Source organism: Phoenix dactylifera, chromosome 2, assembly GCF_051530095.1.
Source record: "Phoenix dactylifera cultivar Ajwa chromosome 2, Ajwa_hap1_PhDact_Kaust_v1.1, whole genome shotgun sequence".
NCBI lineage: Eukaryota > Viridiplantae > Streptophyta > Magnoliopsida > Arecales > Arecaceae > Phoenix > Phoenix dactylifera.
Window position 1 is genome coordinate 23,649,906 of NC_143191.1, and position 72,089 is coordinate 23,721,994.

Sequence of the window (72,089 nt, forward strand, 5' to 3'; positions counted from 1 at the left end):
ACCCTACCAAGCAAATCTCGGAATCGGAGAAGCTAGGCCGACCTCAGTACCTGCCAAGCCGACCTTGCCAAATCCATGACATGACCTCTCATTGAGCTCAGCCTCGCCCATGACCGCATCCACGTGCGTGCCTACGCTCGTCTACGTGGACGTATATTATTACGTCACTGCGCCATGCTTCGCTTACTGGCCAACGATAGTTAAGGACAACGTCATACTGCTCCAGCTATATTTTGTCACACCTATTGACGCCTTGGCGTTCACAGGAGCGGCCTACATCGTGCGCCTCAAGTAAGCTCTGGCTACGCGTCATCTAGCTAAAAGTCATCTCCTCCCATAATGAGGACGGGCCATACCTTTGCCATCTGGGCACCTTTACGGGGACTATAAATAGCCCCAACAGGTAACATCTCGAGGGACTTTTGGGCTAACTAAACTCTACTCTAACTTGAACGTCGGAGGGTCCTCACCAGAACCACCGGTGAAGCTTTGTGCAGATATACCGTCACGCGGGAGATAGCTCACCTTCTTTTTCATCATTCCGGTAGCTCCCTCGACTCCCTTCGCGTGGTCACCCTTGGGCCAAATTTGAACCACAACAATCACAAAAAAAAAAGAAGTATTGATTGGTTGATCAATAGACTTGTTCCCGGGATGGGCCTACGTCTGAATGTTAAGCCCGGCGGGCCGAGCTGGACTTGAAATGTCAGCCAATCTGTTAAAATAGGCCAGGCTCGAATTTAATTCAACCCGGCCCAAATCTTGTATAATATACAATGTATGCTTATACCTTAAGAATTCAGTTTTAGTAACTAATAAAAAAATATTAACTTCTCTCTTTTATGCATCAACACTCCAAATAAACAACCATAAAAACAAGTTCATGATCCTTGATAATCCATTTCAAATATTTGATCTTTACAAATATTTTTTATATTTTTAAACCAAAAAAAATATATTCAGGAAGCCCCAGGTCCGGCCTAAAGTAGCGATCTTGGGTTTGAGAGTAGACTTGAAGGTTAGGGTGGGCCAGGCTTAGGCCTGAGTAATATCAGTAATATCTTTGGCTAAACCTAGCCCTAACCCGGCTCAGCCTGCTTGCCAAACATGATTAAGATGATAAAAGTTTTAGAAAGAAATAGATATGATAAAATTCTTTGATAGATAAATAGATATGATCGCTCATTTTCATCCCTTTATTTAACAATTATAAAATTTGTGTTTCATTCTTACATAAAAAAAAAAGAAAAAAAAAAGAAAAGGAGGTTTCCGACCAAGTCCACACGAATCATTCAAGTTCCGAGTTGCAATTTTCACCCCAAAACATGTAAGACTCACCCCGTTCTGACTCACTCCTTTCGCACCTTTCTCGATCCTCCATCGGACTCTTCTTACAGGTGTTCTCCAATATCCAATCCGTATTCCTTCTGGCCAAGCTTTCTTCTCCTTCTATTCCTCTTCTTTTCTGGCGACGATGTTGTAAACTCGAAAATTTCTAAGGTTTTTGGGGCGAGTCTAATAACGATGTACTTGATTAATTCATTAATGGGTTCGGTTATGACTTTTGTGGCTGATGGGCCATGGCGCAATTCGAGGATAATCTTGTCCATTCTCTCGGTTTCCTCCTCTACTTTTCAACAGAAATGGTGCAATATTGCCTTCACTACATCGGTGAGTTACAATGTTGCTGCTTATGAAAAAATCAGTAAGCTTTTAGAACTTTTTTTTGGCTTCTTACTCTCCGTTGTCAATTTATAATGAAACTTGCATTTTTGAGTTTACATATTGCTCTTTTTTTTTCTTAATAAATCAAATGATTTAAATTAATTGACAAAAATACATTCATTGAAATAAGAAAATAAAATATTAAAAAGCTGAGTAGACAGATCTGCCGAAGAAATCTATAGTGTAAATCTGCTGCGCTGTTAGCTTTTCTGTATAAATATGTGAAACCTCGATCGATAGTAATGAGCGCTAAGAATCGCCGAACCAGTACCAATAGGTATACTGATCGACCACCGAGCCGGTACGACTGGTTCGATCCAAAAGCCTAAAAAAATTTGGAAACGGGCTGCATCAACCGATACGAGCAGTTCAACATTTCTTGATGAGCGCACCACTCGCTAATAATACTGTAGAAGTTGACCAAATTTTCTATCTCGGTAGATAAATATATATTGCATCTTTGCCAACTATAAAAGTTCAATATTTTATCTGATCAAATTAGCACGTATGGGCAACATTCTAGGAACTAGCAAGCATGATTTAATAGAAACATTTTGCTAGAAGGCAAGATCCCTTTGTAATTTTCTGCTATTCCAACTAAAGTTCTCTATCAAGTATACCATGGTGACAAATCATGACTCTGTTCGGATTGCAGCAACTCTGGTAACTTGCACTTGAACTACATCAAATTGTCGATCAGCTGCACTAGCAGTGCATGAACTGGCTGATATGTGCGCTTTGCTTCTCTGAACCAGAGCAAAAATTCTGGCCAGCGTTTTTGAGATAGAAGACCCGTTTCTTCTGCTTAAGCAATAGAAGGAAGCTGCAAATGGATTTGTGTACAAACTGGCAATCCACAACCAGCTTGTGAGCCATTAACTTCTGGGCCATGGCACCTTAGAATCAAACAAGACATTATTCATCCTATGAAATTAGGCTGTGGAAGTCTGCTCAAATATCTGCATCCAAGAACAAAGACATCGGTAAATTCTGGGTATCGTTTTTATATATGGGTTCCACACTGGTTGCTCAATGCTCAATGCTCAATGCATCTGTTGCTGTTGCTCTCTCTATTTCATCAATACAGTACACAAGAAAAGAAGTCTTATCATCTGCCAGATTCTCGATCTTAAAACAACAAAAAAAAGTATGAACAAACTGATATGTCCTCGTTTCCAGATTTTGCAAATCTGAGTAGTTGATATACTACATTGATGAACAATAAAATGCTTTAGCAAAACTCTCATGAAATGATTACCAGAAACTCCAACATCATCCTCCTAAACAGAATTCTCACCATGTAACGCCGCCACTGTCATGGGCCTATTCGATGCACTTGCACTTTCTGTTCTTCTGTTTTGCTTCTCTCTGCTATCAATCAACCTGTTGATCTTGCCTCTAGACTTTGAATCCGCTTCAGAGCTCCTCAAAGTACCATTTTCTATTGCTTCCAGATACAAAGTCTTGATCAAATTACTGAATCGCCTCCGGAAACTTGGGATGCGGGACATGTTAGCAACAATTCCCTGCAGCCTGTGCATAAAACGGTATATGTGTCAGAAAATAGGTGTGTAGGACTAGTATAGATAGCAAAAAGATGCCAGCTGAAAATTTTTTGCCCGAAAAACTATTGAAGCCATGCACCGCCAATAAAAAACCCTTCCTCCAGAGCAACAAATCTGGTTTTGAGCTTGCTGAATGCCACCCATCAATGTTTCCATCTTTGCTATGGACTTCTTGGAGACTACATGCAGTCCCCCTTGTTTGCGTGTTGTTTAAGCTTTCTTTGCCTTTATGCTTTTTTGGAGTATTTGGCTTCAGAGAAACTCAAGGATCTTCTCTGATAAGATGTCAGACGGAAGTTATCTTCTCTGCTTCCTTCTTTTTCTCCTTTTGGATTAATATTCTTAACCCCAGACCAGAAAGGTAAGATCTGATTATTCTTCCATTAAGCCTAACCTTCTCCGCATCATTCCTTTTGAAGTAAACCTTCTCTCCTTGCCCTCTTCCTGATTCTCGGCTCCTTTGCACCTTTTTTTGATGTGCTCTACTCATTAACGAGTTTGTCTATTGGTTACACCTTTTCATGGTTATAAAAAAAAAAAAAAAATCAAGTGCACACCTATAATCTGGAAATCTCAGGTTTAGCATTGTCTAGCTGACAACATGCATTTTCCTTTATATTTCAAAGGAAAATGCTTCATGAATGCTTTTAAACCATAGGTTACCCGAAATCTGGATTGATGTTTAAACACACAACCATTCAAACGAATGTTTATGGAAACAAAAAAAATTATGAAACCATCATTAGGCACAGTTCTTGAGCTATTATTACCCTAAATTTCCTTATACATACATCCAATTAAGCTTGAACTAGGAAACGGGGACAGAGAAGCAGAGAAAACATTAAGCAATTGATCATGAAAGAAAAAAAGGAAGACTATATGAGTGATGTAAACCAATGAGTTAGGTAAATTACAATGCTTGCCTAGAAGTTTCTCCAAAGTTAAAACTAATGAATGCATAAGCTTATCTTTTACCGACAGCTGATTTCTTTCCTTTCAGTGTTGTTTCTGTTCCTCTGTCAAAAAACCATAGAATTTCCTGAAGATGTCTACTGAAAAAACCATAAACCGGAAGTTTCTCTGCTCTGGAATATAGCCCTAGCAGAATGATGCATGTTGATGATCCCAGACTCATAAGGGCATCCTCCAGAGAGTGGTAATTAAGGCGACAAAAGTATTTTGAACAGCCTAGTGGCAAGTCTAGGTGCAATTCTTGGAACTAAATCTACACATTTCCAGCTTTGCTGACATTGAGAATACGTGCTTATTATTATTGAACATGTGTTTAAGAACATTCGATCATAATATGATGCTCAAAAATGTATTGGTGCCACCCCTCTTGGGATTGCGTAGCGGGAAAAACTAAGAAAGTTTCTTCTTTTTACACTTTACAAGCTTTTTACTGCTGCTTAATTTTGCTGCCTGTCCTCTCTAATCAGAAACAGGCAATCTTGCTAATGAGAAATCAATTTAACTACTTGTTTTTTGCAGCTGGAAACAACACCACAGACCTCCCACAAGATGCAGCATGGATTCAGAGATTTGTTAGATTGATGCTCTAAAGTCTGTTGCATCAATTCAAGCCAAAGACTGTTGTACTAACTCAAGCTGAAGCCCATTTCACCAAAGTATCGGGAACATGTTTGGTATGTACCAAGAAAATGTCCATGCCATATCAAATACTTCCCCCCTCCCTTTCTTTCTTCTCCCTCCCTTCTTTAGCAAAAGGATCCTTCTAGGAAATATTAAATGCATTGCAGTATTCCAGTTGTATCCATGTTAGATATGTATCAGACACAAACACTGCCAATTCATATCTGCCCTTCATAGGTTAAAAGCTACAAGGGAAACATTCTTTGTGTAAGCATATCTGCTACCGCATTTTACTAATAATAAATGTTTCCAGTTAGACATAAAACTAGATTGAAAGTACTATAGTGTTAAAATCGTCTAGGTACAATGTTAAATGCTCAGGAGAAAGATTCTAGGCAGATTGCTCGTCATATCATGATATATGAAGTATTAACTATATTCTTATGAACTGCACAACTTTTCTCATCTAAATTCTTTTTTTACTCTTGCTTTTATCTTCTTTATCATAATCTTCAGAAAGTTTACTTGAGCTTGTTTTATTCATCTACTTGCTCTCACATTTACTAATGATATCAAGTGGTATTTTTGCTAAACATCCTAGAAGACAATGTATTCTGAGTTCTGAGTTAATATTCAACCTAGGCGATGAATTATTAAGGTGCTTGCAGAAGATTTAAAAAGAGCGACTAAAATTTTACTGTTTCAGAGAAATTTCTCTTGAGAGTTTCAACGTCTTCATCTTGTCTTTCTCCATCCACAAATAAATACTGAGAAAATGTAAGATAAGTTGAATGTCTTGAATGTAGAGGCAAAATTTAAATTGATATGAAACGGGGTGCTAAGATTTACATAAATTGAACTTGAAGAATATCTCACCAAATTTTATACTATTAACATAAACACGGTTTTCTAGAGTCGAGAGTTCTTAGTCTCCTGGAAGAGTACTTGATTTTCCTTCAGAGTTTCTCTATCTATTCTTAAATATTGGGACACATGTTTGCTTTCTACAGATAAAAGAACTTCCTTTTTTTCCCACAAAAGCTTTTATGAGTACTTCTTTCAAAAATAAAGGGACGCATCAGAAGGAAAGCCTAATACAGACTTGCAGCATGGTAACAGTCAACCAGTGTCACTTGTGGGAAATTTATACAACATTGTCATTTGACTGCAGTAAGCACTGAAAACAAAGTTTCTCAATGTGATCGACAAATTCAAATTAGAACTGGTGCATAAATCATCTGACCTGGTTGAACAACCATGAAAATGTTTACTGAGAATGCATGATGTCCCTTTTTCATTGGCAATTACAATAATCAAGTAATTTCTGTAAGTCCGATCATTGCTGACATATCATTTTTGGAATACCATGATTGTTTGACAAGATTCATAAGAATGCAAATCATGATGGTCAGCTTAATATCTTGTTTTTCATACTTGAAGGGCAAAATTTATACATGTAGCAGAGACTCGGAGAAATGTGATCAGAATCAAATGAACTTCAGTTTGACTTGATAGACTTGTGCAGGGATTGTCTGCAGCTATAGTTATTCCAATGTCATATCAAGAACGCAAAGAAAAAAAAAATGAAGCCCATCTCTGTACTCGAGGATAAGCTATTCTAAAGAAGGGAACCTGAAGTAGCATGGTTCCTGGGATCATTATATTGGTGATCAGAATTAATTGCAACCACAATGAATCAACAAGCTTCTATAAGGCATAACTCTTGGTTATCAGATTTCAGCATTGGAAAGATCTCTTCAATATGTATGCCTTTTTTTTCACAGCCTTTGTCCCAATTCTAATGTTTTACACTTAGTTATAGTCAGAAGTTTAGTTAATGATGAGTGTACATTGATTTAAACATTCTTTAGTTAAAAAAAAATAAGGGTCAGATTAGAAGTTCTATAGGATTAAAATTGTTGGGGATCTGTTAAATGGTTGAGCAAAGAGCTATAAGTAGATTTTCTGGTGCGTTTAAGAAGCATTCAGTTTTATTATGGTAGATTCCAGAATTCATTTCCTCTCCTTAGCTCTCTTTTCCTCTTTCTTCCATACTTTGAACTTCTCATTTTTGTTGTTTGTTTGGTTTTTCCCTTATTCTGTCCACATGCTCAAAATCTTATGACAACTAAGACACATCTGCTGGAGAAAGTTCCATATAAACTCAAAAAAAGCCCCAGAAGAATAAGCTCACATTAAAATGATGCACCTGAAGATACATTTGAATGATCTAAAACATAAAGAATTGCAAGCAAGGATGCATCTCTAACACAGCTTAGTTAAAGCAGCAACGAGTGTACCTTCTAAAGATTGCTTGCAGTTGAGCTCTTCTTATGTTGTCATCTGATGGGAATCCGCTATCATCCCAGTCCTCTGGTTTCTCATTGTTCCTGATCATAATCAACTTCATCAAACAGGATTCTTCATTCTCATCTAATTGCAGCCTTTTTATCTGTTCCTTCATGATCAAAAGCGGTCCGAGAATCCAATCCACCACTCTGTCCTTTGGCCAGTTAAAGTTTGTTACCTCCACCTCATCAGCTGATGAATTCATCAGGAGCATCAATAAAAACTCACGACCAACCTAGAAGTATCCAAAAACAGATTTATGTGGTAGATGGTCATACATATAAGCAATCCATACGAATCAGATTTTGCAGATCTTAGCAGACACTGTAGGATGCACCAGGCAGGCAATTTGATGCTTAGTTTCTTGCAATTTCCCTGGATTATGGATTCCTCTATGTCTGAAAGACCAATCACACCCTCAGCAAGTAATACCCTTCCATTTAATTCACAGGATCTGAAAAGCCAATCCCATATCTGCAAAATATAGATCTTGTATTAGGTGAAGGGGGGCACAGAGGGAGAGAGGTTGTAAGAGAGAGAGAGAGAGAGTTCTTACTTGAATAGGTCTTAAATCTTGGATAGCCTTTTTCAATGTCTTGGTTCCTTCTGAAGCAAACCTAGTTCTCTTAACACCTGATAAAACTTTTTCATTTTCATTCTTGTTCTGTTCAGTTTGATTTTTTCTCTCAATATTTTCAGTAGGAACTTGAGCTCTCTGGTACTTGGGCCTGGCTGCCGTAAGCATTAAGTCTCAGAATCTAGAAGTTTTCAGTGTAGTGATTTGAGAAAATGAATACATTATGAAAACAGCACTCGTAGTCAGCTAGATAATTTCTATTGGTGAAGAAACTGAGAGTAAATTGATGGGTAAAAGCTCAAATGGTACCTTGGAAGACAGGAACCTTCTCTGAGATAAAGCAAGTCATTCGCGTACTCATCAAAGATTGATACAATAGATACGATATATGCGAGTCCCATTCGTAGAGAGTTCTCCTAAGAATGAAAAATAAACCTCAAGCATTTAGAATATTATTTAGAAGTTAATGCCCAAGTGCCTACTGGCATCACAGTTGTAAATTCCATTTCGTTAGAGTTCATATATTCCAAAGACCTGATAAACGATCACTCCAGCGAAGAGTCCTAGAAAGAAGCTGCAGATGAATGCAGCAAGCACTGCCCCGATCACCGCTAGAGGCCACAACAAGATGGCTAGCCCAGCAAAAGGTACACAAACTGTCTCTAGGAAAGGTCCTTCCCTCCCAACCAAGTCCTCAAACAGCCGCTGCCATCCTTTCAACAACATGTAGGGACTTTTCCATAATGCCAAACCAGTTATCATAAGCACATCTATGGGGACCGCAAGAAGGCAAACAAGCAAACAACCTGGTAGTTTTGTTAACCTTCCAACAAAAGCAAAATATGACTTCATCAAAAATAGTAGATGTTTCATTGATATGCAATTCAAAGAATATGAAAGTCTTTTTGCTCAAAAGAATCTGAAGTATTGAAGTTCATGTATTCAATAAGTATGCAGACATGTCACTCTGAAATGATCCAGATATGTGATTCATGATCAAGTTTGAAATGATAATTTTAACATGAACAATAGAGATCTACATTTCCTCAAATTAATGCTTAAATTTGTAAATCAATATGTGAATGGTATTTGTTACTTCTTGATGCCATAATAGAATGTTCTTGGAAATTTTGGTCATATGAGAAACTCTACATTGTAGAGTCAAAAGAAATTAGTTATGGCATGAGTGAATCAGTACAGGAATGTATTAGAATGTTACTCATGACTCGAAATTAGTATGTATGTAATAAGCATTTTGAAAAAATTCACAAACTGCAATAAGAAGCACAAGGCATTCTGACAACAGGCAGTGGAACACTTATGTAAAAATGAATAATGCCATACTCGATATCCACTGGTTTCTCATCCTCTGCTATTTTTTCACTCAGGTCATCCATAAATGAGAAGTAGGAGTGGAAGCAAAAGTCTGTGAAGTCCCGCACCAACGTACAAGCTCCCTTGATTGTGCCCATGCATCCATTCTGTCAAAGTATCACTTCAGTTAGACACGAGTGTAATGAGAATCTATTTTCAGAATAATTAGATACACTAGTGGCTACTGATCCCACTGCTTCTCTTCATGAGTGTAGAGTTGTAATTACTAAGGCATTGCCTCTCTTACTAGTTTGTTTTTTAAAAAAATGTCAGGTAGACTGGTTTTTTCTTTTCTGTACTGCAGGTGCTTAGAGTTTTCCGGTAAATCAGGTTCATTGACCCCTGTTTTGTTTTTGATACTCTTGCAGAACATTTTGCTTAGTTTTACAGTCATTGCATTTCACACTAATTATTTCATACATTTCAATGAAGTAACTGGTGAGATGACCCCTCCGCTAACTTACTAATGGTTGGATACAATTTTCTCCTGCAAGCTTGATTGTTTCCACCAGCTACACCATTGGAATTGAGCATGTAATTTTAAATAGTACTGGAGGTTATCTTACTTTTATGGGTCCAGACTTTTTGTTGATCTTTGTTGTAATCTTATGTAAAACTTACAGCAAAACAGTGATAAAGCTTGTTGATGACACCCTCCCCAACAGCCTCAAAAGTTGCAATCAGAGGAGTGAAATATCCATATCCTGTTCCTACAAGAAGGCTCCCAAGAATGCCGAACACTGGCCACAAAAGCAACGGCACTGGCAGGCACAGCAACAGTAACACCTTGAGAACAAGCCCAAGTCTCTTGGTTCTGCCATGAGAAATACACAGCACAGTTGAGACCCTAGATGCAACTGTAAGCATAAAAAAGCATAGTAGTGAATGCCACTGTGTCATGTTTCCTTGTTCTTGGCATTGACAATTATTAGATGACCATCAGGTTGAGGTTCGATTAGGATCTTGAGACTCTAGCATAATCTAGGGAAAGAAAAGAGGTGACTGGTGAAGATAAAAGTTACAATTTGAGAATGGGAAAGTGCTCCTGTATGTCTCAAATCAGAGAATTTTCTTCATGTACACTGTTTTCTTATGGCAGGATGTAAAGAGACAAGGTGATGTACTTTATCACACAGTAGTGAGTCCAGATGAAATGTGCAGGCCAAAGACCGATGATTACGGCAGAATTACCGACAAGAATTATCACAGCTACTACTGGACCAATGACAGCAGCTGCAAAAAGAAAACAACTATAAGAGTATATTACACAAGAACATTGCAAGAAATATCACTGCTGCTATATCTGAATGTTTAATTGACAATTGGTAGCAGAGCCTTTAGAAACATATCTAAATGGCATAGAAGATTAACTCCAGTGTAAATTTAAACCCCGTTCCAATAGTAGATCAAAATGGACAAGTTTGATGAAATTGCAGCGCATTCAGGACAACATTAAGCGAAACACAACATGGGTGTATGCGTTAGGATCCCTCTATTTTCCTTGAGATCAAACTAATTCAGGCAGTACTAACTCATTTTTGGTTAATGCTCATTAAGAGGTAGCCGGCAGTGCTACCTCAATAATGAAACCAATCAACAAGGTACCTTCTGGGAAGACATGATAAGAAATTCTTTTGTGATATTTCATGATATTTTCTGTTTTTGAAGTTCGATGCTATAGTTTATACAACTAGCTCTTTTGCTGTATAATGAAATTTTGCCATTTTTTTTAAAACTTTGCAAACGAATTTTTTACTCTTTTCTTTTTATTACTGAAATTTCTACTCTAAGCAGAGCTTTGCATATTCATGATCCCACCTTTCAGAACTTCTGCTTATTAACAATGCTTGAGAGGTGGGGTTGGTAAAGGATGAAAAAGTGGGGATTAGCTTCCCCTAATCTAAAAAAGAAAACTTCTTTAATGTTTTTTTTTTTAAAAAAAAAGCCTTTCAAGTTAAGACATCCAAATGCGTTCCTAAATTTATTCAAATCTAATTTTCCTTCGGAGGTAATGTACAATATCTTTACATCAAATTGCTCAACTAATGACACCTAATGGTAAACAGCAAGACAAAATCAGTTTGGTCATTCTGATTTATTTCTCAAGTTGTCTCTGTTTATAACGGACAAACTCATAATCCCACAAATTAATATGATCAATATGTATATATATACTTACATATACACATGCATACATATATATAAACACACACCTCAGTTTTCTTGAGACCTTGACTCTAATCTAGCGTTTGTTCTTTGGAATGGAATGTAAAATGACCTTTAATGTACCTTTGAGGATGCCAAGAATCATTAGCATGAAGAAGAACGGAAGGAATGAGATAAAGCTCCATAGCTTAGCAAGAAAGCCTATGGGCACCTCCATGTTTTTTTCCCTACGCGAGATCAGAAGGCCTGAAGGAGAAGGGTTAACAGAAGGAAGAAAACCACCGAACCGCAAAAGGCCGGAGATGGGAAACGGAGGGCTACGTGGCGCAAGCCCTGACACGTGTCGATCAGCAGGCGGACTTCTCGTAAAGTGCTTGGTTTCTGTGAGCGGTTAAGACTTAGGAGGGACACCTCACTTCGATCGCCACGATGGTTCCGTTATCCTCAGACTCTGTTAACGGCGTGTAACGCACCTCCAAGACAGATTTCATAGCATATATTCTGAGCCGGAAAAAAGTAATTAGAGGATCCAATTATTCATCTCCCTTCTTTTTTATAGAGAATCCAATTTTTTAAAGTAGGAAGCCTTCCCTTTCACACCACAGAGGATTCAACTCCTCATACCAGGTAAGAAAAGGATCAAACAAATAGAAACAAGAAGTATAGACTTACAAAGTTGTGCCTTGTAAGTGTATTAGATCTCAGCATAAATAAGAAGAGAGGATATAAATAGATAAGAGAGTTGAGAGTGAGTTGTTTGTCACTCAAAAAATCACTTTTTCAAATAGTGAAAATAAAAGTTTTTCACTTCTACTTTTTTTTTTCATAAATTATATTTTTTTAAAAAAAATAAAAATAAGAACACCAAATAACTTTCTTGCATCAAATTACATATTTTAATTTTTTATTCTTTAAATATGATACCAAATAGGCTCTTAGCTGTCTATTACTGGTCAAATAGGCTCTTAACTGTCTATTACCTTATTTTTAAGGTGGAGGATTTTTTTGAAGTACAACAGTTGGGCTTTGCTAATCGTGGGTCGAGATAACTTGAAATCATACCTCTAGCCTCTTGCCATAGTAGTAGTAAGTGGTACTGTTTAAAACTGAATCCCTGCTTTTGTTTTGTGGATGCTTTGTGCTGTGCTTCTGACTATTTGACAGTTTCTTAACAATTAAGGTCCATTGTAAGCCCCACCTTATCTTTTCAGAAGGCCACTTTAGATTAAATCAATAAAAAAGTTCAGATTCTTATGGATCAGACAGCCCTCGTTGCATTTGAATTGAATTTTATGTGACTTGCTGTACCATATTGTAGATCCTTGTATGATAGTGGCCCAAATCTAATGGAGCAACTTGCCCCTAGGGGAAGAAGGCCAATTCCTTATAGTTGCCTTCATAGTATACTGGGGGGGCCTATGTGTTAAACTTTAACAAGTTTGAGTGAAAGTACTTTACTCTTCTGAAGTCTTAAAACTCTGGCAAAGATATTCTGAAGACACTGCTTAATTGAAGTGTGGAACTTTCTTTTAATTATTCTTTACCAAATCGGCAAGTTCTCTGATGCTCACAAGGAACGACTAATACAATCAGAAGGCCTGAGAGAGTGCTTGCTTGATCTCAAAAATTGAACATAATATCGACAAATTTGCAAGGGAGTAATCATAAGTACAAATCTTGAACTTAATCATCAATGAACAAATTATAATTGATGTCTCAGGTATTGCGATTATTTGGTTTTAGCGTTTGAAAACCGTGCGATGAATGCAGTCTAAAAGAATTTACGAGTATGGAAACTCATATATCAAAACTCCCATATTCAGCATACATCAATCACTCCCAATAGCAGACTAAAGGAAGAAGAAATGAAGAAAGAAACTATATATCTTCACTTCTTTGTTCTGCAACTTCTCGCCACTAAAACTCCACTAGGAGGAGCGGTGAGCTCGATCTGGCACCGCCCATAGAGCCAATAGGACAAATGGCCAACGCCCACACTGACCTTGACCTTGAAAGTTCCTCTAATATTGTACACAATCCTGTTTCTCCTCACCTGCTCTTGGAGCTCCATGATGAGCTCCGGTGGCAAGTAGACTTCGCTTGATATCATGTGGACCGACTCGAGCCTCGACTCTCCCCTCCTCTGAGCAAAAGGCTGCAACGCTTGTGCTGAGAGAAGCCTGTCGTAGAAGTACAATTCGATGCTTGAGTACTCGAACATGACATCAATTTTATGATTTGGATTGGAGAAGTTGGCGAGGAAGGTGAGATCGCCATTCAAATAGGACGGTGAGTCGAGGTAGATGCTGTTAAGGCTTGCGCTGGTGGTGTCGAACAGTGGATTCCTTGGTTTGATCACTAAGAAGACAATGAGGGTGACAATCCCGGCAAAGATGAGAAGAAGGCTAAATATGACACAGAGAACAGCTGCACACCATATCATAGGATTGGTTCGTTGACGTGGTCGCAAAAGTCCATTCTTTCTCGGTGGTGCCTCGAACTCTGGTTTCATTTGTCTGGTGGTGGCGTCTGGGAGTTGGAAGTGGTAAGGAGGAGAGTTGATTTTGGGTGACATTTGGGGTGGGGAGGAAGGCATCTTAGAAGAAGTGAAGAGAAGAAAGACCTTGGAAGGAAGTAATGGGGTGAGGTGGGGGTGGTTTTTTAAGTGGGAGAGCTGTAGATACTAAAGGCTAAAGAAGCTTTTGAATGAGGAAATGGGCCATCGGGATGTTTTGAGACTCAAAAGCGAGGAGAGATAAGGATGAGGCTACTTGGGTTCGAAGGGATTTGCTTTCTTATAACAGGGCACTGCTCTTAAAATATTCAAAAGGTATTGAGGTTAAAAGCATATGAGCTTATCTAGGATTAAATGATAAGTTTTCATGTGAAAATTGAAGATAGTAAGTAGAGTCTTAGGTTGGTCCATCCGGTGACTGAATGTGAAGTAGCAGCAAATTTATAAAGAATGTAATCAAGCCATTATGAGTTCATCTTGGATCCTTGCCATCTAATTTATTACTAATTTTTGTTAAAACAGTCAATAGTGTTGGGGACTTTTTACTGCTTACTAGTAGATATTCTAGTGTTTGTTTGATAAAAGTAGATATTGTAATTGTGTTTGATGAAAAAGTAGATATTATAGTTGATGAATCTTTTATGCATTTGGTGCATATCTTATGCCATTGACTTCTAACTTGCTAAAATTGTCACAATATTTATGCTTTTTTGAACTAAAACTAGATGGCCTTATTGACTACCAAAATTGTGTGGCATATTAGTCTTTATATTTTCACAAATTTGTTTTAACAAATAAAATTAGCGGCCTATATTTTTTTGTGGGTAGAGAGATAGACCTAAATCCTATATTTGTAACTATTTTACATTCCATCCATCATATCCACAGTCTATAACTTTTCTTCCAACTTGATTGTGCATTGTTATTACTAAATTAGTTGATGTATTCAAGAACATCGTCCAACTCTTTGCTAAATTAGTAACTTTTCAAACATATAGAATATTCAACCCAGTATTAATGCTATATTTTGGAAGTGACAAATGAATTCTTTGATGTAAATCAATAATTTGTCAATAAATGAATCTTAAAAGATAGTTCCTAGCCATCTAGTAGGAAAAAATGACAGTTAAAGACTCGAAAGCCTAAATATCAAGTACAAAAAAAATGTTAGGAAAGCTTTTTCTGTGGCAATAAATGTAACTTAGAGCCTTAAAAAGTATATCATCCTTCAGGGCCTACTATGTAAATTTTAAGAATTTGGAAGCTAATGAAGAAACTAAGAAATTTTGAGGGGCTAACATGCAAAAGCCCCTTCTACTTCACCAAGAAGTTAACGTCAAAATGAAAACCGCCTCAGGTGAAAGAGAGACTCTCCTTTTTACTCTACGGCTGCTTCACCATCTTTGGGCAGAGAGGAGAGAAGGGAAGCTTTTTTGTTTAGAAACAAAGAGACCATGGTTTTGTTTGAAGAAGAAAAGGTGAACGGGGAGGAGGAAAAGGAAGAAGGAGCGGGGAAGGTGAGCTGGGGAGGGGCACTCTCCTCCCTCTCCCTCACCTACACCTTCAGCTCTGCCTCCGATATCATCGCCACCTCTCTCTTGTGCGCATTTCTTGTCACACCCCAGATCTGGAACATAACATGATCGTGCTACCGAGGGGTACAACCCACGATGATACGAAGCCAACATTGTATTTAGCTTTCAATTCCGTCTCAAATATGATAGAATAAATAGGAATCCAATTTCATTATTTATTAAATAAAACCAATATTCGTTTAGAGCCTGTAAATCCAAACATAAATACCAAACTCATAATCTTTACTATTCAGAAAATCACTAACTACAAATTTTATAATCAACTGAAGAACTAAACTTCTGCTCTACTATATAGATCGCCAAGCTTGCTAATGCGAACTCTAAGCTCGTACCATCCTTCGTTCTTATCGACCCTATTTGTTCGGAGAGAGAGAAAAATAGAAGTATATGAGCGATACGACTCAGTAAGTAAACTCTTCACTATCTTACCGAATCAAGCATAAGTTTTGCATGTCAATGCATCATTTAAGAAAAATAACAGATATTCCAAAATAAGCATTTCATAATACAGTATAATAAAACAAGTCTTAATCATGCATGCATAAATCATTCATATTTCATAAACATAGCTCTAAGTTCATTTTGCTAATAAATATATAAATAATCTTTTAGCTATTTAGTCATATCATAGTTTAAAACAATACTCACATATATTCGTGCTATGGTTGCCTTATATTCGTGACAGGGCTCGTGTTCATAATTGACATAGATTCATATTTTGTATGCCAACTTTATACCTGCTAGCAGAGCCTGTGTTCGTATGGATGCTAGCTCCGGATGTCGATTTTTCCAATTCTAAGAATCATACATAGCTATCTGAAAGCCTTTAGAAAATTTATATCTTTTTCTTAAAACATACATATAAATAGATTAAAAGCACTAGATAGCATGTCAGATTCATATTTCATAACAAAACTATTTTCATCGAAACATTCATAAAATTATTTTTTATAATAAAGCATGATTTTTATAACACATATGTTGATCCATAATTTTAAGAAAAGCATGATATTTTTTTTTCACTAACAAAAAACATGAATAACATGATATTTTCGCAAGCAAATTTTATGTATGAATAATATGATCACTTGAAAAATAATAAAGAGTGTAAGATCTACTTACAAGTTTAAAAACTAGTAAGGAGTATAAGATTTACTTAGCTCTTTTGTCTTACACTGTCAGACTTTGCTAGGTAATTCGGTTAACCCTATAAAAATATTAAAGACAAAATTAATTTTTGTTTGCCAATTTTAATCATAGGGCATGAACTCAATCAGGGCCAAGGTCGTTTAACGATGTTCATCATCAGTGGATTCTATGGACACTTGATAACACCGGATGATCAGTCCAGTAGGTGACCCGGAAACCAGGATGGATCGGAGCCCTTTATAGGGGTCAATTCGGGTTCGTAGATCAAGTCGACAAAATCCGATACTGGGTTCCTTGGCTCTTCTAGAGAAAGAAAGTAGCGAGGGGAGAGAAAAAGTGGAGAGAAAATAAAAGAGAAAGAGAGGGATGGTTCTCTCTCCTCCTCGTCGTCTTCTTCCTTTCTTCTTCTTCTTTTCTTCTTTTCTTCTTTCTTCTTTCCTAGCTAAACAGAAGAGAAGAGAAAGGGGTGGCTGGTGGCTATGACTGCGATGTCCAACAAGATGGCAGCCGGCGGTGGTGACAGCCGGGGGTGGTGGCCGGCCGGTGAGAAAATTCAAAGAAAATGCCCGAAAAATAGGAGAATCGGACCTTTCCTTGATTTTCGGCCATTGGCCACTCACCGGCAGCCACGACTCCGTCATGGAAGAGAGTAGGGAGGCCGTGGGACTCAACCGGAGGTTCGGTGCTAAGAGGCGGCGACATTGGTGGCGGAAAAGAGGAAGAAAAACTCGGCAAAAATAGGATCTCCCTTTGACGGTCGATTTTCTGCCGTTTTCTCAGCCGGCGGCCATAAATCCTAGTCCTGGGAAGAAGAAGGAAAGGGGAGGATGCACAGGGCGTTACCTCGGCTCCGGTGGCGTCTGACGGCTCTGATTTTTGGCGAACACAAAGACGGGCAACCGCGAGTTCAAGGGAAGAAAAGAGAAAGGAGGGAGCTCCATGATCATTTAGTGGAGGGCCAAGAGAGGAGGGGGGGGGGGGGGGGGGGGGGGGGGGGGGGGAGGGCCTTATATACAAGTGGAGGCTAGGCTTATCATTTAGTGGAGGGCCAAGAGATTTCATAGTAGAGGGGGACTCTTCCCCCTCCGCCGAATTCTACCAGGGCTCCGCCCTGTTTTTGATTTGAAACAGACCTTCGGGCCACTATTTTGGCACCGGGCTGAGCCAACCGGCCGGCCCAGTAAGGTTGGGCCTCACATAAAACCTGTTCCTATTTCCTTATATTACTCAAACTACTCATATCTTTGTATCCACTCGTTCCTATAAAAAAGAGTCGGTAGAGGGTTTGCAGCACCTGATATTATTGGAAAATGACTCTAGTCAAAGATGAACACGTTGAACTCGATGTATAAAGATATCGCTCTTGGCTAATGGGTGCTTGGTGTTGCTCATTTTGGGTTCGCTTGGAGTTTGTAGTGCTTTTCATTGCTCTGGGAATCATTATTATTTTTTTCTTGATGTTCCTAGAATTGCAGAAATATGACTCTTTTGTTCTGATTTCTTCTTTGTCCTCTCCTAAGAAGTAAGAAGAAGTGCATGTATTCATGCATGCTTCTGCCATTATAATATTTATCCAGATTAAGATGGATTGGTTTGGTAAGATGTACACGGTGGTTGAAAATTTTGGAAACAATTAGCTTTTTTCTCCCCCAAATAACTTCAAGGAAGATAGCAACAAAAGAAAAAATCGTTCAAAACTACTTGTATGCTTTTTAGTTGTTCAGTGATTCATCTTTTCTGAATTTGTTTGCTAATAAGGAGTATGAAGGCAACGATAGTGATTTTTGTAGCTGAAATTTGTAGTAATAATTGCCTCAGAAAAAGAAATTTGCTGTAATGGTACGCGTTGCCTTTGTGTTGCATGCAACCATTGGAAGATTGCACTGTCCTGCTAGTGATCAAGATTAGTTGTCTCATCCTGTATACTAGCTCTAGGACAACTAGTAATACTATGGGATTTCTTTGGAAATCTAGAATATCATCTTTTTAAATGACAGCAAAAGTACCAGCTCATTTGTCCATTTTAGCTCCTCTGCTTGTTTACCGCTAACCTGTTGTACTATTTTCACTTTCTAGTTTCCTTTTTTTCCTTTCCCCTTCCAGTTCAAAAATGAATGCTAAATTTCTTTTCTCTTTGCTCTTTTGTATGTGTGAGAATAGGGCCTCAATGGACTGGAGTCGGCAGGCCTAGCCGACTCCAGCCCTTAGCCCCCAAAAGGAAACAGAACAGGGGATCGCGATTATGATCCCCTGCTCCTCCTTCCGCGGCATGACCGGGAGAGGCGGCGCCGCGGCCGTTCCGCGGCATCCCCGCGGCTGTTCCGCGGCTGCCCCGCGGCCGCTTGAGCGGCCGTCGATCTCGCTCAACCGCTGCGGGAATCGCGGCGGTGAGCCGTTTGGATCTTTCTTTAAATCCCTCCTCCTTTGTGATTGTTCCAGCACCGAGCCTCTCCTCCCTCTTCTCCCTTTCCTCCTCCTCCTTCCTCACCTCCGGCCACCGCCTTGAGATCCGACGAGCTCTCTTTCCCCTCCTCTGATTTCCATCACCAGAAACGCCGAGATTCAAGCCTTCTTCTCCGAGCTTCTTCCTCTGGGATTTCTCGTCGGAAAGCGCCGCCGCTTGACCGCTGGACTGAACCACCTGCAGCCGGGATCCGCCGCCTCTGTACAGAGGAGGGTGTTCCTGTTTCTTATGACCAATCCTGTCGAATGAATTCTTTGCTTTTGTGGAACTGGTTGGTTGTTATCTACTTATATGCTATGCTTAATATTTAATTAATATTTTCCCTTTCATCTTATGCTATAAAAACTAAAGGAAGAGCATTAACCAATACAAAGACACTATAAACAATGATTCATGAATGATTGGTTAATTATAAGGTTATTATAATTAGTTTTGAACTAGGTGGTCAAACTGAATTTTCCTAGAAATATACATCACTATAATAACCTTATAAGGTTATTATAAGGTTATTATGATACTTTATGGTCAATATGATATGTTTGAATTTTGGTATATAAAGCTTACATGAGAGTTTAAGCCTCAAGTGCCAGAATCATAGCTGCTGCATTTGTGTTATTCTAACCTTTAAATATAGGGTGTATCAGCTGTTTCTTGATGTGAAAAGATCGGCACAGTATTTAATGGAGTACCAGAGCCAGTATATGTTCAATGAAGTGCTGAGGGAGGCAGATGAAGATGAAACCACACAATTTTGATCTGGGACATGTAGAGTTCTATCTGAATGTTTACTTGTCATGGTAGGGTAGGATTACAATCGAAGTATTCTGCTCTTGCTTAATTTATGTACTATGGTTGTGTGGAATCTTGGATCAAGTCAAAAACAAGATTTCCTATGTAGAGGGATGTGTTCTGTTTAATACTTTAAATCTTTGACAGACTAGTTGGTTTTCTTCTATATTGGTTCACACATTTTTCTTATCGCAATGGAGCTCTTTGATTCAAGGTTTTTTCCTTGACAGGATGATTCTGTATTCTTGGCCGGCTCATCTGTATGGACCTTGCATTGATGAAAGGCATGAACACTTGGTGAGCGAAAGAACAAGTACTTGCAGGTGTCATGGTACGAAAACATGACGTGGATTTCTAGGAACCAACATTCTGAAGCTTTCCTCAATCCAGGGAACCCCGAGTTTTTTGGCCATCACCAGATTCGCGCCTTAAAGCAGAAGCTTTCATTCTCTTTCGGCCCCGTTGCATTCCAGAACAGACTGTATAATCTTTGTTTGTGGTGGTTAATTGATATTAGAATGGCCTCAACACCCGAAGGTACTTCTATATTTGAACATATTTGAGCCTCTTGATAAGTCATTAAATATTTATGGCATTAAATATCTTTAATGCCATAAATGCAGAATCATAATATTTAATGCCATAAATATTTTTTTTAACAAAAAAATATTCTAACGACGCTTTAAAGCGTCGCTAAAAAGCGTCGCTAATTTCCGACGCTTTTGCAAGCGTCGGAAAACATTTTCTCCACTGTAGCATAGGCGACGCTTTGCCGACGCTTACGAAAGCGTCGGGATGGTTTTTAGCGACGCTTAAAAACGTCGTTAAAGGCCAAAAAAAGCGTCGCTAATGACCACTATTCTTGTAGTGTGTCGACTGCCGGTAAGCTTCTTCTCTTTGCTATTTGTTCCATTGCCAATAGCCATATTTTCTTTGTTTTGGCCCCAAACCGAGATCATTCTCGATTGTTCTTTTGACGCCAGCCACCACAGCGGCCATCGGCCGCCACCACGGTTGGCCGGCCGTCGACCGAGGGATGGCCTCCGGCCACCCAGGATGGCCATCATGCCAGCCCCCTTCCTCCCCCCCCCCCCCCCAATTTCCCTTCTTCCTCCTCTCCCTTCCATGTCCGTGGGTGTTTGGGGAGGAAGAAGGCCCCTACGGGCCGAACAGGGCCAAGCATGGGCCTTGTTCACCGTGGGCCCGACTTGGGCCCGGTCCACAGCAGGCCCAGTTTGGGCCCAGTTTAAAAAAAAGAGAGAGAGAGAGAGAGAAGAAGAAAACCCGAAACCTAACTTGGGCCCTATTCAGATCCGAGCCCGGAACCCGAACCCGGATCCGAAACCCGGAATCCGAAACCCGAACCCATTTGGCCAATAAATGAAATTTTACAGATAAGCCCTTGACATTATGTTATTTCAGGACTTTCTGTAATTTGTATCTGATCCCTATAGAAAAGATTTATTACATAAAGGTCCCCAACTATATTTTATTTAGCCCACTCGAGCTTTATAAAATAGTACCCTGTAAATTAAGTATTAGTCCCTGCAATAAATTTTATTATATAAATGAACTAATTGGAAGCCAACCTTGGTGGCCCTACTTAGCTGGGTCTATGCGGGCCCATTGGGCCGTGCCCAATATGGGCCTGTCGGGCCATGCCCATTATGGGCCAACTCTGGGCCCTGTTGGGCCATGTCCAATAGTATTATTTTTGAAATTTGCTTAATTCTGATATTAACAAAGAATTAATTAAATTTAAACAGGTGAACCTGATCTGCCTATCTGAAGTAGGAATTAAGCGAGAAGAGGTAAGTAACTTAATACTTCGAGTGTGATTTCCAAATTATTTGATAAATAGATTAAATTCTGATAAATATTTTGTATTCTATAAAATGGGTCTGGCATGTTAAATTTTATTTAAAAATTATGCTTTGAAATCCGTAAACTATGATTGGAAAATTTATAAAATCTGTTTTTATATATATGTATTCTCAGCATGGCTATGATCTGTTCTGTTCTGTTCTGGCCCCGCCAATGGGGATTATACGTTGGACCTGTCGACTTGTAATCTGTGAGGAACCGGTTTCGACACCGCGCCACCGGTGATTAGAATAGTGGTTTCTGGACACCGGCTGCCATCGGTGGGTAAATATAATGGATTTGGCACTTTTGTGCAACACCGGCTGCCATCGGTGGATAAAAATAGTGGATTTGGCACTTTTGTGCAACACCGGCTGCCATCGGTGGATAAAAATAATAGATTTGGCACGTTGTGCAACCCATGCCATTGGGTTACGTGGCCGTAGCCTATTATGTTGAGATTCTGGTATCAGAGTTTTTGGAAAAATGATAATAAGTTTTGAAAACAGCAAAACGATGTTATTTATGATTTATTCCAGACATTATCCTGTATTTTGATCTGATATGCTCTGACCCCACTTTAGGATATTTTGTTGCTTACTGGGCTAGTGTAGCTCATTATTCTATTTTCTCCATTTTTCAGATCCAGAGGCTTGATCTCACGGGATTGAGGAGTGTGTTAGATTTTCTGACGATTCCTTCAGTTATTGGTCCTTTAGTTAGATTGATTAGAGTATTTGACTTACGTAAGCATATGTTATTTGAATTTTGTAAGACTGCTTTTGAATAAATTTAAATAATTATGTCAGTTTTGAACATCTGTGATTGCTTTGATATGATCCGCTGTCTTGCACGCCTGTGCAGCCCGCCGTGCGGGCGTGCGGCGTCTGCCGCGCCTCGGGCTCGGGGCGTGACAGATTTGGTGGTATCAGAGCGGACCCGGCCCATAACCTATGTGGATTAAGGGACACTGCAGCACGGATCCATTGGGGCTGACCACGGGTCAATCGTGGTGTTTGTGATTTGATTTGAATAGATATGAATCCTTAGCCTGACGAGGACGTCAGGGCTTGAACGGGGGGAGTATGTGAGGACCCGTGCGGGCGTGTGTTTAGTCCCACATTGGTTATTCGCTGGGTAGATCTTGGGTACTTATACAGGATCAAGGAACCCAAATAATAACTTCCGGCTAGCCATTTTGGGTGAGGTCCTGGGTTGTTACAGTATGTTTACTCTCTACTGGGGCATAAAATTTCCCTGCACCATATGTTCTGCTTTGAAAAAAAAAAAGTAAAGTGAAATCATATGTGCAGAGTTACGAAGGAAGCTTCGGACTCATATTGTTCATGGGTTGAGAACGGGAGTTGAACTCTATGAGGTCGAATCTCCCGTTGTTCCTCAGTAGCTCAGTGGTAGAGCGGTTGGCTGTTAACTGACTGGTCGTAGGTTCGTGAATGTTTGGAATCCATATTATGCAAGGAGACATTGCTTTTGCTAATTCGAATTGAAGGGATGGGACAGATGGGAGTGATGATTTTGCATGGGGTTGATGTAACAACTAAACTCCACAGATTTAAAGGGGCAGAAGTTTGATAGGATTGTTTTTAACTTCCTCCATGCAGGTTTTAAAGGAAAAAGAAGACGAGATTGAGATTCGACTGATCGAGTAGGTAGAATAGTTCATGTTCTCACTTGTAATGGAAATCTTGAGTCACATGATCCATGGGGTTCATTAACTGTTACTTTTCATTTTATGGCTATCCATGCATACATTTCTATCTTCAAGGAGATTTTTTGTAGCCACAAGAGTTCAGACTACACAAAAAGATTCAACACTAATGTTTAGTTGCAAGTAATTATGAAAAATAACCAACTGATATGCTCCATTATCTGTATAAATGAGGAGTAGACTTGTAGTGAAATAAATTTTTGCATTCTCACATCTTTCGTCAAGATTGCTTGTATATGTGCCTCAACTTTTCCAACTGTCCAACTTGAATCGAAGCACCTTTCCTCCTTATAGGTTGCTTGTATATGTGCCTCAACTTTTCCAACTGTCCAACTTGAATCGAAGCACCATTTTCACAATCAGGGACATTCTACTTTGCTGTCATGCGAAACTTGTGACCATTTTCACCTTTAGATGGTTCGGGCTATTATTGCAGTCATGAACACATCTAATTTACTGTTCTGTAAAGGTGTATGCTCTTTTAAATTTACTCATCTTAATTTCGTAATTAATTGTTCTAAAAAATCATAAGTGACAATGTTTTTGGATATCATGATACTATGTTTGATTCAAACAATTTTGAGGTGTCCTCATCCTTCATGATCGGAACCACCTATTCTGTGTTGTGCTGAATCGGCTCAAGTACACTCTCCTTCTTCTCCCTGTGGTTTATATTAAGGATGGTTATTATTTTTGTGAGTGGATTATTCTTCCATTACATTCTCCAATTTGAATATCTTAGCTTGATAGAAACATGTGATATTCCACTATTATAGGAATCTTTTAAATTTCAGAACACGCTGGACTCTTTAAGTTGCAAACAAACATACACACACAAAAGAAAAATTTTAGAATGCATTTGAGCTGTAATAACTCAGGATCTTATCCAAAAAGACCAACTAAAGGTATTATTTGAATTTTTTATACAAATATCCAAATCTATCTAGTGTCTCATTTAAGCCTTGGTATTCTTACCATCCAAATTCAGTCAAATTCAATCACAAAACCATAATTAACCCGTGGTCAACCCTAATAAACTCATGCTATAGTATCTTCTATTCCACATAAGCTATAGGCCAGGTCTACTTTGATTTTATTTATAATAACCAAAGACCTCACCCAAAAAAACTAGTCAGCTATGTGGGACTAAACATGCACCCGCATAAGTTTTTATAATAAAGAGCTATGTGGGACTAAACGTGGATCAGGCTTGATGAAGCCAAAGTCAGTGAGAATCATACGACCCTCACGAGACTAAGAGAGTTCAATTACGATAAATTTCACCAAATATGGACGTATAGACCAAAGAAGAATAGTTTGATCAAAAGTAGGCCAAATATCTAGAACTTGGCCATAGTCAACCGCAGTACATGAAAATAGACTGAGATAATTGAAGTAGTCTCAAGGATAGTCTCAGATGTAGAACTGTACCTTAGGTTGAAAAAATATGATTATCGACATAATAGTTGTAGAGCAACAATGCTGATAAATATGCAAAGTACAGGATAATGGCGACAGTTATCAGAACTGCCAGCAGTGGAGGTCAGACGTGAGAGCAACTGTCAGAGTGTGTGGTTATTATCTGTTAGTATAAATAAATAGAAATTATACTTTATAGAGGACCTTAGACAAGCAATCTCATACATCTTTATCTTATCTAAATTTTACTCTACTTTTTATCTTAGGAATAGGTATAACTTAGATTTCTACCATATTCCAGCACTACACTCCTACCACAACCCAGCACTACAACCCTTAACAATTGAATGGTGGTACGATAATAGCGAAATTCATTGAAGGCCAAGGGTATTCGAATTATCTTCCTTCTGATTATCTTCTTTTCAGTTACTCAAAATGTTAGTAGCACTCCCATGCATTTACGAGAACTTGCGAACAAGTTTTCTAGCATGCCCATCACTGGGTGGAAAGAAAAGCTCGACCAATAGCCATAAAAAAAATACAACTATTTTCTTGGAAAAGGACTTCTCACTTGATTCTATTTGATTCTAGAAAAAAAAATAATCTCAAAATGTGGAAATTGTAAAGGTAATTGTACTACTAAAGCCCTATAAATGACTTAGAGCAAAGTCACAATTTTTATAGCATGCACCAACTAATAAAATTACAAACTCAATAGTTCTCTCTCAAAATAAAGGGGCCCATGAAGGTAATGGTACTACAAAAGCCCCATTAATGATTTATAGCAAAGTCAATTTTTAGAGCATGCGCCAACTATTAAAATAACAAACTCAATTATCCTCACCCAACCAAATAATAGAAAATCTTAAGAAAAAGTAATTTCCAGTTAATTACATAAACAATCTAATGAAAAAAAAAAAATTACACGTCATCATGACTACATGAGCATCTAAAGACACCGCATTTTTAGCATATTGAATGGATCCTAATAGAATAGGACAAGCACTTATACACATAATATACGGCAGACAGATCTTTATGAGCAAAGTACATTATAACTAGAAAGAGAAAAATTTAATAAAATATCTGCTAGAATTTTAATTTTGTGAGCTTGTTCTCCACTCCCTAAAATGATTTTCCTGCAAGATGAAGCAACCTTTATTCATCCAAGGTCAATAAGACAATTGAATAAATTAATGAGCTAGATACATAATTTTCTAAGTTTTCCATACCTCCATAATCCAAAATATATGCTAAAAGATTATGATAAATTAAGAAAAGTTACAGAGGAAATAAGTTATAGAAAAGTTTCAAATCAATATAACCAAATTATGAAGTGAAGATTATACGAAATATCTAATAAAGCCGCCTATTTTGAGTGAGGAAACTGAATGGAAGGAAACATCAAAATGAAGTTTTACTTGGAGGGAATTATAAATGCATTTCATAATTTTGATTTTCAGAAATACATTAAAGGAAAATATCATATAAAAACAAGCACATATTTTTAAGAGCTGAAAATATAGGACAACAGCATAGAGATGAGGAGGGGAAAATAGTTAGTTTTGGAGCAATGAAATGAAAATATATATACGGACCCAACAAAAGAAAATGGCGCTTGTAAATTAAAGACTAAAATAATTAGAAAATATTTGTTCAAAATTAGAGTGACAAAAGTTGTTAAAAAGAAGTGGGTATCAGGTTATCAGTTCAATCAAAATCCTTGTGAAAATTGCAGAAATTCTTTAAATTTTGATTTAAGGGAGAAACATGTTAATGAGATTTTTAAAATTAAGAAAAAAATTTCATGCTATAGGAAATTAGCCCTCTTATTTTCAAGAACAAATAGGTGGAGCCATTAACTAAATCTTAGATCAGGATCATCTATATATATATATATATATAACGCGAAATATCCGGTGGTAAAATATGCAGATATGAGCCTCATGTAATAGTAAAGACATAAGAACATGTGAAAACTACAGGATTCAGATGTTGGGTTGAAGAAACTGACCGCACACTAGAAATATCGAATTAATTTTTTTGTTGGAAAAATGGGTTAAAATCAGGGCATGAGGAATGATTACTAAACAAGAGATGCAGTAATAAGATACAAAATGCAAGGAGCTCTCACTTCGTGGTCCCAGATGCGTGGGCAGAGGGATGAATCATGAAAGTCTTTCATATTTTGTTTCGTCTCCTCTCTTAAAAATATAATAGGCATTAAGGATGCGCTGAATCTTGTTCTTGTCGTCGCTTTCTTCGAACCTCCCTCTGAATTCTGGATGCAGATCCTTCAAGTACAGTGTCTGGAGGGATGTGAGATACTCGATGCCTCGTGGAACATCCTTTAACACCGGTAGGCCATCCAGGGTTAGGAAATCCAACCTTGGCATGGCGCCATCCTCTACCTCCACCTGATTAAGTTGTGGCATATCGAGTAAAAAGAGTCTCTTCAAGTTAAGGAAACATCCTGTGCCAAACCACAATCGCTGCCCGTCATACGCCTTCATCAGTGTGAGTTGTACGAGGTTGGTCAACTGAGAAAGGGAATGAATTGGATCCTCTACCAACCCACTCCAACCCAGTTGCAATATCCTTAGGCTAGCTCCAAGGGCACGAAATGAGGGCAACTCCATCGTCCCTTCTGCCAGTCGCCCCACCAGATAAAGCCTTAGAAGATGCTGAGGTGGATGATCCCAGCCTCCCAACTGGAGAATCTCATTCTCGTTGCTTGCATTAAGGGACAAGCCGGATAGGTAACGCAACCTTGATAACGAAGCGCATAGGTCTTTGCAATGGATGCCGCTCACTTTCCATATTCGAACGCTTCTTAGTTGGGTCAAGTTCCCTAGCCATTTCACAAATTCCATGTTTGCTTCCACTGCTTGGAGAGTTTGCAGGTCTTTCAAATTCCACAGCCCTTTCAGAGCTTGCACACCTCTACGATTATTTATATTACTATAATTTGGATCTAGAAACTTCTCAGCAAACAAGTGACGCAACTTCTTGAGGTTCCTTGTCGTGCTTGGCAGTTTCTCTATTTCACTGTGCATGAGGTCCAGCGTCTGTAGGTTACGAAGCCTTCCCAAGGATTTAGGTAGCACCTTCACCTTCGTTTTCCTCAGACCCAAAAAGCGCAGATTGAATAAGTCCCCGATTTCATCTGGTACTCTCTCAATCGAGATGCCTTGCAGATCTAAGACGGTCAAATATCTAGAGCTGGAACACAGCGACGAGAAGGATGATGATGAGGAGGACATTGAACGGTCAAACACCATGAAAGTGCGAAGTCTTGGCAACTCCATGCTCGATTGGATTTCGTTACTGTAATTGTGCACTGACAGGCGGCGTGTTTCATCACCCGTCTTCCCCACCATCTGAAGATCATCAAGTACAACACTAAAATTTTCCTTCTTAGACAATGGTACAGCCAAGTCTCGTACAATATCGTGCATCCGACAGTGTTTTATTCTGCCGAATCGATTCTTCTTTGCAACTTGAAGCATGCATCGATGGATTAGCTCCTTGAGATAGTCCTCTGCCACTACTTCCATTGTGCTTGATCCCCTTTCCTCCACAAATCCCTCTGCGATCCATAGCCTCGTAAGCCTCTTTCTCTGAAGCACATGATCCTCCGGGAACATGCTGCAATGCAAGAAGCAGTTCTTAAGATATCTCGGCAAATAGTTATAGCTAAGATTCAGAACATGCTTCACATTGTCCAAATTTGGGTTGTTATTCAACTCCCAGCTCAGCTGATCATAAATTTTCTCCCATTCTGACTTGGTTTTCTCTCTTAGGGATAGAAGACTGCCTAAAGAGACAATAGCTAATGGCAACCCTTGACATTTTGATACAATTTTCTCCCCCAACTCCTCCAGTTCTTGAGGACATCTCCTCTCCTTATTTTTCCAGAATGCCTTCTTACAGAATAGATCCCATGCCTGAGTCCTTTGCAACACCCTCAGCTCAAGCTTTCGACTATCATGTGCTAGTGAAGCTACCTCAGCAATCCGGGTTGTAATGATTATTCTGCTTCCATTGTTGTCATCAACATTAATGGCATCGCGAATAGCATAGAAAGCTTTCAGATCCCATACATCATCCAGTATGATCAAAAATCTTTTTTTCTCTAGAAAAAGCCTTACTCTTTCAACTAACCTTCTATAGTCCATTCCTCTGAGGTCAATCGGAACTTTCTCTACTTTTTCATTTTCATCCAGCTCCTCTATCATTCTTCTTAAAAGATCATCCACCTCGTAAGTTTGTGAGACGAATATCCATGCATGACATTCAAACTTTTTTCTCTCACTTTTATATACATTGTTGACAAGGGTTGTTTTGCCCAATCCCCCCATGCCCCACACGGACATTATAGACCAAGCCAGATCCTCGTCATATAGCCACTCAGTTATTTTTTTTTTGTTTTTGTCAATCCCCACAAGGTCATCTTCATCCATGAAATGAGAAGAGACTGCTAAATTCTGCTGCATTTCACTAGCATTACGTGAACTACTACCCATTGCTTCCTCTGTTGTCTTCATCCATCGCTCCTTCATTTGTGAATGGTGAACCAAATTAGTTTCCAATTCTTTCAGCCGAGCAGCAATTTGGCACCCCTTTACTATTTTTTTAAGATAGCCTCCTAACCCGCTCCCTTGTTGTTGAGCTATGAGATAGATATACTCATCCATAATGTCCTCAACACCATATGCCAGTTTTCGTACCTCTTGAACCCAAGCTTCAAGGACTTGACTGTTATCGGTTCGAGTATCTATATGACAGAGGAAGGCTTGTATTACCAAAAGTTCACTCTTGATACGGCTCATACTACCTGGTAATTGGGTCCACAATGAGAACAGAGAACTAGCTTTTCTCAGTGCTTCTCCACCCAAAGCAACACCGATCTTTTGAACTGCTAGAAGTACAGCCGCCTCTGCCATTTTTCCACTATAAACTATACTTCCTTTGTTGGGCAGGCCAGATGTCCTACCAGACTAGCTCTTGTCTGTCTTATATTCTCTCTCTTGGTGTTTGATCTATCCAAAAAAAGTTTGATCTGAGTAATAAATGAGAGTTCATCAAGAGGTTTATACAATAAATAAAATTATTCAACTATGAGATGTCACAATGTACCGAATAATCTTGCTACCGTGTTATTGTGAGACACGGGCTGAAGTCGGCAGCCCCTGCCGACTTCAATCCCGTTCCTTCTTTTGGGAAGACCGGAACAGAGGATCGCGATTGCGATTCTCTCCGGCTCTTCCGGGGACGATCGGGGCAAGGATGCTGCAAGTCCCGCGGCACCCCCCCCCCTCCAGCTAATCCACGGCCGAACTGCGGCCGCAGATTTCGCTTGGCCGCCGCGATCTTCGCGGCGGAGAGCCATCACGAGGGGGGTGATAAAAACCCCCCAAGCCCTCCTCCCTAGGGCACCTCCGAGATCCTCCTCCTCTTCCCTCCTTCCCTCCTCCTCTCCTTGGTGACCGGCGCGCCTTCCCGACCGAGCGCCGTCCGGATCCCCCTCACGACCATCACCTGTTCCGAGGTCCATCCTTTCGGTTTCGAGTGCCGCCGCCGCCGCTTAACCGCCGGATCGAACAGCCACGGCCGAGATCCGCCACCTCCGTCGACCGCCGGTGAGCTTCCCTCCTCCTTGTCTTCGTTCCGTTGCCATTTAACCTTGATTTTCCCCTCTGTTTTGACCCCACAAACCAAGATCATCTCGGTTGCTGCTTCACGCCGGTCGCCGCAGCAGCCGCCGATCGCCACTGCGATCGGTGGCCGTCGACTGGGCGTCAGCCTCCGCAACCCACGCCGGCCAACTCGGCGGCTCCCTGCTCCTTCCTCCTTGTTCTCTTCTTCCCCTGTTCTTTGATGAATCGGGATGAAGGAGGCCCACTGTGGGCCGTGAGCAGAATGATGGGCTGTTGGGCCCTGTTCCATTGCAGGCCCAACTTGGGCCCAGTCCAGTCCGGTTGGGCCTAGTTGGGCAGTACCTTTGTGGGCCCAACTTGGGCCCAGTTCAGATCTGAACCCGAAACAAAAAAAAATAAATCCGAAACCCAGTTCAGACCTGAAACCCGAAATCCACAATCCAGTTCAGATCCAAAATCCGACCCGAAACCCAGTTCAACTTTGAACCCGGAGCCCGAACCCGAACTCGAACCTGAAACCCGAACCCAAAACCCGAAACCCAAAATCCGAAACCCAGAATCCGAAATCCGAAATCCAGTTCAGACTCGAAATTCGAAATCCGGAATCCGAAACTTGAAACCCAGAACCCGAAATCCGAACCCGTTTGGCCAATAAATAAAATTTTACAGTTAAGCCCTTGATAGTATATTATTGCACGAAAGAGCCTTCTGTAATTTGTATTTGATCCCTATAGGAAAGATTTATTACATAAAGATCCCCAACTATATTTATTTAGTCCATTCAAGCTTTATAAAATAGTACCCTGTAATTAAGTATTAGTCCCTGCAATAAATTTTATTGCATAAATGAACTAGTTAGAAGCCAACCTTGGGGGCCCATTGGGCCGTGTTCGATATGGGCCCTATCGGGCCATGCCCATTATGGGCCAACTCTGGGCCCTGTTGGGCCGTGTCCAATAGTATTATTTTTGGATTTTGCTTAGTTCTGAAATTAACAAGGAATTAATTAAATTTAAACAGGTGAACCTGATCCGCCTATCTGAAGTAGGAATTAAGCGAGAAGAGGTACGTAACTTAATGCTTCAAAGTGCATTTTTCTAAATTATTTGGTAAAATAATTATTACTGGATTAAATTTTGAAATATGTTTTGTATTTAGTAAAATGGGTCTGACATATTAAATTTTATTTGAAAATCATGTCATATGCTTTGAAATCCGTGAAATATGACTGTACAGTTTATGAAATCTATATATATATATATATATATATGCATTCTCAGCATGGCTATGATCTGTTCTGTTCTGGCCCCGCCAATGAGGATTATACGTTCGACCTGTCGACTTGTAATCTGTGAGGAACCGGTTTCGACACCGTGCCACCGGTGATTAGAATAGTGATTTCTGGACACCGGCTGCCATCGGTGGGTAAATATAGTGGATTTGGCACTTTTGTGCAACACCGGCCGCCATCGGTGGATAAATATAGTGGATTTGGCACCTTGTGCGACCCATGCCACTGGGTTACGTGGCCATAGCCTACTATATTGAGATTTTGGTATCAGAATTTTTGGAAAAATGATAATAAGTTTTGAAAATAGTAAAACGATGTTATTTATGATTTATTCCAGACATTATCCTGTATTCTGATCTGATATGCTCTGACCCCACTTTGGGGTATTTTGTTGCTTACTGGGCTAGTGTAGCTCATTATTTTATTTTCTCTATTGTTGACCCCCTAATGGATTTTGATGAATACAAAACACTAGAGTATAATTCCATTTATCTTAACAATTTAATTGAGGAATTCATGTGATTAATTGAGAATATTGTTAAGAAATGTCTAGGCAAGTTCCCATAATTTTTATGAATTTATTGAAGAATATTTTGAGTTAAAGAAAACAGATCAGGGACAGCCGAGACGTCTCCGGATAGTTTCAGAGACGTCTCTGGCACAAACAGGAAGAACTGGGACACTTGGAGACGTCCCCGACACCTGCCGAGTCGTCCCCGCGCTAGCGGAGTCGACTCTCTCAGTAGCGGAGTCGACTCTCTCAGTGGCGGCAGAAAGGCAATTTTCAAGAGATATGCGCGAGACGTCCCCACTGTACGCGGAGTCGTCCCCGCAAGTAAAAAGGAGACTTCCCGAATCGTCCCCAAGATAGCGGAGACGGCTCTCTCAGGGTTTTCCAGAGAATGGTTTTTTCGGTGATAAGGAAGCGGAGTCGACCCTGAGACAGCGGAGTCGTCCCCATGCATAAAGTGCAAACAAGCCGAGACGTCCCCTGAAGGAGCGGAGTCGACTCTCTCAGGGAATTCCAGAGGACATGTTTTTTAGAGATAAAGAAGCGGAGTCGTCCCCAAAGCAGCGGAGTCGTCCCTATTCAAAAAGTACAAACAAGCCGAGACGTCCCCTTAAAGTGCCGAGTCGACCCCAGACAACGTAAAAAATAAAATCTTGTAGCCGAGACGTCTCTCGTTGAAGCGGAGACGTCCCCGGAGCGCCTGGGACGCGACTGACAGCTTTTCAGGTTTGGTTTGAATTTCAAATCCTTTTTACTTTGTCTCTAACGGCTATATTTGCTTTTTTTGGGCTATAAAAGGGACCTCTTAAGCGCTTCTCAACAACTCTTCACCAACCCAAAGCTAGATCATTCAAGAGAAAAGTAAGAAAGAAAAGTTCAAGGGAGTGAGTGCATTCAAGTGAAGAAATCAAGTGTTTTCAAGCTTCCCAAGTGATTTCAAGCTCAACCTCTCTCGTACGCTCGGGATTCAAAGCTCACACTCAACCCTACGCGGTCCACATCGGAAGAATCAACATTTCTCACGCTTCCAACGGCAAAAGGATTCTTCCGGGTTCTATTGTTCATAATTGTCATATTTGCTTTTTAGAGCTTTACTTTTCCTTTGTAAACTCTTTCATTGTGGTGCTTGTTCCAGTCAAGGGACTTGGAACAAGGGAAAGGCGTCCCAAGCCTAAGTGAAATTGGGGGTTTTAGGGTTTGTTGTGAGCCCGGTGTAAAACAACGAGTTGGGTAGTGAACTCGCAAAACTACCGTACTGTAATCTTGGATTATAGTGGAAATTCCCAAAGGTGATTTGGGGAGTGGATGTAGGAGCAGTGGAAGCTCTGAACCACTATAAAACATTGTGTTTGCGATTGACCTTTCTTATTCCTCCTTCTTTACTTTAGTGCATATATTCGTGTGTTTTATTTTTAATTAGTCAAAAGCTTTTAAAACACCCAATTCACCCCCCTCTTGGGTGACCATCTCTGGGCAACAAGTGGTATCAGAGCGGGTGCTCTGTGTATTTCTTGAAAGACCTAACCGTCTTAGCCAAAGATCTAGATGGCAACACCCTTTAACAATGTTCCTGCCGAGGGGCAAGCAACCAATAGACCTCCACTCTTCAATGGGACAAATTATACCTATTGGAAGACTAGAATGAGAATCTTCATTCAAGCACAAGACTATGCCTTGTGGAGGGTTATAGTCAAGGGACCACAAGAACCATCACACATGGTTAATGGCATTCGAGTTCCCAAACCTGAGGAGGATTGGGATGAGAATGATGATAGGATGGCTCAACTTAATTCTAGAGCCATGAACTCATTATTTTGTTCTCTAGATGTAAATGAGTTCAATAGAGTCTCCACATGTACTTCCGCTAAGGAAATATGGGATAGGCTTGAAGTTACCCACGAGGGTACAAATCAAGTCAAAGAGTCTAAAGTGAACATTCTAGTTCACAAGTATGAGTTGTTTAAGATGGAACCCAATGAAACCATCACATGCATGTTTACTCGCTTTACCGATATAATTAATGGTCTAAAGAGTTTGGGTAAATCTTATACTAACCCAGAACTTGTGAGTAAAATTCTCAGATCTTTGCCGAAAGCATGGGAAGCAAAGGTCACGGCGATCGTAGAAGCCAAAGACCTCAACACTTTGGGATTAGAACAACTACTGGGCTCATTGATGACGCATGAGCTCACAATGAAGCAACATGAAGAAGAGTTGCCGAAGAAAAGGACAATCGCACTCAAGGCTACCTCAAGTGTGTGTGAAGAAGAGAGTAGTGAGAGTGAAGAAGAAAGCCAAGATGAGGACTTGGGTTTGATAGTAAGGAAGTTTAAGAAATTCATGAGAAGAAAGAAACCTTTTCCAAGAAAGAAATTTGGAGGGAGAAATGATTGGGAAAAAGAAAAGGAAAAAGAAAGAGATCCAATCATATGCTATGATTGCAAGAGACCGGGACACGTTCGTTCCAAATGCCCTCAACAAAAGAAGTATTTTGGAAAGGAGAAGAAGAAGGCATTGAAGGCAACATGGGATGATAGTGACACATCATCCTCCGAGGAAGAGAAGGAAGAGACCGCCAATTTGTGCTTCATGGCGTTTGAAGACGACGAGGTATGTCAAAACCCAACTATAAATTTTACTTTAGAAGAATTATATGAAGCTTTTCAAGAACTTATGGGTGATTGTAGTATGTTAGGAGCAAAGAATAAAGAGTTAAAAGCCTCCAATCAAAAACTAAAGGAAGATTTTGAAAACCTATTAATTGAAAAGGAGAGCGTTAAAAATATTAACACTACTAACCTAGAAATCAAAAATTCAAAACTTAGCATTGAAAATGAAAAGGCAAAAACACTAATTAAGGAATTAAATCTAAAAGTAAAATTCCTACTCGATAATAATACCTCACTTGCACAAAATGTTGAATCCCTTAAAAAAGATAAGGAAGAACTAGTTAAAGAAAATTTGAATCTTAAGAATGAGGTACATAAGTACAAACCAATTGTTGAAAAATTCACACAAAGCTCTGAAAAATTAAATCTTATTCTTTCAAATCAAAGAGCTGTTTTCAATAAAGCCGGATTAGGATATAAAACTAACACACAACAAAAATACCTAAAGAATTTCTTTGTAAAAGCAAAAAATGTAAAAACTGAAAAACCTACATGCTTTCATTGTGGGAAGAATGGACATAAAGCCTACTCTTGTATTCAAAGAAAGATCCAAACTAACAAGAGTACATTTGTGAAAGCTAAAAACATAACTAAAGTATGGGTGCCTAAGGGAACCAACCACACTAACCACGAAGGACCCAAGAAAACTTGGGTACCTAAGAGCTTCACATGATCATTTTGCAGGTATGCCTTGCAGCCGGAAACAAAAAGAGAATGTGGTATCTTGATAGTGGTTGCTCAAGGCATATGACCGGTGACAAGAGTCTCTTCGTCACCTTGGAATCAAAAGAAGGAGGAGTAGTCACATTCGGAGACAATGCTAAAGGTCAAATCATTGGTGTTGGTAAAATCTCCATATCACCCTCCTCATTTATTGATAATGTATTGTTAGTCAATGGACTAAAACATAATTTATTAAGTATAAGTCAATTTTGTGACAAGGAATTTAAAGTATCATTTGAATCATCACTATGCATAATTAGTAGTCCAATTGATAATGAGATCATACTCACAGGACATAGGCATGGAAATGTTTACATGGTAGATCTTGATGATCTCACCATGAAGGATGGCCAATGTCTTGTAGCCATGAATTCCAAAGTCAATGAGACTAGTTGGTTATGGCATCGTAGGTTAGGGCATGCTAGCATGGATTTAATCTCAAAATTAATTACAAAGGATCTAGTCAAAGGACTACCAAAAATAGACTTTGAATAAAAATAGACTTTGAACAGAATAAAATTTGTGCTGTCAATTAGGGAAACAAACAAGAAGCTCTTTCAAGTCTAAGAACATAGTCTCAACATCAAAACCCTTAGAACTAATTCACATGGATTTGTTTGGACCCACTAGAACTGCTAGTCTAGGGGGTAAGAAATTTGGTCTTGTAATTGTTGATGATTTTTCACGTTTTACATGGGTTTCATTTCTTGCACACAAAGATGAGTCCTTTCCCGCTTTTTATCAAGTTTCATAATAGGGTTTCAAATGAACTCAATCTTAAACTAAAAGCAATTAGGAGTGATCATGGTACCGAGTTTGAAAATCAGTATTTTGAAAAATTTTGTGAAGAAAATGGTATCAATCACAACTTCTCGGCACCTAGGACACCCCAACAAAATGGGATGGTAGAAAGGAAGAATCGCACACTAGCAGATATGGCTCGTACCATGTTGTGCGAATCGGATCTACCAAAGTATTTTTGGCTGAAGCAATAAATACTTCATGTTATATCTTAAATCGTGCTTTAGTTAGATCCATCTTAAAGAAAACACCTTATGAGTTGATAAAAAGTAAGAAACCTAATATAAGTTATTTTCATATTTTCGGTTGTCGATGCTTTATTTTGAACAATGGAAAGGACAATCTAAGTAAATTTAGTGCTAAATCAGATGAGGGGATCTTCTTAGGTTATTCCTCATCTAGTAGAGCATACAGGGTCTTCAACAAGAGAACTCTCGTTGTTGAAGAATCCATTCATGTTGTTTTTGATGAAACTAATGGAGATTCTTCTAGAAAAGAAGAAGATGGTGATGTAGGTATACTTGAAGACCAAATGAAGGAACTCTCCACTCAAGACAAACAACATGAGGATGAGATCAAAGAAGATACAAATCAGCGAGATGAAGAAGATCAACCTCCTTCAAGAAATCAAGATCTTCCCAAAGAATGGAGGTATGCACATGGTCATCCAAAGGATCTAATCCTTGGTGATCCTTCACAAGGTATAATAACTAGATTCTCTTTAAGAAACACTAGTAATTATCTTGCTTTCGTTTCACAAATAGAGCCTAAATCACTAGAAGAAGCTGAAAAAGATGATAATTGGATGAATGCTATGCAAGAGGAATTAAACCAATTCGAAAGAAATGAAGTTTGGACTCTAATGAAAAGACCCCCTAATGTTTCAATCATAGGCACCAAGTGGGTGTATAGAAATAAACTAGATGAAGATGGAATAGTAATAAGAAACAAAGCTAGGCTAGTGGCCAAAGGATATAATCAGGAGGAAGGAATAGATTTTGATGAAACTTTTGCTCCTGTTGCTAGGTTAGAGGCTATTAGACTACTTTTAGCATATGCATGCTTCATGGATTTTAAACTCTATCAAATGGATGTAAAAAGTGCATTTTTAAATGGTTATATAATGGAGGAAGTTTATGTAGGACAACCTCCAGGTTTTGAAAATCACTTACATCCAGATTATGTGTATAAATTGCATAAAGCATTGTATGGCCTTAAGCAAGCCCCTAGGGCATGGTATGAAAGATTAAGTAATTTCCTAATTGAAAACAAATTTAAGAGAGGAAATGTAGACAAAACCCTCTTTATTAAAAGAAAAGGAAATGACTTATTGCTTGTACAAATTTATGTGGATGATATAATTTTTGGTGCTACTAATGACAGTCTTTGTCAAGAGTTTGCCAAGCTTATGCAGGGAGAATTTGAAATGAGCATGATGGGTGAGCTCAACTTCTTCCTTGGGCTACAAATAAAACAATCAGAGGAGGGCATCTTCATCAGTCAGTCCAAATACATCAAGGAAATGTTGGAAAAATTCAAGATGAAGGATGCAAAGGAAATCAGCACACCCATGGGCTCAAGTTGCAAGCTTGACAAAGATGAAAAAGGTAAAAGTATAGACTGCAAATTGTACAGAGGTATGATAGGCTCTCTACTTTACCTTACTGCTAGTAGACCAGATATATTATTCAGTATTTGTATGTGTGCTAGATACCAAGCATGTCCTAAGGAATCACACTTGCAAGCTGTTAAGAGAATTTTTAGATATCTAGTAGGGACATCTAATGTAGGCTTATGGTATTCTAAACAATCTGACTTAAATTTAATTGCTTATTCCGATGCTGATTTTGCTGGGTGCAAACTCGACAGAAAAAGCACAAGTGGCACATGTCAATTCTTGGGTGCCAATTTGGTTTCTTGGTTTAGCAAGAAACAAAATTCAGTTGCCTTGTCCACAGCTGAGGCTGAGTACATTGCAGCTGGAAGCTGTTGTGCCCAAGTTCTTTGGATTAAGCAACAACTTGAAGATTTCGGTATCAAAATGGATAATATACCAATTAAATGTGATAATACAAGTGCAATTAATTTAACAAAAAATCCTGTCCAACACTCTAAGTCAAAGCATATAGAGATTAGGCATCACTTTATTAGGGATCATGTGCTGAAAAATGATGTGATGATTGAATATGTATGTACTGAAAATCAATTGGCTGATATCTTTACAAAGCCCCTTTGTAAAGAAAGATTCAACTTCTTAAGGAATGCTTTGAGCTTGTATGATCCTAGCAAATGAATTGAACTTGTATTGCATTGTTTTGCTGCGCAAACTAGTAATCAACCTCAAGGTAAACATAAGTGAAAACATGAATTCATGTAAGCTAAATGACGAACTGTTTGACTTTCCGGAGGATGGTTACCCTCCCTTGGACTCTTCATGGAGATATTTTCAGAGCCTATTTCATAGGTATTCGAAATTTGGTCAAACATTCCTCATTTCAATATTAATAATTCAAAAATTATTATCAAATTATTATAGGATGTATCATTAAGGGGGAGGATCACAAACAAATTCACTCTAAGTTTATCAAAAGAGATCATGTTGATTAGGGTGATTAAACAAAAATTGGGAGAAGATAGAATTTAGTCTGAAATTTTTCAGTGCCGGAGACGTCTCTGGCAAATCGCAGAGACGTCCCCCCAGGGGAGACGTCTCGCCTTAGTCGTGGAGACGTCTCGGGGACCGAATGAGGGCTTTTAAAATAGGTCGAAATAGCTCGAGCCGACCCGAGCTTTCTCCTTCATCCCCGACCAAAACGAAAAACCCTAGCCTCCATTTGCTCTCCACCTCAAACCCTAGCCTCCGTTTGCTCTCCATCACAAACCCTAGCATCCATGGCACCAAAGAAGGCTAGGACGACCCGTGGAAGGCGACCTAGGGCAGCGGCCGACGGTGAGGAACGGCGGGAAGAACCCTCCGCGCCGTCTCCTCCGGTTGCTCCGCCAACCGCGACTATTTCCTGTGCAAATCGCACAGTCACGACCGGAAGGTACATAGATTTCTCATTTTTAGATCATGAGGGGTTCTCTATTGGAGAGAGACTCCGAGCCCAAGGGTGGGAGCACTTTTGTACCCTCAATACCTCGACCTACCCCGGCCTAGTTAGAGAACTTTTTAGCAATATGGCCTTAGGGGACATAGGGTACACTGCATATGTCCGAGGGACATTAGTAGAAGTCAATGAAGATGTCCTATCCACTGTCTTACAAATTCCTAAGGACGGTGAGGCTCCAACCTCACATCCCCAAAGGGAATCAGCCCTAAATCTACTTTTAGAAAGAGAGGACTGCGGCCCTCTTGATGTTGTCAATTCCCAGGACCTAAATGCAGAGATGAGACTTCTTTTAAGTATTGTCAACCGGGTCCTATTTTCCAAAACCGGTCGCTTCGATTTTGTTTCGGAGCGAGATTTAGTTATAATGCACCATATCCTACTAGGGATACCCCTAAACCTCCCTAGACTTATGCTAAACTACATTGCCCTATGTCATAGGTATTCTAGGTTTAGTTTACCCTACGGCATGATCTTTACCTTAGTTTTCAAACACTTCAAAGTTCCCATTCCAACAAATGAACCTGCAAAGCCCTTGAGAAACACCGACTATTATAATGAGGGCACAATGAGAAGAATGGAATTTCATAAGAGAGATGGGTCGTGGGTGAAGGTACCAAAGAGAAAAGCCCAAATCCTAGAGCCCGAGAACCCACATCATGAGTCTGACCATCACTCTCCTCCACCTAGCCACTTGGATATCCCTGATATACCCTCCAGCTCAGCTGGACCTTCCACATCCATGCCACCACCTCCTCCAGTTAGTGGGCCCTCCTTCCTGTCAGAGGATCAGATGCGCACCTTAGCATCTGCCATTTGCCAGCAGATGAGGGAGGAGATGAGATCCATGATTTCTACAGAGTTGGCCCCCATCAGAGCTTCACATGAAGGGCTTCTACAAGAGATGAAGGATATTAGAAGTCAAATTGAAGCTACAACACAAGAAATAATGGGTGTGGGTGCCACCCAAACCATCAGATCAATAGAGCTCAAGGACAGCTTGAGGAGCATTTCCAAGAGTCTCAAAGAGCTGACAAAACTAGATGGCAACGTGGGCACCTTGGTTGCCCAACTCAGAGGAAGAATTGAAATGGCAACCATAGAGTTTGAAGCACTTGTGGCAGGTTTCCACAAGTCACAGGGAGATCAATTTAAGACCCTCATGGATTCCATCAATGCATTCATAGATGCAGCTTGTAAGGTTTATGAACAAAATACAGCTGGTAGGGCCCATGAGCAACGTCGCCGACGAGGGACATTTTGCAGGCTCTTCTTTTTGTAAATCCTAGGCTGTTTTGAAACACTTTTTGTATTAGAAATCAATACTTGTAATGATTTCTTCTTTTGACTATGTACTGACTTCGAAGATTTACAATGACATATGAATGACATACAATTTCTTTTGCAACCCTGTGTACATTTCCAACTCTGTATATGTAAATATGAATGTGCCTCTTGATGTGTCATAAGAATCTCATAACATACATTATGTATTCAAATTTGGCACAACTTATCAAAGCATATGAAACAGGGGGAGCACAACCTGAATATCAAAGGGGGAGTAAAATGAATGCTGAACTCTTTAATAAAGATAACTTGAATATCCTTGAGTGGTTAATTATATTATACTATGAATTGAGTTTTAAGCACCTAATGATAATTTGTCCCCTTCATTGTTGATGACAAAAAGGGGGAGTAGATATTGAATATGGAGATATTGAAAGGGGGAGTAGATATAATTGAAAGGGGGAGTAGATACATAGAAAGAACCAATATGGATATTGAATATGGAATGCAAAATTTATAATCATACTCCAAAGTTGATTTAGAAAAGATAAAATTGAAGAATATTGACTTGATTCAAATTCAGCATCAATATTTCATTTTTTGATTCAAATTCAGTTGATATGCTAAAATTGCTTAAGAGCTATAAAGTTCAATCCCATGCAATTATGCACGCTGTATCTAGCTCTAATCAAAACATTATACTTGTACATCTGATCAAATACTGTGTATATGTTTAAACTTCAAATTTTTGCATATACTCAGTGTTTTGTCATCATCAAAAAGGGGGAGATTGTTGACCCCCTAATGGATTTTGATGAATACAAAACACTAGAGTATAATTCCATTTATCTTAACAATTTAATTGAGGAATTCATGTGATTAATTGAGAATATTGTTAAGAAATGTCTAGGCAAGTTCCCATAATTTTTATGAATTTATTGAAGAATATTTTGAGTTAAAGAAAACAGATCAGGGACAGCCGAGACGTCTCCGGATAGTTTCAGAGACGTCTCTGGCACAAACAGGAAGAACTGGGACACTTGGAGACGGCCCCGACACCTGCCGAGTCGTCCCCGCGCTAGCGGAGTCGACTCTCTCAGTAGCGGAGTCGACTCTCTCAGTGGCGGCAGAAAGGCAATTTTCAAGAGATATGCGCGAGACGTCCCCACTGTACGCGGAGTCGTCCCCGCAAGTAAAAAGGAGACTTCCCGAGTCATCCCCAAGATAGCGGAGATGGCTCTCTCAGGGTTTTCCAGAGAATGGTTTTTTCGGTGATAAGGAAGCGGAGTCGACCCTGAGACAGCGGAGTCGTCCCCATGCATAAAGTGCAAACAAGCCGAGACGTCCCCTGAAGGAGCGGAGTCGACTCTCTCAGGAAATTCCAGAGGACATGTTTTTCAGAGATAAAGAAGCGGAGTCGTCCCCAAAGCAGCGGAGTCGTCCCTATTCAAAAAGTACAAACAAGCCGAGACGTCCCCTTAAAGTGCCGAGTCGACCCCAGACAACGTAAAAAGTAAAATCTTGTAGCCGAGACGTCTCTCGTTGAAGCGGAGACGTCCCGGAGCGCCTGGGACGCGACTGACAGCTTTTTAGGTTTAGTTTGAATTTCAAATCCTTTTTACTTTGTCTCTAACGGCTATATTTGCTTTTTTTGGGCTATAAAAGGGACCTCTTAAGCGCTTCTCAACAACTCTTCACCAACCCAAAGCTAGATCATTCAAGAGAAAAGTAAGAAAGAAAAGTTCAAGGGAGTGAGTGCATTCAAGTGAAGAAATCAAGTGTTTTCAAGCTTCCCAAGTGATTTCAAGCTCAACCTCTCTCGTACGCTCGGGATTCAAAGCTCACACTCAACCCTACGCGGTCCACATCGGAAGAATCAACATTTCTCACGCTTCCAACGGCAAAAGGATTCTTCCGGGTTCTATTGTTCATAATTGTCATATTTGCTTTTTAGAGCTTTACTTTTCCTTTGTAAACTCTTTCATTGTGGTGCTTGTTCCAGTCAAGGGACTTGGAACAAGGGAAAGGCGTCCCAAGCCTAAGTGAAATTGGGGGTTTTAGGGTTTGTTGTGAGCCCGGTGTAAAACAACGAGTTGGGTAGTGAACTCGCAAAACTACCGTACTGTAATCTTGGATTATAGTGAAAATTCCCAAAGGTGATTTGGGGAGTGGATGTAGGAGCGGTGGAAGCTCCGAACCACTATAAAACATTGTGTTTGCGATTGACCTTTCTTATTCCTCCTTCTTTACTTTAGTGCATATATTCGTGTGTTTTATTTTTAATTAGTCAAAAGCTTTTAAAACACCCAATTCACCCCCCTCTTGGGTGACCATCTCTGGGCAACATCTATTTTTCAGATCCAGAGGCTTGATCGCACGGGATTGGGAAGTGCGTTAGATTTTCCGATGATTTTTCAGTTATTGGCATTTTAGTTAGTTTAGTTTGGACATTTGAATTATGTTAGCAAATGTTATTTTTAAACTTCGTAAGACTGCTTTTGAACAATTTAAATAATTATGTCATTTTTGAACATCTGTATTTGCTCCGATATGTTCCAATGCCTTGCACGCCTGCGCGGCTCGCCGTGCGGGCGTGCGTCGTCTGCCGCGCCTCGGGCTCGGGGCGTGATAGATTTGGTGGTATCAGAGCTCAGGTTTGAGATCACTAGGGATTGTAACAGAAACAATTATATTGAGCCTAAGTTTTAGGATTTGTAGGATTCGTCAGAAAGGTTGAGAGATGGGTAGTAACTAGACAAAGGGATAATGTTCATTTGTTTTGTTAACTATTTTGTATTATTCTGTTTGGATAAATTTTTAAAATTTATATATTTTCACTGAATCAGAATGCCGCCTTGCCGTGTCCGTAGCTTGAATCGGATGGTTGGGCGTTCTCGGGGAAGAGCCCCTACTAACCAAGCTGGTGAGGCATCGCATAGCTCAGGACCCCATGGTCAATCAACTCCAGAAACTGCTGCCGGAAATCAAACCCGGGTGCTCGAACTGATTGAGGAGGTCGTTGGGTTAGTACGCCAACAGAGGCAACAACCTCAGCAACCAATCCAGCAAGTTGTTGATCCTCCGGAGCAAAGGAGTATAGCTGAATTCAAGAGAATGGCTCCTTCGGCTTTTAAAGGCACCACTAGTCCTCAAGAGGCCGAAGCCTGGATAGATGAAATGGAGAAAACCTTCAGAGCAATGGAGTGCACCGATGAAGAGAAGATCAGATTTGCCACCTATATGCTTCAGGATCGAGCTCATCATTGGTGGATGTCTGTGGAGCGCACATTGGCACCCGAGCAGGAGGCACTTACCTGGCAGAGGTTTCGCACAGCCTTCTACTTCAAGTATTTCCCTTCAAGTCGCCTTAGGGAGCTAGAGAGAAAATTTCTAAATTTGTCTCAAGGAACTATGACCGTGGATGAGTATGAGGCAGAGTTTGATAGGTTAGCTCGGTTTGCTCCCACCCTCGTCATAGATGCAGAGTTCCGGATGAGGAGATTTGAAGAAGGATTGAAGCCTCATGTTTCAGATGTGGCCAACAGGGTCATAAAATAGCAGAGTGCCCTCGCAATCGGAAAGTATCACAATCAGATCAGAGGCCTCAAGCTACAAGGACCCAGCAAGTGCAAGGTTCTCCTGCTCCGATTCAGATTGCTCAGCCTTCTTCTCCTAAGCAACAGATAGGAGGGAGACCGCATACACATGGTCGTATTTATGCACTGACTCAGCAGGATGCTCAGACATCCAATTCTATGGTGTCAGGTACACTACCGGTTGCTTCTGTTTATGCTTATATACTATTTGATTCTAGTGCTGCACATTCATTGTGTCATGGATCTTTATGCGAAAACATGACCTACCTTGCGTGCCGTTAGAGTATGATTTACATATTAACACCCCTACCGGAAGTGGGATGATTGGTAATCAGGTCTGCAAGACTTGCCCGGTTCAGATAGTAGGTAGAGACTTGCCTGCTGATTTGATAGTTATAGATATGTATGACTTTGACATAATTCTTAGTATGGACTGGTTAGCGTCACACTTTGCTACCATTAACTGCCATGAAAAGCGGATAAAAGTTCAGATCCCTGGATACATTAAATTTAGCTTCGTAGGTAGTGGCCTATACTTTCCCTTGAGTTCTCTGCTATGCACGTTAGGCAGCCTGTACGTGTGGTTGATAGAAAGGAACATGTGTTGAGGAGGTGCATAATTTCTTATGTTAAGATCTAGTGGAACAATCACTCAGAAAGTGAGGCTATACGGGAACTGGAGGACGAGATGAAGGAAAAATATCTGGGCCTTTTTGCAAGCTAAGGTATGTTAAATTTCAAGGACAAAATTTTTCTAAGGGGGAGAGAATGTGAGACACGGGCTGAAGTCGGCAGCCCCTGCCGACTTCAGTCCCGTTCCCTCTTTTGGGAAGACCGGAACAGAGGATCGTGATTGCGATCCTCTCCGGCTCTTCCGGGGACGGTCGGGGCGAGGATGCTGCAAGTCCCGCGGCACCCCCCCTCCAGCTAATCCACGGCCGAACCACGGCCACGGATTTCGCTCGGCCGCCGCGAGATTGCGGCGGAGAGCCATCACGAGGGGGGTGATAAAAACCCCCCAAGCCCTCCTCCCTAGGGCACCTCCGAGCTCCTCCTCCTCCCTCCTTCCCTCCTCCTCTCCTTGGTGACCGGCGTGCCTTCCCGACCGAGCGCCGTCCGGATCCCCCTCACAACCATCCCCTGTTCCGAGATCCATCCTTTCGGTTTCGAATGCTGCCGCCGCCGCTTAACCGCCGGATCGAACAGCCACGGCCGAGATCCGCCACCTCCATCGACCGCCCGTGAGCTTCCCTCCTTGTCTTCGTTCCGTTGCCATTTAACCTTGATTTTCCCCTCTGTTTTGACCCCACAAACTGAGATCATCTCGGTTGCTGCTTCACGCCGGTCGCCGCAGCAGCTGCCGACCGCCACTGCGATCGGTGGCCGTCGACTGGGCATCAGCCTCCGCAACCCAGGCCGGCCAACTCGGCGGCTCCCTGCTCCTTCCTCCTTGTTCTCTTCTTCCCTTGTTCTTTGATGAATCGAGATGAAGAAGGCCCACTGTGAGCCGTGAGCATAATGATGGGCTGTTGGGCCCTGTTCCATTGCAGGCCCAACTTGGGCCCAGTCCAGTCCAGTTGGGCCCAGTTGGGCAGTACCTTTGTGGGCCCAGTTCAGATTCGAACCCGAAACAAAAAAAAAAATCCGAAATCCAGTTCAGACCCGAAACCCGAAATCCACAATCCAGTTCAGATCCGAAATCCGACCCGAAACCCAGTTCAACTCTGAACCCGGAGCCCGAGCCCGAACCCGAACCCGAACCCGAACCCAAAACCCGAAACCCAAAACCCGAAACCTGAAATCCGAAACCCAGAATCCGAAATCCGAAACCAGTTCAGACTCGAAATTCGAAATCCGGAATCCGAAACTTGAAACCCAGAACCCAAAATCCGAACCCGTTTGGCCAATAAATGAAATTTTATAGTTAAGCCTTTGATAGTATATTATTGCACAAAAGAGCCTTTTGTAATTTGTATTTGATCCCTATAGGAAAGATTTATTACATAAAGGTCCCTAACTATATTTATTTAGTCCACTCAAGCTTTATAAAATAGTACCCTGTAATTAAGTATTAGTCCCTGCAATAAATTTTATTGCATAAATGAACCAGTTAGAAGCCAACTTTGGGGGCCCATTAGGCCGTGTCCGATATGGGCCCTATCGGGCCATGCCCATTATGGGCCAACTCTGGGCCCTGTTGGGCCGTGTCCAATAGTATTATTTTTGGATTTTACTTAGTTCTGAAATTAACAAGGAATTAATTAAATTTAAACAGGTGAACCTGATCCGCCTATCTGAAGTAGGGATTAAGCGAGAAGAGGTAAGTAACTTAATGCTTCAAAGTGCATTTTTCTAAATTATTTGGTAAAATAATTATTACTGGATTAAATTTTGAAATATGTTTTGTATTTAGTAAAATGGGTCTGACATGTTAAATTTTATTTGAAAATCATATCATATGCTTTGAAATCCGTGAAATATGATTGTACAGTTTATGAAATCTATTTATATATATATATATATATGCATTCTCAGCATGGCTATGATCTGTTCTGTTCTGGCCCCGCCAATGGAGATTATACGTTGGACCTGTCGACTTGTAATCTGTGAGGAACCGGTTTCGACACCGCGCCACCAGTGATTAGAATAGTGGTTTCTGGACACCGGCTGCATCGATGGGTAAATATAGTGGATTTGGCACTTTTGTGCAACACCAGCCGCCATCGGTGGATAAATATAGTGGATTTGGCATCTTGTGCGACCCATGCCACTGGGTTACGTGGCCATAGCCTACTATGTTGAGATTTTGGTATCAGAGTTTTTGGAAAAATGATAATAAGTTTTGAAAACAGTAAAACAATGTTATTTATGATTTATTCCAGACATTATCCTGTATTCTGATTTGATATGCTCTGACCCCACTTTGGGGTATTTTGTTGCTTACTGGGCTAGTGTAGCTCATTATTTTATTTTCTCTATTTTTCAGATCAGAGGCTTGATCGCACGGGATTGGGGAGTGCGTTAGATTTTCCGATGATTTTTCAGTTATTGGCATTTTAGTTAGTTTAGTTTGGACATTTGAATTATGTTAGCAAATGTTATTTTCAAACTCTGTAAGACTGCTTTTGAACAATTTAAATAATTATGTCATTTTTGAACATCTGTATTTGCTCCGATATGTTTCAATGCCTTGCACGCCTGCGCGGCCCGCCATGCGAGCGTGCGGCGTCTGCCGCGCCTCGGGCTCGGGGCGCGACAGTTATTTAGTTCTAAGATCACTATTTCTCCAACCAGTTGTAAACTAACCTTAGAAAATAGTACCACCATTCACAACAAGAAGGCTTTCCATTCTCTGAGGTGCATACAAGTATGATGGGTATAAAATAAAAAAATCTAATTATAAAAAGATCAAGAAGGTTTGTTCTATAGAATTGAATATGATGTTCCCACTTCTAAATCACACTAGAGATGTAGAAACAAGATTATAACCTTCCAAGACTCATTTTGACCAATTAAAATATAAAATATTATCTTGTTGGAACTATAATAACAAGACTATGCGATAATCTGAAAAATTCATTAATTATTTAAATTTTACTATTCCACAAAGTTGTTCAATTAATGTCAAAAGTGGACTTGGGCCAGCTTCTAGTCTGACCATAGGCTAGGCTTGAGAAAGTTCAGGTTGGGTTGGAATCTAAAAGTAGAACCTAAAAGAATTTTTGGGTAGGCTTGTGTCGATGCTTAGCTCGACCCCGAAGCTCGAGCTTGAGCTCGGACCAAAAATTGAGCCTGAAATCAAACCCAAAAATAGGACTGAAACAAGGCCCGAGACCTGCCCTGGCTCTATATCCCACCAGGCCTTGAGGCTCAATTTGGTCGGTCACTTTCTTCAATGAATCTGATTCGTCTGTTTATTGAGCTAAGGCAGTGAAGATTGACTGCCTACGGATGAGAGGGGTGGGCTTAAACCTTCGATCCCTAAGTCTCTTGCCCCGAATTTCTCTTTGATCCTTCGAGTCTCTATATCTCTGCAGCTCTTCGCTTTTTTGTCCACTTCCAGTAGCCCCCCACCTCCTCTCATCATTGCTAGTCAACAGTGCAATGTTACGGGCCCCCTTTTCGAAGAACAAAGAGACAGCCACAGCCAATGTTCCTGATCCCTTCCCCATTGCTGTGTGAGAGAGAGAGGAAAGAGAGAAGAGATGAGCAATGCCCAACTATGGGCACTATTCTTGGAGAGTTGGGGTTCGACAGCCATAGTTCTTAGGACCCATATAGCTTTGAATAGCCTTCCTAGCATGACGAGGTCTATTCTCCTCTATTTGATCTGCTCTAACCTCCTCCCTTCCGCTGTCCTCTCCCTCTCCAAGCCCACCTACATATCTTTCCCTTCATTCTCTCATTCAAAATAAACGAAAAAAGAACCATCTTTTCCTTTTTATTAGTATTCCCATGGTTTTAGTATTTTTCTAGTATTTTAAAGCAAGATATCCTATTTTTGGGGCAATTATGGTCATACTATGGTGCATTATTGTTAAAAAAAAATATAATTTTTACCATTTCTCATTAATCTGGCAAGCCCAATCAAGCCATGTAGGGGCCAATCGAGCCAAAAATTAGGTCAACCCACTACAAAAGAAAGGATATCTCCCGGCGGTTTTTTTGGTCTCTACCGATGCTTTTAAGCATCGGCGAATTTCCAGCCCATGCACCCCAAAGCGTGGGTCAGACGTCGAGCAGGTGGGCGTGGGTCCGATTTTTGCCGATGCTAAGAGAAAGCGTCGGTAAAAATAGGGCTTTCCCGATGCTAATAAAAGCGTCGGCAAAAACGACATTCGCCGACGCTTTAAAGTGTCAGGAAAGCCCAAAGCATGCCCAGTTTTGGATTTTCGCCGACGCTTTAAAGCGTCGTTATAAATATTTTTTTTTTAAAAAAATATTTTAAAAAATATTTTGAATCAGAGCCTCGATTCCTCCCCAATTTCCTCTCCGCGTTCTTCATCGCATCCCTCAGATCCCACAGATGCCCCATGCTCGCGCTCAGATCCAGCGGCTCCATCTGCACCACGTCGACCCCCTCGACGCCGACGATCGCCTCGATCTCCGCCAGCCTCGCCGCCGTCTCCACCTGGCACATCACCAGCAGCTCCTTGTCAACCCGCGCCAGGTAGCCATCGTCGATGCCGTAGGCGGAGGCGCACACCACTGCGTCGGCGGACCCGCGGACGCCGCGCGGCGGAAAACAGCAGAATGAGATGGCGAGCTCGGCGGCGCCGGGGGACTCGATCATGGGGAACATGAGGCCCTGGGGGCCGAATGGCCGGGGTGCGATCGCCTCTCGTTGCCATTGAAGCGGGCTCCGAAGAAGAAGGCGACAGAAAGGAGCCACGAGTCGCTATGCACCGGCTCCTTTCTGTCGCTGTGTCCCTCGCGAAGTTGATCCCGAGCGCCGGCTCGGGCAGCTCCGGCGGCACCTCCTTCGCCGGCAACGTCACCTCCCACATCCCTCCAGGATGCCCATACAAGCACAAGTTCTCCTTCTCTGCATCAAATCAACCCACACCCAAATCCCTCGATTCCAAGAACCAGATCCAACACCAAAACAACCCTGATCTCAAACTTCTACCGATCTTTACAAAAAAAAACAAAAAAAAACTCACCTGGATCGCACATCGCATAGAACTCATCGACATCTGAGGGTAGAACAGATCCCAAGAAAATATGAGAAAACAACCAAAAAAAAAGTCGAAAAGATCGAGCAAAAGAGGGATTGGAGAAGGGTTTGGTCCCTGTACCTCTATCTCTATGAAGCACTAGTGACTGATGTTTCTGGAGAGAGAGAGAGAAGACGAGGAATGGGCGAGAGAGATGTGGGTAATACTATTGGTTAAATAGATGCTTTCCGATCTCTGGAATGGGTTGAGGGAGGAGGGATGACCCTTCCGACAGGGGTTGTTTGGAGGGGGGTCGTTGGCTTCCCTCCCTGCTTCTGCACCGGCACCGGAACCCCGTAAGCCCCACCCTCTTCCGGCAACCCGCGCACCGGCTCACCCGCCTCGCGGCAACACCACCGCGGCGGCAGCATCAGCCTTGGACGCCGGCCCCTCCGCACCTCCCCTCCCTGCTTCCGCTGCCGGATCCGGCGACCGAGCCGGGGCGGAGCTGGCTTTCTCGTGGCTGGAGCGGGAGGGCTGCGAGGGGGAGGCGAATCCGGCAGCCTGGAAGCAGGCTTGGCACATGTTGTTGGTGGCGGGGTCGTCGTAGAAGCCGCAGTTGTTGACGCAGAGGGTGAGAGTTTCCGGGACCTGGAGCTCCTCTCTCTGGGCCATTTCTCGTCTTCGATTGCTCGCTGGGGTTAGGGTCAGGGTTTCGGGAGGATTGAAGGATTTGTGAACGCGAGAGGGGAGGGGTTTTGAGCGGCCCGTGGAGGGAAGAAGAGGCGATGGAGAGGGGTTTTTCAAGGGGTGGGGGGAGAGGGGGGAGAAGGTCATGGCAAGGAAAAGGAGCCCCATGGGAACACGGTCCGATCCCGAAATTGGCCCTGTATTGGGCGCTTATTTTACGACAGCGTGTGAGGGTGGCTTCCGACAGGGGGTTGTTTGGAGGGGGGTCGTTGGCTTCCGACGACGTTTTTTAGCGTCGTCTTAGGCCTGCGACTACACCGACGCGTATTAGCGTCATTTTTTGCCGACGCATTTTACAAGCGTCGCCAAGTTTAGACGTTAGACTGAAAATTGCCGACGCTTGTAAAAAGCGTCGGCAAAAAAGCGTCGGTAAAATCGACTTTTCCTGTTGTGACCAGACCATGAGTTAGTCAAGTCTTTTGGCCCAAATAGTCTAATTTGGACCAATGCGATTGGTTTTCGGGTGAGCTTTAGATCAAGCTAACATTTTGAAAAAATCTCGGGCCTAAGCCTAGCCCCGAGCCCAAAAAAAATTTGATCTGGATTCCAACAGAAGCATAGCCCAATCTTGTCCGACCTCGTTCTAGCCCTACATTCAATGAATAATTTGTAGATTCTCGATTGTTTTGTGAATTAATCATAAAATTCATAGAAAATAGGAATGATTCATGATTAATTCAAGGAATCCTAAATTGTTCATTAGACAGAAAGAAGGTTTATGGTGCCACATGAGATTCTAGGTAATGATTGAGGCAGGCCTAAGGCATATAGGGATGAGTAGGGGTGGCAAAATATGATCCGACCCGCCAACCCGATCCGTGTTCGACCTGCCATAAATAAGTTTCAGTTTGGCCTAAATAGATTCGGATCGTAAACAGGTTGACCCGTTTAATATGTTTATTAGTTAGGTCGGATACATATTTTAGATGTCTGACCCATTTAACCCGTTTAATATATGGAGCACTTTGGGTGAATAGAAAAGACGTTTCTGAAAAAATACACGGTAAAACCCCTTTAACTCTAAACCCCTCCATCATCCATAGCCGCCGGTTCCTCTAGGGTTTCTCCCCTTCGTGTCCTTACTCTTCCAGATTCTCCTCCTTCTCCGTTAGGGTTAGGTTTTCGCCAATGGCAGGCCGAGCGTTAATCTCGAAGCTCCCCTCCGTCTCCCTCTCTCCCCTCTTCTTCTCTCGATCCTTCGCCTCTCGAGCTCTCACCTTCGCTCGTCCTTCTTCTCTCCTCCGCCTCCGCACCCTCCTCCCCCTTGTCGACTCCCTCTGTCTCCCCATCGGCGGCGGCTGTTTCGGCGAGGTCCGGTGCTTCTCAACCCAGCCAACGATGAGGTCGGTGCTTCGGCAAGGTCCAGTTTCCTTTCCCCTCCGCTATTTCCCTCGGATCTCTCTTTTTTTATTTCTTTTAATTTTTTGATTTCTGTTCTCATGTGTCTTGGTGTTTGTTGATGCGTAGCTGTGAGCGCGAAGGATCGGGCCGGCCTTGTTAATGCTTTGAAGGTGAGGTTTTTTTTTTTCTGAAACTCATTTTTTCGTACTTTGATCGGGGCTTTCTTGCTTCTGTTCTATCTTCATCTTTGTTCTGATTTTGTGATTAGAAATCTAGATTTTTTTGTTTCATATTTTTTGGAAAAAAAATTGTAACTTGATGTGTTCTTGAAACAGAACAAGCTCTAGAGTCTGGCAGGGAAGCAATCCGATGTGCTGGAGACCCTCTCGCTGAAGGTCCGGAAGCGTGTTGAGGTGCTGAGGGAGATCCAAGTTTGATTTTTTTTCCCCATCTCGATCCCTTATGTTTTTCGTCTCCCAAGGTTCCTTCTTGGTGCTTCTTCTTTGGGGTTTTACAGATTTAGGATGAGTTCTGAAGAAATTTTTAATTAAACAGATTAAACAGTTCAGGTCGGATTGGACTAAATAGGTTAAACAGGTCAGATCGGGTTGGGCAAACAGGTTAAACAGGTCGGATCGGGTTGGGTTTATTAAATAGGTTAAACAGGTCGGATTGGATTACCTGTTTATTAAACATGACAAGTTCAGGTTGTAATTCTTAATAAACATGTCGGATTCAGGTTTATGATTTTCTGATCCGACCTACATCTGATTCGACCCGTTTATGTCTGACCCGACCCGATTGCCACCCCTAGGGATGAGTGGTTTGATATGGGAGATATCTTTTGGAAGATATCTTTATAGAAGAAAATATGGGTGAAACTTTTACCACTTCCCAACTTTTCTTTTTTGCCTTCGTGACTTTTCTTCCAAAAGTTTTTTTCTTCAAAAAAAAAAAGATTAGATATCTTCCTCTTATTCTCATTCAAATATAGGCCTACAAGTGGATTGATCTATCTCCAATCTAGAACTGATTCGAAACCCATTTATTCCAACCAGCACCAAAGTTACATGGATTAGGTTTGGATTTGAAATCATGACCTGTTCTAAAAATGGATTAAATTTGGATATTTAAATTTCCAGTTTGAATCCGCACTAACCTAGAGCGATTGAAAACTAGTATACTATATATTTCAATACTATGGTTTAATATAAGAAATATAAGTCTTTTTCTAATGATAAACTCAACTCAACTAAGCCTTAATCCCAATCTAGTTTGGGTCGACTACATGAATCCTTTTCCTCCATTCCTCTCGACTTAAAGTATATTTTCTGAAAAATGTAACGATTTCAAGTCCTTCTTTATTATTTACCCTATGTAATTTTTGATCTGCCTCTATCCCACTTTTTTTCCATATGCAGGAAATTACTCTTTTGTACCAGTAGGACCTTGCCTCTTCAGGATCAGTGTGTTGAATGTCTGCTTCCAGCCCCGTGGGATCGTAGAGGTAGTGAAAAAGTGCAGAACTACTGCCATCACATCCTCCCTGATGATATGCTAATATCTTTTTAAGAAAATAGGAGAAAATGCATCTAGCCCCGAGGTTTTGTCCTCACCTAAAGACCAGAGAGTCTCCGGAACCCCCAAAGCTGATACTAGGATGATCAAGGCTGCAAATCCTATGTAAATTATGTTTTTGATAATGTTAAGATTTAGCATGCTATTATTCTATTGTACAAGATATTTATGATATAATTAGATAATCAATTTGTTTATTATGATTTGTGTTTGAATTATTTTTGACCTGATTTGAATATGCATTGCGTTTGGATTGTTCCCACCCCCAATCCTACCCGTCTTGCTCGTAGCCTCTACTTGTAAGCTTTTCCACTTCAATCCTACTCTCTTCTGTGCATTTTACTTCTTTTCAACCTCCCACTGTATATTGTCTGGCAACTCTTCTTCATAGTTCCTAGGTTTGATACACTTTTACTGATGAAATATATAAGATTTCTAAATAGATATGAGATATATAATTCTAAATAGTGACATGCATTATATAATTCTAAATAATTACATACTAACATATTTTGATTTTTGAACTTTATTGAATTTTTGCTGAATTATTTCTTAATCTTGTCAAATTGTTTCTGAATGCTAAACTTGTGGCCAGGATGGGAACAAGTTTAGGTTGCAGTAGCGGCAACCTTGTTTTTTTTGTTTTTTTCATAAGATGGATATAGGATGTAAAGCTAATCCTATATACTTTCCCTAACAGACAAGTACACTATTTTCAAACACATAGTGAGGATTGGAAGCAGCAAACCCAGAGTTGTCGAATTAGAAGTACAATCTCTATGACGATCCAATTCTTTTTCTTTTCCTACCTTGACATGGCTGAAAGAGCTAAACTTATTTATCTTAGATAGCAAACTCTTATTCTTATTAATAAAAAAGGTAGGGCTAGCAATTGTTATCATAATTGGTCAGTTTCTCTCCCTTGTCTGCTTCACCAGTCAAGTTTGAACATGAGGCTAAGAGGAAGATATTAATCAACTCAATTAACAACAATTGTTGAGACGTAGGAGTTCTTTGAAAGATATATGGATTACAAAGTACAGTATCCAAAATTAACAAAATAAAATGACATATTTTTTTTAAAAGAAAAATTTGCAGGATAGTTTCTTTCTAGCATATTTGATAAAATAAACGAAGAGAAAGAAATATATTTATTCTGTGTACTTTTCTATCACAATAACAGCGATTTGTACATCAATATTAACCTAACAATATAGCTAAGAACGAAAACACATCAAAGAAAAGATGAATCATATTTGGACTAATAGAGTAACAATGGTAAATATGCTTAACAAAATTCAAGAAATTAAGCTTTGAGAAACAAAGAACAGTTTCCCACATAAAAAAGAAACCAAGAATGGTATTATGAGCTACATACTTCATATTTAAGTATTATAGGCGAGTTTACAAATCATGCAGCACCAGATCTAACTTGAAGCCATATTATTGCACAGGAGTATTCCACATTGAATTTCCAAAAATCTTAAGATTTCATTCTTAACTATAAAAGAGTAAGAACAGGCCCTCCTCACCTCTGATCGCTGGGCAAAACCTGCGAGGAAGCGTGACCAGCAAGGCAATGTCTTGGATCAATGAACTTGGATGACCAGGGCAACATCAATATATGTAAATTAGGAAGAGAGAGATGGTCGTGGCGTAGTCAGAATGCAAGCTGGCAAGTTGTCCACTTGCTGAAAATTATTAGATGGACTCCTGTGGACTGGGCCAATAGTCACTCGCCACATTATCCCCATTTAAAGTCTTCGAGATATATATATAAAAAAAAAAAGGAAGATACAGATGGTCGTGCGGTGGTCAGAATGCAAGCTGGCAAGTTGTCCAAAATTATTAGATGGACTCCTATTGACTGGGCCAATAGTCACTCGCCACATTATCTCCCATCTTGTATTTTAAAGTCTTGGAGATCAAAAGGGGTGGGAATTTTTTTTTTTTTTTTTTTTGATGAAAACGGCAATTCATATAGCTCTAAGTTGAGTACATCCAGCCATATAAAAATAAAGTAAAGAGTGCAAGGTGGGAGAAATATCTCCTAACGATGTCCAAATGACCTCTCCGGAGTGCCAAGCGGTAAATGAGGCGACCCAATCTGCTGCACTGTTCGCCTCCCGAAAAACATATAAAGTCTAGAAAACGCTCGACTCCTGAGCCAATCTTCGAATCTCACGGATGAGAGGATGATCATCTCCATATCTGTCCACTCCCCGAATCCACTCTATCACCACAGAGGAGTCCCCCTCAAGGCATATGTGCTCAGCACGAAGTACCCGCCTCGCAGGCTGCCCGCAGCTCCGCACCGACTATAGTAAATTCCGGCGCGCGGCAGCCGCCGGCTGCTATCAAACTGCCGAGATGGTCCCTGATAACAAAGCCAACTCCTCCTGACACCCCGTCCGCCGACCTACTACCATCAAAATTCACTTTGAGATGACCAAGGGGTGGGGGTACCCGAGAGACTAGGGCAAACCTGGGTGCTGTGACAGCAGAAAGAGTACCCCAGATGTCCCTGGCCATCTCAAAAGAGAAAGTAATAGCAGTGGTAGAAACCTCCCTGGCAAGACGCATGGCTCTGTCCACCACCATCCGTGGGGGTAACCGTCTGCCCTCAAAAATACCCGCGTTCCTGTCCAGCCAAATAGAATGAGCCAAATATGCCCACCGGATCCCGGCCTCAACCGTGCTGGGCCGCCGCATGGCCACTCTCAACCAATGAATCAAATCCTGTGTCGACTCGACTGAATGGGGCAGCAATGTGGGCGATCGGCTCCAAATGCCCCTAGCTCTGGGGCACTGCAAAAGAACATGATCCATCGTCTCCTCAGTCTCCGTACACTCATCACAACACTGAGTGATCCTCACCCCTCGCCGTGCTAGTAAGCTCCTGGTCGGTAGGCAACCCCACGCTACCTTCCAGATGAAGAGCGCCACACGCGGGTGAATCCGCATCCTCCAGATCCATCCTCCCTCTATCTGTCGGGCTGGCTCTCGGCTCAATAATGTGTGGATATCCCTGGCTCGCACCTGCGATCGCCCTGTCGGCATCCAGACTAATCTATCCGCCCCTCCCTGGGCAAAAACAGGTAGGGCCAGGATCCTCTTCGCCAACTGCTCCCCGAAAACCTCCCTAATTAGCTCCACCCTCCAGCGGTCCCCCCCGGCTCCATCAAGTCACTGACCCTGAGACCGGCTAACCTCGATGTGTCCACTGTAACCGGCAGTCTACTCATAGGCTGCTCCGTCACCCAACGGTCCTCCAACACATCAATAGATCGACCATCACCAATGGCCCATCTAATCGCAGGAAACACCAACCCTGCTCTAGCACAAATCTCCCTCCAGATCGGTGAGTGGCGCCGCCCAGACCGGGCACCCGACACTGGATCGCCATACTTGGCCCTCATAAGTGAAGACCACATGCCATCAGGCTCCAACACCACTCTAGCAGCGTGTCGTGCAGCTAGAACCTCACGCCTCGCCACCAAAGACTGCACACCCAAACCACCATATCTCGTCGGCTGACATACAACCTCCCAAGCCATAAGATGGATACCCCCTCTGCCTCCAGTCCTCCCCCAAATAAAATCCCTGAAGATCTGCTCAATATTCCTAACTGTCGCTACCGGTATAAGAGAGTTAGATAATAGGTAAATCGGGATCGAGGAAAGAACTGACCGTACCAGTATAATCCTGCCCATCATGGAGAGAGAATGTATCTGCCACCCCTCCAACCTATGCCGGATACTGATCTCAAGAGAGGTGCAATCACTGCTACGCAGATGCTGACCAGAGATCAGGACTCCCAAATACCTTAACGTGCCTTCCTGCTCTCCCACCCCCAAAATCTCCAGTATAGCGGTCTTCACATCTGGTTTGGTCTTCGGGCTAAAACAAATTGCTGATTTAGATGAATTAACCCGTTGACCAGACATAGAACAATAATCCCGCAAGATCATCCAAATGATCCCTGCTGCCTGTCTAGTCGCACGGACTAACAGAAGACAATCATCGGCAAATAGTAGATGAGAAATCGGTGAGGCATCCGGCACAGGCCTATAAACCTCCAGCTCCTGGGTGATCACTGCATGCCGCAAGGTCCTGGAAAGCGCATCTGCACATATAATAAACAGTAATGGGGAGAGGGGACAACCCTGACGCAGCCCACCAGAGGACACAAAATACCGTGATGGCGTTCCATTTACCAAAATGGCAAAGGAAGGGCCTCTGATACATCCCATGACCCATCTGATCCATGCCTCGGGAAATCCAAACCCCTGCAAGGACTGCTGTACAAAATCCCATCTCATCCTATCGTATGCCCTCTCCATGTCAAGCTTGACCCCCATCAGACTCCTCCTGCTCGACGCCCTGCCAAGATCATACATGAACTCCTGGGCAATAAGAACATTATCTGTGATACTCCGTCCTCCCACAAAAGCCCCCTGCTCCGGACTGATCAATCTCGGAAGTATATCCCTCAATCTGACAGCTAGTAACTTCGCCGTCGCTTTGTACAAGGTAGTACAGAGACTGATCGGGCGAAAGTGACTAGGCTCCGAAGCATCCTGTCGCTTCGGTATCAGAGTGACTAGGGTCCTCTGCCAATCTGTAGACATCACTGCTGTGCTGAAATACTGCTGTATGGCCGCCGTCACCCCCTGACCAACAATCATCCAGTACCTCCGGAAGAATAACGGTGGAAAGCCGTCCGGACCCGGCGCCTTGTCCCCCTCAAGGGACCACATCACCTCCCTAATCTCCCTATCCGATACCGGCCTAATCAGTGCGACCATATCCTCCTCTGCCACCCGTGCCATTGGCGATACGATACTCCCTGAGCTCTGAGTACCCATCTGCTCAGACCATCTGGCCCTGAAGAAACCCTCCAGCACCCTCCGAATCAAATCTGGATCCTCCACTAACTGCCCATCCTCATCCCTAATTACCCTAATCCTATTCCGATGCCTCCTGATCACTGCCGACTGGTGGAAAAACCTAGTATTCCGATCCCCCTCCTGGATCCACTGCACCCTCGATTTCTGTCTCCAAAAGATCTCCTGCTGTCTCAAGAGAGAATCATGTAAGGATAGTAGAGATCTAAGCTCCCCCATCTCCTCCTCTGCCAAACTCCCCCCCAAGGCCTCCTGAGCCTGTAATCCGGCAATAGCCTCCTCAGTCTCCTCAATCCTCCTGAAGATATTCCCTACCTCCTCACGGTTCCACCTTCTCAACCTTCTTTTTGTCAGCTCCAACCGGCGAGACACACGATACATAGCATCCCCTCTCACCGGTACATCCCATGCCTCCCTCACAATCTCCCAGGACCGAGGGTAACATGTCCAAAACTTCTCAAATCTAAAAGGGGGATGAAAAGAGACAGCTGCATCAGTACTAACCAGTAAGGGACAGTGGTCGGACGCAATCCTCGGCAAGTGACGGACATGGTAGTCAGAAAAACACTGGGCCCACCCCGCTGTGGCATAGACTCTGTCCAATCTCTCCCAAACCCGGGCCTGCCCCTGCTGATTATTGCACCATGTGAATGTTGCTCCCGAAAATCCCAAGTCTATCAGTCCATTTGACGCTATGAAATCTTGGAACTCACGGATTTCCCTCTTATAAGTGAAGGCCCTCCCCCCCATCTTCTCCTGGGGATCCGTGATACAGTTGAAGTCACCAGCCACCAACATGGGATAACCCTGAGTGATAAGCTGAGACGCCTCCGCCCACAACCGCCTCCGCACTCTATAATCTGTACTGGCATACACAGCTGCTAGAACCCACGGGCTCCGATTGTCCTCTGATATCACTAAGATGACCTCCTGTTTACAAACATTGAAAACATCAATTTGGTAGTCACCCTGTGCCCAAGTCACTATAATACCTCCCGACAGTCCTTGAGATTCCACTGCATAAAAATTCCAAGACCTCGGTATCGCCGCACGGGCCTTCTGAAGGCTTTGCCCGGAGAGCCGGGTCTCGAACAAAACACAAATTTCAGGTTTGTGCTGTTGCACCAACATGCGAAAAGCCGGGGCAAAGGAGGGCTTACCTGCACCCCGACAATTCCAAAGGAGGGCTCTCATGGTGCACCTGGTGCGTCGGCACAGCCCACCTCCCCAGGGCCGCTACCGCTTCTAGGTTCCAACTCCAATTCCTTACTACACAGCACAACTCCTCCCTGCTCCAAGTCACTGTGCATCACACCCTTAGCAGTGGCCAACAGCTGCTGAACAGCCTGATGGTGTGACCCCCTATGCACCTGTGCCATTTGGCACACGGATTCCATCGACATCAAACTAATTTCTTCCCCATTACCAGCACCGCAGTGTGCCTTCTCCTCCAATCTTGGGCCGCAGACCCTGCTTCCCACCAGAGCGTCGAAGGAAAGGGAGCTCCCAGCACCCTTCGTATCACCTTGTTGGTGTACCAAACGGCACGAGTCGTCTTCCTCCCTTTCCACTGAAACCCCCATGGCCATGGATCGTACCACACCGGAATGAGTGACCTCCACCTGTTCACTGGCTTCCCCGACTCCCACCTGAACTGACGGTCCAGCTACAACTCCCGCCGGCTCACCGGTCACCGCCGCCAGCAGTTCCGCCGCTACCGACGCCGCTCGGGCCAGCCCCTACCGAGAAGGTATGCTCTCCCCATGCCGTCGGCCCCCTCCTTCCTCCGCATGCCTCATCGTAGCCGTGTCCGCCGCCACAAGGGGTGGCGGCGAACTCTTGCTACGCCGGCGGCCACCTCCGGCCGAGCGGAACCCATCTCCTCGGGGGGGAAATCCCGTCTCGGTACTGCATTCGGGCCGGCCACAGATGGCGTCCCGGCTGCCCGATTTGGCCCACACGTTGGCAGCGCCCGGTGGACCTTAGACGGACTTCGGACCCTTTTAAGCGGACTTGGGCCCGGCCTAGCCCTTCCCAGATCCACCTGGCCCAACGAGGGCGGCCGAGTCTTCCCACCGAGTTCCCTCACCGAGTCACAACTGGGTTCGTCCTGCTCACCTGGTTGACTCAGGCCTCCGTCCATCTCCACAGACGAGCCGCCTAGAGCTGACTTCTCCGGCGACTTCCGTCTGGCCACCTTGGTTGGCTTTTGCCAACCTTCCAAATCCTGCGGTGAAACGGGCAGTCGCGGCCCCCCATCTCCCTCGCTCGGACTGGCCGCAGACGTCGCCGGAGCCGAGCCCACACTGGTGCTCGCCCCTGTCTGCATCATCTTCCCTTTCCCTCCTTTCGGAGCTCCGATGCTCTCGTTCCAGCTCATGGAGAGCCAAGGGCCGTAGATCAGAGGATCCTCCGCTTCCCTTGACATCTTTCCAGTATCTGGACATCGAGCATTACTACCAGTTTCGGCCTCCATTCCAACCGTCACCGGGGAAGAAAACTCACAAGCCGCCTCCCCATGACCGATTCGGCCGCACCTGTAGCAGTAGACGGGTAAGTTCTTGTACACAAACTCCTGCCAGATCTTCCTCTCTAATCCCTCCTTAGCTCCCTTCATGAATATTCCCGGCTTTAAAGGAGCTCTTATGTCAAGCTCCACTTTAACCCGTGCAAACCCCCTCTTCCTCCCTTGATCGGTGGCTGCGTCCAAAGCCAAAGGTCTCCCCGCCGTCGCTGCAATCTGGATCAATGTCCCCTTAGCCCAGAAATCCAGCGGCAGCTGTGGGAGGCGGAGCCAAGCTACCACTCGTCCAGCACCACCGGAGCTGGTGATGAAGTTTGGCTTCCACCATTCCATCGTGAGAAGTTGGCCGGCCACTAAACATGGCCCCCTCACCAGCATGGCCTCCCGATCCTCCTCGCAGGCGAAGCGGACCGCCAAGACGTCGTCAGCCATTGTAACGACCTCGACATTATAGTCCAGGTTCCCCATTCTTCTCAGCTCCCGCCCAACCCACTCCGCCGGAACCTTCCTGTTGCCCAAGGTGACAACCCAAGAGGGGGAGTGAATTGGGTTTTCTAAAAATTATGTTCCCTAATTTTTACTTTAAATTGAATGCAGCGGAATAATAAGATGTTATTTACTTAAGCTCTAGGCAATTACAAGTAAGGCAGTGGAAAATTAAGCTAGAGCAATTATACTATGGCTTTAGGGTGCAATTGATTTAAAATTAACTTATAGTTGTATGATCAATTTTAATCTATGTGTATGGTAAGGATGGAGTGGAAGCTAAGCAAATTCTAAATAATCACTTATAACTCTATCGAAAACAAAGCTAGAGATATTACACAATCAAGCATGAATGTAAGGCATGAAATACAAGAGATAAGGCATCACAAACACAAAGATGTATAGTGGTTCGGTGCACCCCAGCACCTACATCCACTCCCCAAGACCTCTTGGAAATTTCACTATAATCTCTCAGATTACAGTCGGTTGTTTTACAAGCTCACAACCCAACTTGTTGTTTTGCAAGATCACAACGAACTCGGTCGGTTTTCACAGGCTCACCGACTAGAACCAACCGATTGTTTTTACGGGCTCACAATCCAACCCAGTTGGTTTTCCCAAAGGCTCACCAACCACAACCTTACAACGATTGTTTTCCGGGTTCACAATCAACCCAGTTGGTTTTCCCCCAAAGGCTCACCAACCACAACCTTACAACGATTGTTTTCCGGGTTCACAATCAACCCAGTTGGTTTTCCCTAAGGCTCACCAACCACAACCTTACAAAGTTGGTTTTTTCTTTGGCTCACCAACAAACCTTAACCCCTTGATTCAATCCCTTGATTGAATCAAGTTACAAGATAATAGAGCAAGAGTTTAAATCAAATACAAGCTTCTCAAATAAGCAAATATAGCAAATATAAATAAGTAAAGTAAAGAGATGAAGCCCTCAAACAAATTTGTAGATGGAGGAACTCGGCTTCTTCTTTACTTGACCCTCTTCTGATTTTGCACGAAGTAGAGGATCACCGAGGCAGCACACGGATGGAGAGGAAGCTTTGGGATTCACTTGGATGCTCTTCTTCTCTCTATTTTACTTTGAATGGCCCTTTTGTGCTTATGGGAGATTTTCCTTGTAATCTCTTTGAAATCTCTTCCCTAAATATTTTCTCCCACTTCTATATCTTCTTCCCTAGCTCTCCTCTTGATTTTATAGCTTTAGAGGGAGTGGAAACAAAAATCTAGCCGTTAGAGACAAAAATAGAGCCGTTGGAATCAAGAAAAAACTAGCCGTTATGCCTCCCAGCGTGTTAGAGTCGACTCGGCTGAAGCAGGAGTCGACTCGGCTGAAATAGGAGTCGACTCGTGAATAGTAGTCTGCCGGCACTGTAGCTGGGAGTCGACTCCGCACTGTAGCACTGAAGTTGGAGTCGACTCGAGATCACTGTAGCGCTGAAAATCAACTCTCTGTCTTTTTGTTTGTTCTCAGTCGGAGTCGACTCGTAAAGTTCCGGAGTCGACTCGAGCACTGTTCTTTGAAGCTCTAGAGTGCCAGAGTCGACTCGGAACTTTCAGGAGTCGACTCGAGGACTATTCTTTTGAATCTTTCTTTGAGTTTGCTCCTCCAACTTGAATCCTTTGAACTTGAAACTTGGGCCAATTAAGTATATCTTTCTTCCAACTTTTTGAGAGCTTTTGAGGCCTTCTTCTATTCTTCCAACTTGTTATGTTTCTAGCAAAATAAAAATAAATATCTTTTTTCTTGCAACATAAACATTAGTAATTATACTTCAAGATTTTGTGATCATCAAAATCAATCTTTAACTCAATCTTTAGGTCATCAGTCTCCCCCTTTTTGATGATGACAAAACTTGGAGTATATGCAATATAAAATAGATTATGTTCTAGAACTAATGCATAACTAAGTTGCATGAAGTAGAAAATATGTATGTATCTTTAAAATATACTTCATGATAATGCTTTAGATTTAATCTTAACATAATCAACACATAAAGCATTATGAGCATATACTCAGATATTTCTCCCCCTTTTTGACAACATCAAAAAGGTTGTAAGATAATGAAACATTAAGCACAAAGATAATGGTACTCAAATATTTTTTTTCTTTATAGTACTCTGATTTTCAGTTAATGCATGTCAAATTATTGCAAGAATATGAATCATATAACTCAAGGCAATAATGTCAGAACAAGATTAATTAGCATAGATCAGAGCCAATTAAGATGATTTCAGAGCAAATTATGATGAGAGCACATCGAATGTGATTCCAAGGATAGTTTTCAAATCAAGTGTAGGTGGAATCTTTTTCAAGTTAGTTCAAGGAGTATCAAGACTGATATTCAAAAAAGGCACGAATGAAAATCTAACCTCTCTTCAATAATAAGTATGAAAGCTTGTTCATTTAAGATCTTTTGCCCAATATATAAAGCTTGTTTATCAACATGAGAGCAATTTAATTAATTTTCAGAGTATAAGATCAAAACTTATATACTTGAAAAACATACCATCATGTTGGATCATTAGTTCTTAATAACTTCAAAATTCTTTTATGATAATAAGAGCATTGGGGCACAAATACCAAAATATGGATTCAACACATTATTCTCCCCCTTTTTCATTAAGTTAGAGGCTCTTAAGATCAACTGTTTGAATTGCAATTTGGTTCATGATTTATTCATAAGATATATTAACCAAATAACAAGCCTCAAGGTGTATCATAAATTCTTTCTCTCTCCTTTAGTTATAGATTTATACGATTAAGTTTCATAAAATTTCTTCTTCTGAAATTTTCTTTCTCCTCCTCAATTGATCATTCCATTTAAGAGTTTAGAATTTGAAGATAATGTTCAATAAAATTGTCAATCTCGAAAATATATTTTCTATAAGTTTCAGCTTATTTTCATAAGACTCAAGGTTTGAGATAAGACAATCTTTATAGAACTCATCTCAAAGTATAAACTTATTATATAATTAAAGCAAGTCTTGCAATATAAGGAGGTTCATCAAAATCAATCCATAAAATTCAAGGTATGCATCAAATTAAAGTAACTTTAGGATAAGATACTGAATATCTAGAGCTCCCCCTCAAAAGATGCATTCTTCTTTAATCATTCTTTTCTTTTGTTGAATTTCAGATTTTAATGATAAACGTGAATAAAACTAAAACTTTATGATATCAAGAATGTAGAGTGATCTAGAATTATTCAAAATTTATAGCAATCACTCTTTTTAATCTTTTAAGAACAAGTTATGCTTCCTCTTAATTTTTGGGAAAATGTACTGAAATATTAATCAGAAAATGATTCATTTGAAGCTCAAATTCTTTCAAAAGCATTTACATTTTCTTTCCTTTAAGAATCATTTGAGTGAGCTGAAATGTTTCTAGACTCAAGATCATTCACTCTTTTAATAATATATATATATATTTTGATGGAAGTCTTTAATAATGTAGGAAAGAGAAAAACATATAGATGATCATTGAAGTATATATAGTTATAGAACTCAATTTCTTAATCATAGTTTTTCAGCAATGTATACATGAAGCACAATAAATCTTTTTAATATCAAAATAAAATTATATATTCAAAAAATATTTGTTTGCAATCAAGATCATTGAAAGACACATCATTTAGACTAATATTAGTACACTTTAACAATAAGAAAAGATATGTTCCGGATGCGTATCGAGACAATCAACCAAGGGGTCAAAATTAATTCTATTTTTCTTATATTAAAATGTTCATTTAGAAATCATATTGAGTTATTCTCCTGAATGACGTGATCATTGAAGCATACAACTAAGGTTACAAAGATGTAATGATATAAGCATTTTTAAGTTAAGTTTAAGCTTTTATACAAAATCAGATTATGAAATTTCATAAGTATTTCCAAGAAGGCTTTCAAAATTATAATTTGAGATATGTATCTTCTACATTGTAGCTCATCTTAATTTACTAAGATTGAAAACACATATTTCAATAACATTAGAGCACTTTCAGAATATTTGTATTTAATTTTGAGTTTTGATACAAAATGGAGGATATTTTAACAAGTATTAGGATATTATGTATCAAAGTTAGGCAAGTAGAAAGATCAAGATATTATCATTTTGCCTAAATAGAGATATCTTTCTCTTCTCCTTTTTACAAATTTATTTAACTTTCAGATTTTAAAGATGATTGTGAACGACAAATCTGAAATTTCTTTTCAATAATACCCAAAAATTTATGCCGTATTTCAAACATTCAATCAAATTATCTAAGCATGGAGCATTACAAAATATTGAGAACCCATAATTCAAAACATCATTCTACATACAACATATATTATGTGTTAAGTCATGCATTAGAATATTAAGAGTAAGCATGTCAAGGATCAAAATCAATTCTTTTCAAATAAACTCCCCCTATTTAATTATAATCTTGCACTGATTTCATCCTTAAGGTGTGTTTCTAAGTGACTAAAAATTTGAATTGATTCTTCTTATATATTTTCATTTACTTTGTCTTTCTTTTTTACTTTCTTATGCTCTATACTCTATTTGCTCCCTATCGGTGGAGTTGGAAGGGGCACGAGGTACTACCACTAGCCTCCCTCTTGTGCCGTCCCTAATATACCCTACACCGAATAGTTGGGTCAAATAGTGCCGGGTACTACCACTAGCCTCCCCATTGGCACCATCCCTATGATGAGCAATATAGAAAATTTATAAAGTTTACTTCAAACTCTTCCTGTTTAAGTGTAATTAATTACGAATTTTATTCCTTCCAAATGTGCCGAATATATTATGCTTGTTTTGCTTTTCCTTAAGATTGGAGTATTTGCCTTTGCTTAGATTTTACATCTCTTGAATAATATCCATTTTCTTTTTTCTTTATCTCTCTCTCTTTTTGTTATTCTCAAGTAATTTACATGAAAGAGTAGAATAAAGAACTAATCTTATGTATCATATAGATGTATATCATGCAAACAACATTTTCATTGTGCTCAAGGATTCATAATTTCTCACAAGTTATTTTAAATCAAAATTTTAAGCATAAACTTGTGTATTTCATGGTTATGACATAGGCAAAGATATATTTTAGTTTGGGTAAACCATGAAACGATTTCTAAAAGTATGAGTCAATCAATATATATATATATATATAGACATGATATCAAAAATTTATAATTAAAGACCTTAATCATGCCATAATAAGATTTAAGTTATTGACTTTGCTCAGCTGATTTATGAGAGAGGTATCTAAAATTACCTATTCATTCTATATTCTTCAAGCCAAATACCTACTAGATTTCTTATGTACGAACTTTTGGCCGAAGGAGGTCCTCTCTCTTGTTTGCATGTGAATGTTTATTGTATCTTACATGGAGATATCCTTCAAGTTGAAATCTCTCATTTTCTTGCTCAAGGATCCTGCATTATTAACAAACTTCTTTTCTTTCTTGAAAGAAAGTCATTAGTTTCTTCAAGATACAAAACATTCATCCAACATATATATTTTTTTTTAACTAGATGACTCAATATAAGATATGACAATAGTTGCATGTTGAGTCACTTTACTCAAGAGATTGCCTAAATATAAGCAAGCACATATCACTTGAACTAAAGAGATAGTTTCATTAATCAAGATGGTTCAAAGACAAGCATGTGAAGCAATAGGAAGATTTATCAAGGTCAAATCAATTTTTATTTTCAGAATCAATTGAGCTTAGATTCTATTTGCTTAAGATAATTATTAATAAGACATGTTAGCTAAGTTTTAATCAACTTTATCTTAAACAGTTGTTTCTATCAAAATTCTGATTATGATTTATTTGTTATCAATAAAATATGATTCATTAAAGTTAGATTGAAGTCTTGCACAAGGTCACATAATGAGCATACAATCTGGTCTACTAGCTGCATGATAAAATAATTATTCTATCAGGCTTCAATACAGCTTTAAAACAATAGATCTACTTTGCTCATCCTTTTCAAATTCTACAAGATGGGGTCATAGACATACCTTCTTCATGCCAATCTTCTATAAGAGTTTTCTTGTGGACTAACTTTGGTCAATGAAGATCCCCTTTCTTGTTTGTCTTAATTTGGAGTTTGAGAGAAGATGTTAATTCATTCATCATATATATTTTAAACTCACCTTACATGAGCTAAGTAAAATCTTCATATAACTCTTCATTAGTAGAACCAAAAATGATGTCATCAATGCATACTTTGAGCAAATAAGATATCACAAATTCTTCTTTTTGATGTATAGATTTATCACTATTACTTTCTATCAAAAAGGTTACTTAAGCTTTTATATCATGCTTTTGATGCTTGTTCCAAATTATATATTGCTTTAACATATTTGTAATGAGTGTTTTCAAATATGGTGGTTATTTAACATAGATCTTCTTTTTAATGAAATAACCACATAGGAATGCATTCTATACATTCATTTGACAGAATATAAAGCTCATGAAGCAAGCAAATGATAATGGTGATCTTTACTTCTAATCATGCAAGAATTTCATCAAGATCTAATTCATCATTTCTTGATTGAATCTTTTAGTAGTCACCAATTTTTCTTCATTAAGTGCATTTTTGAAAACTCAATTTGGTTCTAATTATTAATAAGTTTTCCGATTTTATCGGCAAGATTTCAAATTCTCTCTCTTTTTAAAAAATGATTTAGTTTAATTTGACCAATTATAATCTTGCTCATTCTTCTTAAGGTGTTTTAGTTTTAGATTGTTATATGCAAGCAAAAAGATTAACATATACACATATAATCTGATTTTAGTGACTTGATGAAAGATCATTAGTCTCATAAAGAATAAAATGAATTGATATTTCTACAACTAGGATCTTTTCATTGAATATTCTATATGCATTGCTTGATGAATGATATCCAAAGATAGAAGTATCTTTATCAGATTTGGCATTATTTTCAAAAGAACATATCAAGCATAACGTGTATGACTGAAAAATATAAAAGATATGCAATGGTTCATTTTCCATTTTTCAGAAGATCAAAAGGAGTTTTCATCAAAAAATAGATCTAATAGAAATCATATGTATGACAAGCAGTGATGATAGCTTTTAAAAATTATTTAAGTAGATGACTATCATACACAATTGTCTTTTTCATTTTTTCAAGAATTCTATTAACCCTATTTTACTTAAGGTGTCCTTGGTACTGAAATAATTAATTTCTGTATAAACTTTATCAGGATTTTGGTTTTCAACACTGTGCCATGATACCTTCACAGTTTGGAAACCTTTATCATTTGAAACACTTTTACAAGATTTAGCAAATACAGAAAATATTTCAATTTTATTTGCCAAGAACAAATCCAATGTAAGCTTTTGAAAACTTAGTGATGGAAACAACATCTTTAGATTTAGAAATTGATTCTTGTTTGTTTCCTTAGTTAACATGCATAGCAAACTTTGACCTTTCAGAAGATAATCTAAGTAAGGCAATGGCAAGGTCTTTTGAGATTAAGTACATACTAGCATGAGTTGATTTTATATGCAAAATATGGTTTCTTTAATCTCGGTATTCATAGTGCATATATTCAAAAGCATACCAAGTACACATTATCATATCTATGATCAATAAACAATAATGCCATGGATAAAAACTCTTAATCAAGCATATAGAGAATTCATAGAGTTATTCTTAATAAATTGATTAATCATTTAGCAACTTATCCAATAGTGAGTAAAGCATACTATAAAATGAAGTGATTTGATTATATTTCCAAAAGTATTATCACAAAATTGATCAATACTTGCAATTCAAATTTTAATCAAATACTAAAGCAAAAATAATGATGAGATGCAAGGATTACTGATTTCATTATTATTATTTTTGTTAATAACTTTTCATAAGTATATTATAAGTTTCTTTTGTTCCATGGGTATCTTGGCACACCTATGTCTACATCCTTATATTTTCATTTTGGGTACCCAAGCTTGCTTGGGTCCTTGAGAGTTAGGACATATGGTTCCTTTTGAAACCCAAATCTGTTTAATAGTAATAACTTTACCATTTGATTTATTTGTGTTAGAACGATGGGAAAAGTTGTTATGCCCATTCTTTTTATGTTTAAAATAAGTTATCTTATTTAATGGTTTGCTTGGTGAATTGATAACCTTTTTCTCTAGAGATTTATTGTTAAGTAAAGGAGTCAAGCCAAGTTTTGATTTATCATAAGCAACATATTGGCTTTCAAACATCATTTTTAATCGTTCTGAACTTACGGTGAATTTGTTAATAAAAAATTTTAATTGATTAATTTCTTTACTTAAGTTTTGATTTTCTTTAATTAAGCTATGATTTTTCTGAATCAATTCTTCTGAAAATGATCTTAAGCTTTTATTTTCAGAATTTAGTTTGTCTTGTATTTCAGCAATAGAATTTCTTTCTTTTGAAATTTCCAAATTTAGCTTTTTAAGATTTTTATTTTTCATAGCTAATTTTCTACATTCACCATACAACTCATGAAAAGCATTTAAAAGTTCATCATAAGAAAATTCTTCATGAAATTCATTTGGTGTAAAATTAGATTCAGATTTTACCTTATCTTCTTGTGCCATAAAGCAAAAGTTAGTTACCTCTTGTGGTTCCTTGGAGCTAATATCATCATTGTTGCTCCTAGCTTTTATTTCCTTGCTTGACTCTTTCTTGGTCAAAACTTTCTTTCTTTTTATCTCTTTCTTTCTTTCTTCTTGCTTCCTCTTCTTCTTTGTCTTTAGGAAGCTTTTGAATTTTTTTGTTGTTCTTTCTTCCTCGAGTCGACTCGGGTTTACTTGGAGTCGACTCGACTGACTTGCGAGTCGACTCGAGATCTTCAGGAGACGTCTCATTCTCAGAGGCCTAAAAGATGATTCTCTGTCTTTTGAACTGTTCTGCCTCGGAGTCGACTCGGGCCTTGTTGGAGTCGACTCGGCTAACTTGGGAGTCGACTCTAAAATACTTGGAGTCGACTCGTTCACAGGATCTCCAAAACTAAGTCTCTGTTTTTCTGTAGGAGTCGACTCGGACAACCTGGGAGTCGACTCGGCGGAGGTGGGAGTTTCAACACCTTTCTCTGCAGTCTCATTGTTAGTATGTAATTGAAGCACATGTGAGCTAATCTGAGATTTATCATAAATATTTTCTAAAGTATCCCAGATCTCCTTAGCAGATAAGCATGCAGAAATTTCATTAAACTTCGTTTCATGAATAGCACAATATAATATGTTCATAGCATTAGCATTCAATTGTGCTAAGTCCTTTTCATTAATAGTTTGAGAGAGTGTGTGAAGGTCATTTATTATGATTTTTCATAAATAATAGTTTTGTGATTGAATAAAAATGCGCATGCGTGCTTTCCAATATGTGTAGTTTATGCCATTAAATAGTAGAGATCTATCAATTAACTGTCCCTCTCCTAGAAAACTATCTATTTGAGTTGTCATGATCTTTGGCTCTTGTCGGTTAAGACTATAATTAATAAAAGAGCACCTGCTCTGATACCACTTGTTGCCCAAGGTGACAACCCAAGAGGGGGGGTGAATTGGGTTTTCTAAAAATTATGTTCCCTAATTTTTACTTTAAATTGAATGCAGCGGAATAATAAGATGTTATTTACTTAAGCTCTAGGCAATTACAAGTAAGGCAGTGGAAAATTAAGCTAGAGCAATTATACTATGGCTTTAGGGTGCAATTGATCTAAAATTAACTTATAGTTGTATGATCAATTTTAATCTATGTGTATGGTAAGGATGGAGTGGAAGCTAAGCAAATTCTAAACAATCACTTATAACTCTATAGAAAACAAAGTTAGAGATATTACACAATCAAGCATGAATGTAAGGCATGAAATACAAGAGATAAGGCATCACAAACACAAAGATGTATAGTGGTTCGGTGCACCCCAGCACCTACATCCACTCCCCAAGACCTCTTGGGAATTTCACTATAATCTCTCAGATTACAGTCGGTTGTTTTACAAGCTCACAACCCAACTTGTTGTTTTGCGAGATTACAACGAACTCGGTCGGTTTTCACAGGCTCACCGACTAGAACCAACCGATTGTTTTCACGGGCTCACAATCCAACCCAGTTGGTTTTCCCAAAGGCTCACCAACCACAACCTTACAACGATTGTTTTCCGGGTTCACAATCAACCCAGTTGGTTTTCCCCTAAAGGCTCACCAACCACAACCTTACAACGATTGTTTTCCGGGTTCACAATCAACCCAGTTGGTTTTCCCTAAGGCTCACCAACCACAACCTTACAAAGTTGGTTTTTTCTTTGGCTCACCAACAA

General features: G+C 40.6%; 3 protein-coding genes across 8 annotated transcripts; all 3 read right to left on the minus strand.

Annotated features, from left to right (window-relative positions):
* Window positions 1-1,010: 1,010 nt before the first annotated feature.
* LOC103697583 (putative membrane protein At3g27390) lies at window positions 1,011-11,633 on the minus strand. Of its 3 annotated transcripts, none has more exons than XM_008779474.6 (11): window positions 11,473-11,633; window positions 10,308-10,416; window positions 9,805-9,997; window positions 9,154-9,290; window positions 8,344-8,632; window positions 8,119-8,225; window positions 7,789-7,960; window positions 7,511-7,706; window positions 7,184-7,424; window positions 3,023-3,258; window positions 1,011-2,684 (listed from the first exon to the last, which is right to left on the minus strand). In XM_008779474.6, exons 1-11 carry the CDS (start codon window positions 11,564-11,566, stop codon window positions 2,677-2,679), a joined length of 1,782 nt encoding a protein of 593 aa, XP_008777696.3. In that variant the 5' UTR covers window positions 11,567-11,633; the 3' UTR covers window positions 1,011-2,676. The 3 variants fall into 3 exon arrangements, with proteins under 3 accessions (XP_008777696.3, XP_038986439.3, XP_088571763.2); XM_039130511.3 differs by lacking the exon at window positions 1,011-2,684 and adding an exon at window positions 2,706-2,931; XM_088715637.2 differs by lacking the exons at window positions 1,011-2,684; window positions 10,308-10,416 and adding an exon at window positions 2,706-2,931.
* Window positions 11,634-13,137: 1,504 nt separating this feature from the next.
* LOC103697582 (uncharacterized protein At1g08160-like) lies at window positions 13,138-15,049 on the minus strand. The gene has a single exon (XM_008779473.6). It carries the CDS (start codon window positions 13,943-13,945, stop codon window positions 13,238-13,240), a length of 708 nt encoding a protein of 235 aa, XP_008777695.4. The 5' UTR covers window positions 13,946-15,049; the 3' UTR covers window positions 13,138-13,237.
* Window positions 15,050-25,706: 10,657 nt separating this feature from the next.
* On the minus strand, window positions 25,707-55,537 carry LOC103697581 (disease resistance protein RPM1-like). Of its 4 annotated transcripts, none has more exons than XM_089928832.1 (3): window positions 55,379-55,537; window positions 27,007-29,914; window positions 25,707-26,011 (listed from the first exon to the last, which is right to left on the minus strand). In XM_089928832.1, the coding sequence occupies exon 2, from the start codon at window positions 29,816-29,818 to the stop codon at window positions 27,041-27,043; it is 2,778 nt and encodes a 925-aa protein (XP_089784958.1). In that variant the 5' UTR covers window positions 29,819-29,914; window positions 55,379-55,537; the 3' UTR covers window positions 25,707-26,011; window positions 27,007-27,040. The 4 variants fall into 4 exon arrangements, with proteins under 4 accessions (XP_089784958.1, XP_089784957.1, XP_089784956.1 ...); XM_089928831.1 differs by having other exon boundaries at window positions 55,225-55,495; XM_089928830.1 differs by having other exon boundaries at window positions 25,707-29,934; window positions 55,379-55,522.
* Window positions 55,538-72,089: the final 16,552 nt, after the last annotated feature.

Excerpts from the sequence above, each read along its gene's own strand:
- LOC103697582 (XM_008779473.6), bottom strand. The coding sequence starts at position 13,945 with ATGCCTTCCTCCCCACCCCAAATGTCACCCAAAATCAACTCTCCTCCT.
- LOC103697583 (XM_039130511.3), bottom strand. The coding sequence starts at position 11,566 with ATGGAGGTGCCCATAGGCTTTCTTGCTAAGCTATGGAGCTTTATCTCA. Across the intron at positions 8,226-8,343 it reads CTGGAGTGATCGTTTATCAG|GAGAACTCTCTACGAATGGG; the intron begins GTCTTTGGAATA and ends TTTCATTCTTAG. Across the intron at positions 2,932-3,022 it reads GACAGTGGCGGCGTTACATG|TATATCAACTACTCAGATTT; the intron begins GTGAGAATTCTG and ends TCATCAATGTAG.
- LOC103697581 (XM_089928832.1), bottom strand. The coding sequence starts at position 29,818 with ATGGCAGAGGCGGCTGTACTTCTAGCAGTTCAAAAGATCGGTGTTGCT.